The following is a 71,456-nucleotide window of genomic DNA, read 5'->3' on the forward strand; positions in this document are numbered from 1 at the left end:
TTTTTTTATTTTCTTTTTTGGGCTTTATTTTCTTTTTTTTTATTTGTTAACTTTTATATTTGATTTTTTCGTTCTAATTTGTTCTTTGTAATTTTTTTTTTTCTTTTTGATTTTTCTTATTTTTGTTTTTTATTGTGTTTTTATTCTTTTTTATTTTTTAATTTTTTGTTTTTTCATTTATTTTTTATTTTTTTTTATTTTTTGAATTTTTTTTTGTTTTTATTTTTTTTTTTTTGTTTTTTTATTTTGTTTTTTATTGTGTTTTATTTTTTTATCTTTTTTTTTTTTTTATTTACTTTTTTGATTTTTTGTTTTATTTTCTTTTTTATTTTTTAGTTGTTAATTTTTGATTTTATTGTGTTTTTTTCGATTTTATTGTTTTTATTTCATTTTTTATTTTTTAAAAGTTTTTTTTTTATTTTTAATTTTTTTTTATTTTAAATTTTTTTTTATTAAATTTTTTTTCTTTTTGTCTTGTTTCTTTCTTTTTTATATTAAGTTTTTTTTTCTTTTTTTGTTTATTTTCTTTTAATTTTTTAAGTTTTTTTTCTTTTTTTTATTTTCTGTTTTTTGGGCTTATTTTCTTTTTTTTATTTGTTAACTTTTTTATATTTGATTTTTTCGTGTTTCTTTGTAATTTCCTTTTTTTTTTCTTTTTTTATTTGGGTGAGATGGGGGGAGAATGCGGAAATGCGGCAGGCGAAGCAGATGCGGCAGGCGGAAATGCGGCAGGCAGAGATGCGGCAGGCGGAAATGCGGCAGGCAGAGATGCGGCAGGCAGAAATGCGGCAGGCAGAGATGCGGCAGGCAGAGATGCGGCAGGCAGAGATGCGGCAGGCAAGAAAGCGACAGGCAAGAAAGCGACAAGAAAGCAAGAAAGCGACACATAAAAAAGCAAACAGGCAAGAAAGCGACACACAAAAAAGCGACAGGCAAGAAAGCGACACACAAAAAAGCGACAGGCAAGAAAGCGACACACAAAAAAGATTGATTAATTACCTTATTAAGCTGACCGTTTTTTTCTTCAGCTTCGTTTTTCCTCCTTCGGTTATCTATTAAAAAAATTATTTTGAATAATAAAAAAGTTAGGATAAGAGGCATACCGAAAATAAATTCTATCTTTACGAAAAACTCTTTTCTTAAGGTCGTCTTCCCTCCTTCGGTTATCTATTGAAAAAATTATTTTTGAATAATAAAAAGTTTAGGAAAAGAGGAATACCGAAAATAAATTCAATCTTTACGAAAACTTAACTAAATAGTTAATATTTTTACGCAAATTCTTCTGATTGCGCTGTCAATGGGTGGTAAATTGTGTTAATGATTGTCCTAATGTGGTTTCAACTATCAAAGTGTTTTCAAAATCTGTTAATTGCACACTCTATTCAAGGTCGTGCGTCAATTTGTGGTAAATTGTGTTAATGATTGTGCTAATGTGGTTTCAACTATCAAAGTGGTTTTTCAAAATCTGTTAATTGCACACTCTATGATAATAGCTTTAATTTTGATTCATGGTCGTTAATGATATATGCATTTAATTTTAAAGAGAAAAACATAGGATGAATTGAATTTCTTTATCGCGAATAATTGGGAGTTCATCATTGTTAATATTCTCGCTGTCGTTTTCATCAAGGATATTCTTAATACGTGAGATTTTGCCTGGAAAGTTTTTAATGGACCTCATCATGAATGTCGAGGACATTCGCGTTGTTCATTTTAATCAAAATGCAGAAAATAATTTTTTGATTTTTTGGCGGGAGGTTTTAAGGACCTCATCATGTAAGTCGAGGACATCGTAGTTGTTCATTTTAACCAAAATGCAGAAAAATTTTTTTTTAATTTTTTTGGGGGGGAAGGTTTTAAGGACCTCATCATGTAAGTCGAGGACATCGTAGTTGTTCATTTTAACAAAATGCAGAAAATTTTTTTTTAATTTTTTGGGGGGGAAGGTTTTAAGGACCTCATCATGTAAGTCGAGGACATCGTAGTTGTTCATTTTAACCAAAATGCAGAAAATTTTTTTTAATTTTTTTGGGGGGAAGGTTTAAGGACCTCATCATGTAAGTCGAGGGACATCGTAGTTGTTCATTTTAACCAAAATGCAGAAAATTTTTTTTAATTTTTTTGGGGGGAAGGTTTTAAGGACCTCATCATGTAAGTCGAGGACATCGTAGTTGTTCATTTTGACCAAAACGCAGAAAAATTTTTTTAATTTTTTTTGGGGGGAAGGTTTTAAGGACCTCATCATGTAAGTCGAGGACATCGTATTGCCAATTTGAAGTTGGTGTGCACACAGACAGACAGACAGACAGACACACAGACAAACACACAGACAGACAGACAGACACACACCATACCATTTTATTATTAAGATAAACGTAATCCTTTATTAATCCCATTTAGTTCGTTATTAATCCCACTAGTTTTCTGCTAATTTATATTGTTTGATGTTAATCCCACTTAGTTTTCTGCGAATTCCACTTAGTTTGGTGTTAATCCCATTTACTATGAGGGAAATGGTATAGATAAGACACGTCTGAAGAATATTCAGTGATAGAGTTTATATAAAATTTTTATTGTAGAAAAATGAGAATACATTCAAGCAGTAAATCGGTTTTTAAATATGCCAATTAATTTCCAAAATCAATCACTTTGTAGAATATTTGTAAGATTTGATTCCATAAAAGAATTCAATTAGTCAGTAATTTTTTTATTTTATTAAACCTTAACAATTGGCCACGAAATTTCCAAAGTGATTCAAACGTTCGTCTGAAGAGCTATTGAAATTTATCCCTAAAGTTCGAGCCCCCTTGGCTGAAGACTAAACTATGGATAGTGGATTTGGACGGTCGTGAGTTCGATTCCGAAAAAGGCCAGTTTTCATCCTGGGGCTAAATTCTCGTTATCGTTCCCCTGCCCGTGAGGCAACGAGTACTTCTGGCACGACACAGTTGGAAATGGGGATCTCTTACCTTCCGGGCTTAGCGTGGCGTTACGGGGTCCACCATGTCAGTTGGAAATATCCTTCGGATATGGCAACGCTCGGGAGGCACTTAACGCCTACCGAAAAAGGACTCTTAGCTTCTCAGACCCTGGGACATCGTCGTCTCAGGCCGATCTTGCGGGAAGGATTGAACCTTTCAGAAGGATCTCCCTCGTTTGGATCGGCGATCACGGGAATAACTATAATTAACTGGCTTTGCCCGTGTTTGGTCTTTAAATAATAATAATATTAAAACTTTCTGCACAAACGAACTTTTTTTCGGATACTTGGCTTTTTTAAAAAACGTTGAAATATAACTTTGAAAATCAATTCGTGCTATTAAAGTGATTTTTATTGTTCTAGAACTATTTAAGCAAATCAAAAAAATTCAAGCTCGAAGTTGTATTTTTTGAAAACAGAACAGTGAAACTAAACAGTACCATAGTAGTACTGTAAATGGCGAGCCAAGATTCGAATTACATCATCATATAGTTTAATATCTAATATAAATGAAAAAAATAACCAAATTTTTCCACGTCTTCTCTAGGGAAGACAACATAATTATCACAGATGACATTTTTTTCACTGCTGACGATACCCCAAAGTTCGATTATGTTATCGAGTGGCTCTGTTAACTTAAAATAAGCTTTTTTTTAATATACAGGTTGTTGTAGAAGTATTGTAACCTCGTGGTCGTCTGATGTTTTTATAACAAATGATCTTTGATTTTCTGCCGTTTTTATGACAGTCCCCAATAAACATATTTGTTTTCCTACATATTTATCAATCATTGATCCATTTATTCTATATCGAGGCTCGCATATATCATCCATAACGAAAGCCAACACAAAGACAAATCACAATTTATTTAAACAAAATATAAAATAATGAATTTTATAAGTTAATATTACAAAAACCTTTTCAACTTTTAGTTTAAAAAGTTTAATACATTTTTCTTTAATAAATGCTATTAATTAATTCAATAATATTTTTGCATCCGAGTTCCAAACGGCATCTGTTAGTTTGATTTTGCACTAATTAATTCCATATTTTGAATAAATGAATTCCTGTTTTATATTTTTGATAGCAGGTAATCATTTTTTGTCTGCTAAATAGAAAAATAATATTTGGCTGGAAATAGCGTATAGTTCCAAATTAAAGTAGTTTTAGATATAAAATCAGTTTGAATTAACTTCGGAAAATGTTAAAATAATTTATTTCGTGGTTGATTTCCATGCGGTTTAAAAATTAATTTTCCATATTAATTGATATGACCCACTATGTCCAATTTCAATGCCTTTTATTTATCAATTCATTCAATGTCAAACTAAAAGGATAAAGTTTATTAATTTAAAACTACAAATTTAAGTTAAGACGAATTAAGCAGCTTTGTGAAATTAAGGATTTAATTGTTTTCAAGGTGATAGTGCACCTTTGTTTTTAAAAAAAATTAATTTTTTGAGGTTTATCAATACTTTTGTATAGCTTGATCATAAAAAAATTTGATCGCACTAGTGACTATGTAATCTAGAATCGTCACAAGTGTCTTTAAGTGCGCTAAATGAGTGCGTCAGTATAAATTAATATAACAAACATCGTTAAAATTTTTAATTAATCAATTAATTATATAGGTGCACTCGACAATCAATTAGAAAATCAGTTTTTCAAAAATGGTTAGTTTTCATTTTTTATAAATAGAAACAATGTCAACCATATACATTTAAAATCAAAAAACCACTTTGTATGTACTTTAAGTATTACATACGTTATTTGAATTTAATATTATAATTATTGATAATTGTTAAGGCAACGGTGAAAATAAGAAATTAAGTGACCCTAGTCTGAATTCTGAACATGAAAAAATTCTCAAAAGAAACAAATATAAAACAGACCAATTAAGTATTTATAATCGCTTTAGTGATTACATTAAGATTTTTTTAAACAAGAATCTCGAGATCATCGACCATTTTCTTCATTAATCGACAATAAAAAAGTAGTTAATAGTTTTAATATGTTTTTTGTCCGTAATTTACATTTAAAGAATAAATTATTTACGTCAGAGCCAGATGGTCTAAACATTAAACAAAATTTAGCATCGTTTGAGAAAAATGAAGGTAAATTTGGCTGCATTGTTTAGAAGGAGAACAACCAATTATAAATTCTGCGAAAAACTTGGTTTTCATTCAAATTTGATCTTCTAATGTAGATAAATAGCACATGTGATAAAAATATCTGCAAAGAAAATCTAGAGTATTTTTATATCTAATTTGTATTAGAACCACAAGCACAACTAATGTCATAGAAGAGAATGGAGTTAATTTCTAATATAAATTAATTCATTTTCAAAGATAAGAGTTATCAGACCCATAAATATTTCAAAAAATGATAAACCGTTCCATCCAATAAAAAATCTTAATACAGAGAAAATGTATTTGAAAGGAATGTATTGTGGTCAGATATTTGAACCACAGGTTGAATTGCAGAATAAATAATTTGTTAGCTTATAAAAAAACTAATAAGAAAGAACATAAATGATTGTGAACGTCATGTAAAATTTTCAAACAATGTTACAATAATCTATGGCAAAATTACAAGAACACGTAAAATTATAGATAAAAGCTAGGAAAAACATTTTTAAAAACTATTTTATTTATAATTTTTAAAAATAAAAATAGTTTTGAATCATTTTATAGAAAGATTTGTTTCAAAAAATCTTTTTTCAATACTTATTCAATTGAATATTTTGGTTTTAACTGTGACTATTTAATCAAGACTTTTATGATCCGAAAAAATATTAATAATTTAATTAATTTTCATGACGTCTGAAAATTTCAAAAATTGTTCTTCTAAACATTTTTACACGGAACTTGTGGAGTACTGTGAGTTCAAAGACTGGATTTTAGTTATTTATTTATTAACTCTCAAGCTTGCATAGCAAACCCAACACAAACAGTCACAGCTAACTAATCGAATGAAGAAGCCAAGGAAAGAGGAACTGTCTATGTCGATCAGCATTAGCCTCCAAATCTTCAATACAGCCATCCGGATCCAAAGAGAGGTGGGGAATATCTGGTGTGCCCAGTTCCCATTTGTTAGCCTCCTACCGTCGCTCACCGCACATCATTTGTTTTCGGAAGGGTTTTACATAATGGAGATTTTTCATTGGTAATGTGATCAAGGGAAGGTAGGAGATCCTCTTTCGACATCTGCATCGTGGAAGATGGACTCGTCGCCTCACGGGTGAAAACGATGACAAGACTTGATCCCAGCTGCAAACTTGCTTCCCTCGGAATTGAACCCACGACATTTATATTCCAATATCCATAGCATAATTTTCAGCCAATGCATTTTAGTTAGTCAAGGAAAGCATGATTCTGAATATTATGCATCAAATCCCAGACTTTACTATTCACAAGATAAAGGAATTAAGTTTAGAAGCAGCGGACTAGAATAAGAGACAAGTCTTGATATTGAAAAAGCGTGTCATGCAAAGATTTAGAAGACTTTGTGCCCTTAATCTGAGAAGAAGTGTTTGGATTAAAGTGTATAGTGCTATACTTTTTTTCAGTCATTACCCAAGATACGGACTTCTGGTACTTCTGTTATGAAATGGAAAAGTGTGTGAGTACATTCGCCAATGGATTAAAATTTAGTGATTAAAATCAATACCCAGGAACTATTAATACAACCTTTCTATGATCATTAAAAAAATAGTTTCTGGGTGGCGGTTAAAATGCACATTTTTTGATTAAATAAGACTAAAAACACTCCAGTGCTAAAGTCTAATTAAACTCTACTCTCTTTCTTGCCTGTGTTTATTTTCCGACATCATGCAAATTAATTAATTGAGTTGTATAAAGTATTCAGTGTAAAATAGAGGAAACGTTGGAAACTGGCATTTTATACATTTACAAATGTACATAAGGAAAAATTATCCTGACGTGCAAAATTTACTGAAATGTTAATAAAACCTGGGCCCGTCAGCGATTGTTCCGCCAAAAACGGCCTGCCGCCCAGTGCGATCTTGTGTGGGCTCTTGGAAAGATCACCGAGCGAGGATGAGGTCCCTGTTTGAGTGCATCAGGATCACGTGACGTTTGTTCGGTTTTTAGCGTGGTCTTGGTGATTTAATAAATAAAATAAAAAGATGTGTTCTATTTTATTTTTTAGAAACCAAGACCACAGTAGAAACAGGACAAATAGTCACGTGATCCCTATGCACCCACCAGGGATTTCATTCTCGCTCGATGAACTTCTCACAAGCCCACACAAGATCACACCGAGCGGCTGATCGGTTTTGTCGCGACATTTGCCGGTAATCTGGAATTCTGCTCAAAACACTTATATCTGTGTTCTCTAGCCTTTAATATGGTATTCAATGTTCTGACACGGATCATTAGATCCGAAGTCATTTGGTTTGATTTCTTAAGGCGATTTCTTTCCTTTGCCAAGGCAGACCTCCTACGACAAATAGCAGTATAAGTTTGGTGCTTTGATATAGCCATTGCTCTTGCTTCGAAATTTTCTTCGAGAAGTAGCAGATAGCCTTGTTCAGGGGGCTGAAGTTGTTAAAATGACAATTCTTTGGTTTGGATTTCAAGATTTTATAGAACCACGACCAGTTCTCTGCAAAGTAATTTTATGCAACAGGAATTTTTCTGGTGACGACTTCTCTTTTAATCCCCACTACGATCGGATTGTGGTCGCTTCTCGTTTTGTAGAGGATTGAGCAGTCCGTAGATGATTAAAGAGATGAAGAGCATAGTTACGTCAGGTGACGTAGGCTTGTCAGTCACTCACTCTAAGTAGAGTCCTTGTGTTCAATGGATCGTTCAGAATTTTTTTTATTTATCGTACAACTGGATTATAAATAATAAGGAGAGCTGAATAAATGTCAAATTTGTGATAATTTAACTAATGGTCTCACGAGGCGCTCTGCCCGCTTCGCGAATTGCAAAACCATTCCCGCGGATCACGGTGATCGACAGACGTTCCAAAAGCCAGGATGACTCTCTGGAATTGTGTCTTACTCTTGATATCCGTCGACCGAGGGAGCGAAGGAAGCGGAGCGTCCTGGGGTCAAAGATTCCCGAAGATTCCAAAGCAATTGGGGTGAAAAGGAAAGAATTCGAGAGGTGGCCGTACTTGAAAATCTTGCGATCCTCGGCCAGCCTCGAAACGTGCACAGGATTGACAGCGGATAGGGCGAGATTTCCGCGCGAGAACGTGTCCAAGCAGGTGGAGTCCCAAATAAGGGATTTCCCCTGCTCGTAAGGAAAGGTGGTCATGCCGTCTGGGCGTTTGCCGTCTCCTCGGTCCAGCTATGGAGGGTGCTTCGCATTCAAGCCCTCGCATAGGGTAACTCCATTGATGCATGCCAGTTTAGATAAATTTAGGATGTTATAGCTCCTCGGACAGGAGCCAATCATATAATGCCACGCAATGATTTTCTAAAATTGTATTAAACTCTAATCATTATAAGCCCATCGGTTTATCTTGTTTATTCAATCAAAATGAACTAATTAACTATTTAATTGTTTTAACTATGAACTTAAGCCAGTTATTTTGATTATCTTATCCTTCCTTCTCCTGTCCTCCGGTATATTATCTTATCCTCCGGTCTTAGCGTGCCGTTATGGGGTTCACCATGTCAGTTGGAATTTCCAGTCAGATATAGAAACGCTCAGGAGGCACTTAATGCCTACCAAAAAAAGGACTTCTATAACTCTGATCCTGAGACATCGTCGTCTCAGTCCAATCATTGTGGGCAGGATCGAACCTTTCAGAAAGATCTCCCTCGCTTGAATCGGGGATCACGGGGATTATAATTAACTGGCTTACCCTGGTCTTTTGGTCATTAAATAAATAAAAATAAATATCGTAGTCTACTCCATCGCTAAAATAGATGCAGATTTCCAACAGCGAAATTTTAAATTTTATAACATATTTTTTGTTAAAAATCAGAATTGTCACTTTCCAATACAGTAGTTTCATGAAATTCTTCATTGTTTGAAAAAATGCGATCAATATATTTATCATTATTTTCGGCAATATCCTCATCAATTTCGGCAATTGTTACTTTTTTTTCAATTTTTTCATCATGTTGTTCAGGAATACTCGTGTTCACTGGATCATTTAAATTTTCAGCTTTTTTAACCGTTTCAAAAAGTGTACTACGCCTTATGAAAGTTACAGGGACATCACCAAGTATAACTTGGTCCTTCAGTTCGTTGTTTTCAATTTTAGTCTCAACATCTGTTTTTAAAGATTGTTTATCGACGTTGATTCTTTTTAAAAGAATTTCATAATTTGATGATATTTCATTTATAAAAATTTTAAAATTTTTTAACAATAATTTATACAGAGGATGATTATTATTTACTGAACAGGAACATTCAGTCTAATATATTTGAAAATTTTTTTGCTCTTACCATGAAAATATTTTTGTATTCATTAATATTTATCAAAGTTTCCACTTCTTCAGAACAAAGACAATGATCCAGCTCACATTTATTAAGTACTCTGAATATTAGTTAGGTTAAAGAATATATTATAAATTTAAAATACATTAAAATTGGCTTATCAACGACATGAGAGTGATTTAAAATGTTTTTTAACTGTAGAATTGAATTTTCAAATACTTTTCTATCTTCTGAATCAATTACATAAATAATTCCAAATGACTCGGGATAATAATTTTCCCATATTTTCATGATTGAGGAATTCCCACCAATGTCGTTTATATTAATAAGAACTTTGTCACTAACAAAATTTAATCGTTGGATTCCAATTGTTGGAACAGTTTTACTAAATTTGTCTATAATTTAAATAAAATTGTATTAAAAACCTCCCTTAATTCTTTTTGACAGTATTGTTTTTCCTGCATTTGCATTTCCTATCAGAGTAATAGTGATTTCTCTACAATAAATTAACATGAGATAAAACTTTTCGTATTTCTTACTCATGCTTAGACCCATTATCTCTTCTAGGAAATATAAATTAATATTACCTTGAAAACAAATGATTTAATAAACAAATATAAATTAAGATGAATTTAGTTAAAAAATAAAGAAATTTTTATCGAATCAACAAAAAGCACCCACTTTCCTGCAAGAGGAGCGCAGGCAGGGAACACAAGGCCCTCAATGAAATCGTGAAGGCCGGTCTCGAATCGGCGGGACATTTGTGCCTCCCCGAACTGGTCGGACTCGATCGGGGAGACGGCAAAAGGCCTGACGGGATGACAATATTCCCGTATTCGTCCGGAAAGCCCTCGTATGGGATGTTACCGTTGTGGATACCTTCTCAAACTCGAGGATCCATTCTTCCCTTGTTCGGCTGCAAACCACGCCGAAAAGATAAAACTACAAAAATATTCTTCTTTCAACACTATAACTTTTTGTTAAACATACGAATTACAGAATTTTTTTAATTTTTGGTAGAATTTTTTGATTGGATCTTAGAAAACTCTTTATATTATAGAAACATCTTTCAACCAAGAACGAATTTGGCTGAAATGTTCAAATAGCTTTGGAAACCTGGAATGGTCGAATAGCTTCGGATAAGGTTTATAGCCCCGCATGTGCAACACTCAATGTAACGATATTTAAGGTTAGTTTTTTCCATTTTCCTCTGTCGTATGCGAGTGATCTCAATTCGTCCAGGTCGTCCCCCGTCTTTAGGTTTTTCCTCACTGGATTTAGGTCTTTGTTTAAGGCAGTTGGAAGTGTCGATCTAGGTCGTCCGCGGAAGGGTATGTCGCATCTGTCGAAGTAGTCTTCCATCGCTTTGTTAGCGGGTGCGTCCGGGTTCATTCTTAGTACATGCCCGAATAGCCTCCACCGGGCATCTACCACATCCCCGCTGATGCAGGAGCACATACACTTGTTGTAGATACCATTGGTTGATATTCGACGTGGCCACTCCATTCCGAGTAAGCTTCTTAGTTGCCTTCTATGGAATGAGTCCAGTTTCAGTAGATCGTTGAAGGAACATCCCCATGTCCCAGCGTTGTACAGCAGGATCGGTTTCACAAACGCGTTGTAGAGCCTGCATCTGATGCCAACTCCAAGTCCTTTGGCTCTTAGCCATCCTTTCTTCAGTTTCGCCATTGCCGAATTCGGCAGTGTTTTTTTCCTTAGTACATCTTCATTAAATCAATTTCAGGATAAGAGTCTAATTTTTTACAATAATTGCTTAATAGATAAACGGCACATGTGATATAAAATAACTTGGTGTAAAGATTTTTAAATATTTTGCCAGCTAAAACATAAAATTTTACCTGACTTTTTTAACTTAGTTGGCCCTACTCATCACTTACATCACTTAGACTTCACACCCGTGATAGCTCAGTGGTAGAGCGGAGGACTGTAGATCCTTAGGTCCCCGGTTCGAATCCGGGTCGCGGGAAAATTTTAAACCGAAGTATGTTCCAATAATTTGGTTCTTATTCCAAATCGATCAAGGGCTAGAAAAACACTCGAAATATAGCGAAAATTTAATTTATTATTGATACATCCGAGACAATAAGTAAATCATAATCCTCTCATCGATTTTGCCACTTCTATTTCGCTTTATTTTGAATCTTTGGATGACACGCCTCTCCATCTTTAAAACGATTCTCAATCCTTTGAGGTTCTCCGTCAAAAACTTATGGCACTATTGTCCATTGTCAGTTTCTGAAACGTGGTAGTACAAAGCAAAGATTACAAATCTAATTTTTAATTAATTTTTTATCATGTAATTATTATTTAATCATTAGACAATTTAAATATTATTTTTGCGGCAAATTTGTTGTGAAACTTGTGACTCATTTCATGGAACCAGTTGATAATAATAAAGAGAATTATGAATCACCCTGTGTTGTTAAAGTATTTAAATTAAGCTTTTAATATATTTATAGGATATTGTCGACATACCTACTCTAGGTATTTACTAGACAAATTTTTTTAGAGCACGAACTATTATTAAATCCAAAGTCTGAAAGAGAAGTTGATTTCCATATCAATGAGGAAAATTTTGAGATCGAAACAATGGATAACAAATATTTTCACACTCCTGAATACTTAAACTGGGATAGCATTGATGACTTTTCAGATATTGGTGAACTTAGTGATATTATTATGCTGAATTTGAGGAAAGATTCCAAAGATAAAAAACATAATTTTGAGAAAATATATTTGGAGGAATCGACCTATTATAGTGGACCCGATGATATCTTTCCCGATGATGTAGATTCACCCGATATATCTTTTGCATCATTGTAAAAGTAGTTCTCGTTATTTTCGCTTTCTTATTTTTTTCAAAAAGATGGTTTTGTTTTTGAACAAAACAATTATTTATTTAAAATAGATCTTTCCCAGGGATAGAAGGCTAGACTGTTTTCTAAGCTATTTCTTATATAGGCTCAAATATCGATTCACAACTTTCCTAACGCTCAACTTTTAATCTACCAATAGGTTAGGGATCGGTTATAGTAAATGAACCTGATCCAGCTATTAAGCATCCCGCATTTTCTTACGATTTTATAAATAAATTTAAATAGCCCTAAATTCATTCATTGAAAACAAGTTTTAATTCCAAAATTATTCAACATATAATTTTAAAGTTTCAATCGTTACAAATATTTGTATAGCATTAGAACATGCCCTTGAAACGTGCCAATGAGCTTTATATAAATTGCAGAATCAGTTTTCAATTTAAATTCATTGACATTTTTCAATAATTTATCATCATCCAAGTAGTATTATCAGAATTTTATAAAGCAATTTGTCGTAGTTTTTTAGACTATGCTACTTGTTATGTGGCTAAAAAACAATTGACTTTCGAACTTGATTAACTTCATTTGGAACAAAAATATTTTATTTAAATATTTTAAACTTATTTCTTAGACCAAGGTCTTTTCTTAGCACAAAACTTGAATATTTTAATGTGTCTTCGTCTGATTCTAATATTTTAGATAATTTCTTCGTTTTAATAACGATTAGGTATTTTTTTACTTCTGCACTGTTTAAAAGTTTTTAAAACACAATTTGACAACTAACTATGCTGTCGATTAATATTTTGATTATTTTTGAAAATATAGTAATTGCTACATTAAAATTTCTTGAAAAAAATTTTAATAAATGAAAAATAAAAAAGTTTGAATGCTTATTTGTTAGAAATAAAAACATCGTCACATAGTCATATTAATATTTCTTATCTAAAATAGCATTGAATAATTTGAAGAATAATCAGTTTCATTAAGATTAATTAATATAGTCTAGAATAGCGATTTAATTATTTGAGTCATTAAATTGTTTGATATAATCGGAATAAAATTTAATCGATTTGATACTTGCAGTAGGAGGCGGCAGTGACCTAACTGTAGTTTCTAAAAAATATTTTCACAAATCGAATACTTGAAGATTCTGTCGATTTCATGTTGTGTGGAGGGAATTTTTTATCTAACTTGCGCTGAAATATCATTGTGCTAGTAGACATTTGTCTTTTCTGTTTAAAATCATAAATATTTATATAAAATTTAGTACAATTTCTTTAGACTGGTCAAATGACGATATGCTTATAGATTTTCCAATTGATTCTAGATGTCGTTTTGCTAAAAAATATTAATAAAATATAATTACATCGACAAGGATCATATCTCTGAAGAAATTCCTCAAGAGTTAACCACCCACCACCAACACGAATCATTGCTGAACTGGGCGTGATTCTAACAAGTCGCCTAATATTTGAATTGCCAAACTACAAATTATTTAAATTTCAAAATATCATGCTTTATAAATTCCGTCAGAAACTTTATGAATGTTGTATTTTTTCGAACATGTACAACAATTAGAAAGCGAAGAAATCTCATCATCAAGACTTTTTTTACTTAGTTTAGTTTTCTAAAAAAATTTCAATTAAATAATGCCGTTTCTGATAAAATTTTGAAACCCTCAACAAATGTATTCAATTTTACTCCACTTTTTGGTTGATATTTCATTAACGACCAAATTCTTTCAAGATCACTCACGCTAGTCAAAGACGGATCTAAAACAAATTATGGAACAAAATAATTACTTACAAAGATGAAGAATCTCCGACACAAAATCATTTAAATCAATAACACCATCACAATTTTTATCAATCATTTTAAACAAATCAGTAAAAGTGACTTTTTGTTTGCTCATACAATTTTTTAAATTACCTACCCATTCTTCTATGGAAAAATTATCCAATTTCTGAATCTGAGATATAAAATATTTATATAAAATAACTTGTTCATGCTTTAATAATAGTTTTTTGACTTGTTTTTTAAGTTCGGAGCTTGTTGACCAAATATCTTTCCACATTATCAATTCTGCTCACTGAATAAGAACGGAATCGACTAAGATTTTGCCGAATTCCCATTATATTATAATGACGCATATCTTTTCTTATAATTGACTCTACATCGTTTCTTTTAACATTCAAACGAGTTTCAAAATCCTATAAGATTGTTAAATAAATGGACATAAGCAATAAAAAATTTGAGAACAGCTAACTTGGCTTAATTAAATTTATTAAGTATAAAAACAATGTTGATATGAATTTAAAACTACTTATATACCTTTAATTTTTTATTAAAAGAAATCAATTTTTCCGGGCTGCTGTTGTAATTAAAGTTCCTTTCTAATTCAAGTATTTCTCCGCGAAAATTTGTAATTTCGTCACACAAATTATTAATTTGTTTATTCTTTTCGGAACGCTCATTGAGAAGTTTACTGATCTGCTCTTTTTTTATGGAAACCAAAGATTCAGACTTTCATTAATTAAAAGTTCATTAACCTCATTCCACTTATTGATAAATGATTGGTGAATGTTCCTAACGTCTTCTATAGAATCTGGATTACATTTATTAATAATATCAGCTCCCAGGGTAACAATGGAGTTAAAAGTATCATGATATCGACCAAATTCGGATTCAACTTTCTAGAATAATAAAATATAAATAAGAGAACTTTAAGTGATTTAAAATGCTTTTCAAGAGCGTCATTTGAGATTTCTGTGTTTATCTTTGTGTCGATAGTTTCTTGTTTTTTATTAATGAATGAGTTCATTTCTTCGATTTTTGATTCGTATTTTAAGACCTATTTATATATCAAATATATTTTTACTTCTTTATAAGACTCGTTAAAATTGATAAAATTTTTGCTGACTAAATTTTGAATTTGAGACCATAATAGCAGCATATCTTCGTATTTTTCAAAATCCGATTTATCAAAAACTAAGTTGGCCCCACCACCCTCTTCAATTTTATCCATTAGCATTTGAACAATGTTGCGTCTTTGCTCAATATCAGATTTTAATATCTACAATAGAACTAATATAATTTATTAACCTGGCAGTTATTCAGAAGAGATTTAATATATTCCGAACGACCAAAATGGTTTTCATATTCAAAGTTTAATTTTTTTAATGTGGATACCATCCATGTAAAGTTGTTAGATAGAGCATCAGAAATACTTCCTCCAATCATAATTGTCTCATCAATTAATCTTTGCCTAAAAAGTAATACAAATGAATTAAAAATCATAAATTTAATTCAAATTACCGTGAAAATGAAAGTCCAAGTAATGAAAGCCAGCATGTAGTGACTGTTTCTAGATAGTTAACAAACCAGTCTTTGTCGTATTTTGGAGCTGCGTCAATTATTTTACGAATCGAGGCACGTAAATTATCATAGTCAGTTTGTTTTTCGATTATACTATTTTGAAATTGCTATGTGAGGTAAAGCTAAATTCAATAAACCAAATGTTCTTTATGTTGGTCCATTACAATTTCAAGATTTAGACTTTCAGATTCTGCAATTTCTAATTCAATGTTTTTTTCAGTAATCCAGTCTAAAAATTCGTCATACTGAGTTTTTAATCGGAGGGATATTGGAGATATTTTTTTAACGTTCCTTATACGGCTGTCAATTATATCAGACAAGCGGGAGTATCTTCGATTATAGTCATCAAACAGATTGTTAATAATAAGAACATCTCCCTTTCTTCCGTAGTATCTCATTTTAATCACAATTTCTTCCAAATTATTTTTATCGGCTAAGTTTTCGTAAATCTTAGCTTTGAGATTCTATGAAGAAATAAGTAGTCTTTTATACCTCAAGATCTTGAAGCTGTTGCTGATTTCGATTATACAGATAACTTGGAGTCATAAAAGTGTTCATTCTAGAATCCATAGAATCTAGAAATTGATGAAATTTGGTTGATAAATCAGAATATTGTTTAATTCTATCAACATTCTCTTCAATTAGTTTCTAATAAAATATAAATTTATTTCAATACTTTTTTATTTTCTACAGCTTCAGATATTAATTCAACCCGATTCCAAATTTTTTTAAGCTTAAAATATTAAATTTTAAATTATACATCATTAGATACTACAGGCGGCGCTAGATCAAGTAAAATAATCTTTTTTTCAATTAATTCATCCCCAAGTTTCTAAAAAATAAGCATTAATCATAAATTAAACATTTATATCAAAAAGTTGTTGTTCAGCGGTACTTTCAAAACATGAATAATCATGAAGGCTATATAATTTATTTTCAATATCGTTGAGCAAGACGCCAAATAATTCAATTTTTTCTTCAAATTCAATTCCCTTGTGAAAATAAAATATTTCCCAATATACCCTTTTTGTCTCTATCCTTAAATGTTCGATTTTTGATTCACATAAATTTTTAAGATCCTCCCAATTCTTAATTAAGAGTTGAGATTGACGGATTATATATTCTTTATCCTCAACTTCATCACTATCAGTAAATTTTGAAACAGTTTCCATGATTCGGAATATATTTTCCTCATGCAAGACAATATCAGCAAGAATATTCTTGAAAATGTGTATTTTAAAAATCAACTTTAATTCGATATAGATCTAGTTCCATTTTCTGATGAGTTTTACTTTCACTGTCAATAGTTTCAATAACGTCAAGTGTTGTAAATATCCATTTATTGGCTTCTTCAAGAGCCTTAGTGAAATATCCAAGTTCAATGACTTGAGACTGCAGTTGATACTAAAATATATTGCATTTTTATAAATTAAGGAGTCACCTCGCGGTCGGAAATTAGTTTTAAAGCATCAGAAAATTGCATATCAATATCTTCAACAGGGCGAGTGAAGCTATCCGCGTCACTTACGGATGTCATTCTAAGAATATTTCCAGTTTCAAATGTTAGACTATCAACTTTTCCATGGTGGGGCAAAATCTTTTTCCTTATATTCTTGAGAAATAGACAAATTTTAAATACATTGGTATTTTCTAATAAATAATATAAATTTTTTTCATCAGTCTCTGTTTCCACTAGCATTTCAATTTCAGGTTCGATGCTTTTTATCCAATCAAATAAAGTCTAAACGAGGTTAGTACATAAAATTAAACATTTATTTCACTGCGAACAGAATGCATTTGATTGAATACTGATTTACAGTTTTCTAGTTTTTCAATGTAATTTCTTTTAAGTTTATTTAAAGTTCGTCCAAGTGAAAGACATTTTTCTTTGATTTCAAATATATTTATATTAGGCCATTGATTTGGTATACAGTCTACAAATTCAGTAAATAATTCATATTCGATTTCTATTTTTTCAAAATCCGCATCCATAGCCTTATAATATTTTAATCATAAATAATTTATACTTCTAGTGATGAAATTTGCTCAATAGTGTCGTCTATACTAAGAGAAAGATGACTCAACATGGAAAGTTCTTCCTGAGCGTTCTCGATCAAAGTTTCAACATTTTGAGATTTGATTGAAAATCTGTAATTACTTCTAACGTTTTCTTTAACATCAGTTCCCGATCATTAATTTTGACTATTATTGCATCTTTAAGATAATTTTTTTCTTCGATTTCTATAGTATATTAGAATATGTAACAGATTTGTTAATCAATAAAATAATATCTACTGCAATATAAGGCTGAATCAACTTGGATTTTCTCACGTATACGACATAATTTTGTTTGTGCTAAATTAGTTATCATTTTTAATTCCTAATATTGTTAATAATTATTTCATATGACCTCGATTTCTTTAAGATGAATAGTCACATCTGATTCATTGGAAAATTTGTTTTTATTCAAATCAAAATTTTTTATTTTGTCGAAAGTTTGAAGCAAAGAATTTGAAATATCATTAAAGTCATCTTCCAGCTATTTAAATAATAATTTCATCATAACCGAAATTTGTTGTGAAAGAGATTCATTAACAATTTTTGAATGGTTATCAATTTGTTGTGATAATTGGTAACATTGAAAACTGCAATCATCTAATTCGATCTTGTATGGATCAATGGCGTCAGCAGGGATGTAAATTGATATAATTGAAAATGTTAATTTCATATTTTCAATTACTGATTCCAGTTCTTTGTAGCTTTGAAGAATGTCCTAAAAAGTTTTAAAAATGAAAACTCCTACGTCAAAATTATTTTGTTTTTTCGCTAAGGATTCAACGTATCTTGCATGAGTAGAAAAAATTTCAAGTTTTGATTGAATATTCCTGTAAATATCGTTAAATTGTTCAAAGAAGTAATTCCACTGCTTTAATGATGTTATTAATTCTTTAGTATTTTGGCAGTTGTTCAATATTTGATTTATAACTTTTTGAATCAAACTTTCAAGCCGTTTCCCGATGTTCTGGATAGAAAAATCGATTTTTCCTTCTCTAAAAAGTTGTTTTTTGCTTTGATTTATTAATTCTTGCATTTCCATCTTTCGGGAGTTTATTGAATCCAAAATTTGCTAAAACATAAGTTATCAAACAAAATACTTTGTTCTTAATTTGATAATTTTCAAGATTATAAAAATCATAAGAAATATCATCTTTAGCCAATAAATCAGTTTGAACTTGAACTAAATAATTGATGGACTCGTTAATCATTTTGACGAGCTGTATTGGCATATTAGAATATTATCCCTAATACCTTTGAACTTTCAACGTTATCCAATGATAAATCCGAACCCATCTTCTCAAGACATGAAATTTCTTCGACAACAGGTTCGTCTTGAAAGCGTATTTTTCTTGTGAGTTTTTTGATTATCGACCTGTCCGCCGCAATTAAACATTGGGACTAAAAGTTATATTTTACTTAAACTATACTTGATTTTTTAAATTGAATTTTTCCAATGCTTTATCGATTGATGATGATATATCAAAATTTATCTGATTATCCGCCATTTGTATGATTACGTCTGAGCTTATTTGATCATCTAAGGAAATAGAATCGATGTAATCTAAAAGTTCATCTAAAATAGGTTTCTCATGTTTTAAACATCCATTCTAATCAAATTAAGTTTCAAAATTACGTCAGATGCTGAAAATTTATCACCGAATTTTTCGTATGCATTACTGATAATAGAGGATAAATTAGCTAATTTATCTTTAATTTCCGAATATTGAATTGCGCCAAAATTATTTTCACACTCAGAAAATTTGATATTTATTTTTTTAAGATTTTTTTCTAAAAAATCAAATTTTTGCAGCAATATCTAAGATAGACAATTAATTAAAAATATACCTCATAGTTCGAGTTTGAATCTAACATACATAACAACTCAATTAAATGATCAACTTTTTTTAATAATCTTAAAGTCAAATGTAAAATTAAATTTGACTCATTGTATTCAATATCTATTATATTATTTTCATAGGAATTAATATCGTTCCATAATTTAGAAAGAAAATTTTCAAATTCAAAAAGAGAAAATTTCGAGTTGTTTTTTAATGAACAATAATTTTCGTATAATTCTTTTAAATTTATTGAGATCGTTTTTATAAATCCAATTTTTTCATTTCTCAATTTCTAAAAAAATTAATTTAATTACAAAGTTTACAGTTAAACAATCCTTTTTGATATTACTTTCACCTTCTTGATTTGATATTTTTCTTAAACTAGTATTGAAATTATTTATCATTGTCTTTAAATTTTCAAACAATTCAAAAAAATTTTCCATTATAGTAAGATCACTTTTATGTCTATTTAACTGAAATAGAATTTTATTTTCTGCAAAGTGTATAAATAACAATACCCAAGTTTTCCAAACGTTTTTGGTATGAAATAATACCTTCAGATGTAAAATTATCAGCGATAGAATAAAAAAGTAAATTGGTCGTTTTTAATTCAGTATGACTGGTTTCAAGAGTATCAATATACCCCTAAAAGATATTTTTAAATTTCAAATCTTTAAAATATCACAGTTGCTTTTATCCATCAAAATAACAGGATTGGAAGTTTTTTCTATGACTTCCGAAATTTGTGTATTTATCTGTTCAAAAGATTCAATAATTATGCTCGTATTTTTTAAAACATCTTTATATATATCAATTTGTTCTAGTATCCAATCATATACTAATTTTAAGTTTTTTTCACAATCTTCAAATTCTGTTAATATTATTAATGATAATAACCATTTTTGAATTTTAATTTGTCTTCAATATCAATTTTTTCCAACTCTTCGTGGATTTGATTGGATTCGTTTAATTTATCCTAAGAATAAATTATTTCGAATACATTCAAATCAATAATTATTTTAGAGATCTTAGAATGGCTATCAGGCAGCTCAAAGTTGTCGATAACAGATTTTTTGAATTGACTTATTTTAATAGCCATCTCATGAAAATTTTTTTCTATCAAATCTATAAAAAAATATCTAAAAATTACGACTTAATTTTAAATCTTGCTTTGATTGTACCATTCGTAAATCTTTAGAATCAGAGTTTGAAAATTTTCTGCATTTCTATAAAAGTCTTAATTTAAAATGATACTAAATCTGTTATTTCTTTAAGATAATAAATATCTTTGTTTTTATCCTTTTACATTAATTTAAATTTATTATACTTTAACTTTCTTCGAATCAATATTTGCAAGTGTTATTAAAACTTGCATATTTATTGAAAAATCTTCTGCTAGATAGTGAGTTGATCTTACAAAAAGATAAAGCTCAATATATTCCTCAATTAACTTTACTCTTTAAAAAAGATAAAAAATTAAAAAAAACCTTTCTTCCAATTTTATTTTTGTATTTTGATATTTAAGATTTATATTATCAATCATTTCTTTTATCCAATGAGAGGTATGTTTTTCTAAGATAAATTTATAATGAGTTTGTATTTCATCCAAGTTATTATTTAAAACATAGTCATTCTTAAAACGTTGCAACATTTCCTGTTTTAAAAATTAATATAGTTTTAATTTAACATTATGTTCTTGATGAATGGTATTCATATTTTGCCAAGAAATATTATATTTATAATTTTCGACAAAACTCAAATATTCATTAAGTATACAATCACACTCGATGCATTTTTTAGAAATCTTCCCCAATAATTCCATTCTAAAAAATAATAGAAATTTGTATCATCACTTTAATTTATAATCCCGACATCTTTCAACATCTTCCCTGACAGAAGACTGTAGTAAACTGAAAGCATTCCAATCATCTTTATTTCTCCAGTTAAAATTAAACTTATCCTCCGATAAGGTATCTTCACGATCCACCAATACATTGAATAAATCCTAATAAAATATAAATCATGAAGAATTACTTTAGATTCCTCATACATTTCATTTTCTTTACCAGACAAATAATCCTTAAAATTTTGTTCAATAGAATTGACTGATAAATCAAAAAAGTCTTTTCCCTCTTCGAGATACTCCTTTTTCAAAAAATTTGAATTATTTGAATTTAAAGCATCTTCGTTAATATCGTCAATAAGACTATTGCAGTTGTTTAGCAATTTATGCCAAAACATGTCGATATCATCAACACGCTTAAGTATATCAGGGTCCGGTCCACATAAGCTTGTATAACAAGGATGTATAAACATTTCGCTTCCATCCTCTAGCAGAATCTATTACTGGATGGTTAAAATCCAATAAACCTTCCATTTATCATCGCTAACTATCGAAATTATGTTAAACTTATGTCCCTTTATTTTCTAGATTAAGAAAATACCTGAATATCTTGTTTTTTAATAAGATTTGCGTTATCTGGATCGACAATTATGTATCTTTCGTTATTTTTTAAATCAGATATCCTTTTATGGACAGCGAGTGAATTAGAACCCATCCATTTTAATCGATAAATATGTATACCAAAATCGCTAACGTCCCGAAAAAAATTCTAATAATTTTATAACTTATTTAAACCCTGATTTCCTTCTCAGTTTCCCAGATTTCTTTTGAATTCTATCTTTAGAAGATAATTTTTCTAATATTTCACGTTTATCTTGTAACCATTTTTCACATCCTTTTAATAAATCTCGAAACTACGTATAATAGTTAGAGTAATATCTACGCTATTTAAATAAACTATGTTATTTCGGTGAATAGTAAAGCATTCCATAGCTCTATTATAAGATCTGTTGGCCAAATATAAATTTGTTAAGCATTTCTAAATGATATAAAATTATTAACAATTATTACAAGTATATGATCCTTAAAATGGGGTTTATTTTTCAACATTTCAATTCCCTCTTTAAAGAGTTCAGGTATACAATTCGAATACTAAAATAAGTAATCATTTTTAATAACTGAATATTTCGATTGACAGGCATTCAAATCTAAATTTATTTTATGCCATTTTTCATTTTCAAGAGCTTTTCGAATATAAATAATATTTGAAACTTCAGCGCAAACACGAGCAAAAAAATTATTATTATTTATCTCTTCATGTAAACAAGTTGTATTTGTCTAAAAATGTTAATATAAATGACGAATACTAGTAAAGTAGAAAAATACGAACTTATATCATCGTCATTTTGCACGAGAGCTAGATTCTATACATCATGAACAAAAATTATTACAGAGATTGAGTTTTTACAAATATGAATTAAATTACAAATTTTTTCATTTGTTTTTTTAAATTCAGAGTCGAATTCGACTGTCTCGATGTCATTAAAAATTTCATTTTTTGTTTTCTAAATATTTTTTCTTAAGTAAATACAAATGAATATAAAGCATTTGATAAAATATCATCTTGCCCCGAAATCATACCAATTTCTGAGATATTGATGTTTTTGTCAAGTCTTTAAAAATTAAAATATTGTTTTTAATACATTTTTAAAAACTGAGAAAAATTATTTTCTTCAAATTTTTTAATAATAACATTAAGAATGGTTATCAGTTTGTTTGTTTTTGCATAATATTTTTTTCTAATAATTCTGAACCAAATATTTATTACATTTGATCAAAATATTCGTTACTTTCTACTAGTGAGCATAAGTATTGCTCGACTGGAAAAACCTGATCTTGAATTAAATTATTTATGAGTTTTTTGCAGTTATCGTTGTTCAATAATAATATTTCTTGTTCGATCTTTAAATAAATATATTTATAAGAAAATTCACTTTTGTTATTGTTAGTTCTATATTTTCAAGTTTGGGTTTCATAAAATCACTCATTTGGAAAACGGATTTGTATTTTTACTTCTTTGTTTTATTTCGGCAATTTTTTCTTCAATATTTGATTTGAAATCTTTTACTTGATCAATTAATAACGCGATACTTAAAGGTTATTTTAAAAAGTATACTTGCATTCAGAAATTGTTGGCATACTTCTCTCCTTATCTTTGCAGCTTATCTCAATTTCATCTAAAACATACAATAAATTTTGGTAGTTCTTTGTAGATCCTTCACACTAATTTATATAATCGAAATAATAACAAACCTTAGACAACTGTTGATTAACACTTGATAGCTTGTCTTGCAATAAGGTATAGTGTTTAAGTGAGCTTGAATTTAGCTTTTTCATCCTATAAAAATAGAGTAATAAATTAATTTATACATTTCAAATTTTCTTCTAGCATCATTGAATAAAGCATCTAATTTATGTGCACTGATTCTCAAATGATAAATTGCATTTTTGTCTGCACCTGCATCCGAATTTGAGATTGAATCCTTCTAAAGATAAAACAGAAATTGATTGTTTTATTTACACGCAAAGTTGCATTAATAAATTAAATTAAGCTTTTAACTAACTTTATTGTAAAGTTGTTCAATCTCATCTATTTTGTCTTTATATTGGTTTATAAAACGGTCAAAAAACGTAGAAATCTATAAAATAGTATTTTTGAATTAACTTCGTCAATTTGAAGTACAGCATCATCGTTTATTATTTCGTGAAATTTTTGTTCATGTAAAATGACCCACTTATTAATTATATTAAATTCATTCGACATTGTTTCAGTATTTATCTAAGTTGGTTTAATCAATTTTTACTTGTTTTTTCTTATAAGATTCCAATGAAGCACATAATGAAGACAAGTATGTCATAATCGATTGTTCATCAGCTTTTGAAGAAGCCAAATCTAAAATATTCCGTTAAAATCGTTTTTAAAACCCTCAGCTTCTAAAAGGTAATCGACTTGATAATTTTTAGAAGCAAAATCAAAAACAAATTGTATTCTTTCTTGTGGAGTTTTTGATAAAAGGTTAGAAATATTTATTTCCGACTTGTTTTGATGATAAATCAAATATGCTAAAAGTGTTCCATCGTACCACGAAGAAGTCAGGTTTTTAACAGGATCAGGAATATATTCTAAAACGTATGAATTAACAAGTTCCAAGATAGCTTTCTTAACATTTTTGTCTGCAGTTGAATTCATAATAGTTTCCATCTAAAAATAGGTCATGATAAAACAATTAAAATACTTGAAAACGTAATATAATTGACCAAATAAGTCCTAAGGTAAGTTTTTTGTTGCCTTTCATTATTTGAATGGGTTCAATATTATACAGTTTTACCTAAATACCAATTAGTAATCCAAAAAAACCGCAAATTATAATGATATACATTTTTAGAAGCAAGGAAAACCAATGCGGTAGTGATATTATTAATAATATGGATTTCGCTGTTCCCTTTTTCCCTCACCTATATAAGAATCATATCTACAGTAGAATACCAGCTTTTCTCCACTTAACTGTTCTAATAGCAAAATAAGGTTTTTTCCATCTCTAAAGTCTGAGAAGAGGTCGGTAATTATTGTTTTAGTCTAAATTTACATATAACAAAATAACCAACATTGCGAAGGCGTGAGTTTATCCATTTTAAAAAGGTTTTTTCTTGAATATTATCTCGTTCATCTTAAAAATTTCATTATTAACTTTTAGAAACCTGCATACTCCTGTACCAACTTGTCAGCTTTTGATTTTTGACTATCAGGTGACGGAATTTCTAAAACAATTATTGATCAGTGTTTAAAACGATTATCGATAAAACTCTTATTCCGAAGAGTATATAATTAAATATAATTAAAAAACCCATATGAGCTTTAAATGAAAAATATGCTCAAAGAAACGCGTAAATTTCTTTTATAGCCTTAAGTCGCGAACATTTTATCGGCAAATATTTGCGATTAGCTGTCTTGGCATTTCTATTATTTATTAGCCATTAATTAAAAATCAATATCTAAAAATTTGGTAAATGAAACAAATTTACGAATTTACATTAATTTTTGAAAAAAGTTACTCATTTAATGATGAATTAAAATTACGCTTATTATCATTGTGGGTTTATAATTTTGATAAAATCTTGATGGTCTTATTTTGCGTAATATATAGCCTTTCTCGATCTATTTCAGATTTGTAGCGATCAAAATTAGGATATCTCATTGTTCTATTTTAGCAATATGATCTTTGACTCATAGGAAATTGTTCAAAAATAGAACTAATCGCAATGGGATAATCTAAATATGAGGTTTTGAATCAAAAATCGATTTCAGATTCCCTAAAAAATTGAATATAGTGACACTCGAAAAGTCTGAGGTTTCAAAAAGTACTTTGTAGATTTAACCAGCAACAGACAAAATATTGATTTCTTTGTTAGATATTATTGTTGCAAATTAAGTCTATTTTGCAAGATTTTTTTGTGGTAACGGAAAACGTCCCGACGGATCTACATTATTTCCGTTCAAGATGGGCCTTGCCCTCGTATGAGACCTGTGTCGACTCGTTTTTCTCATTATCGCTCATAGACTTCACTTCATGTCCTGGATCTGTCTCCGCTCTGTCTAAAACTAAGAAAATCTCAAAGTATGCTTCCTTGGTCGACACTTGTTGCTTTGTCCTTTATATTTATAAATAATTTCTTGGTAAAAAACTTTATAACTTCCAAAGACCTATTTGACGCACTAGTGGAGGTAATTTATTTTTTGACGGATTGATTGAATCTAAAGATAAATTTACAGATAACTTGCCTCTCTACTTGCCCTGAATCCATGGTGCTTTAGAGCGTTCACTTATGTGTGTGATTTTTAAATCATTGCACATTGTTTCCATACATTTGTTGTTAAATTCTTTCCCATTATCCGTCTGTAGAATGAATGGGGAACCAATCATCAAAAAAATATTCCTTAATTGTATAGTAATTTCCTCCGCGGATTTCTGATTGGCGAGTTTAACGGCTGGGAATTTGGAAGATCGAATTTTTAAATCCATATAGACAAATATCAATTTTAAAGTTTTTATCAAACATTTAATCTTAATTTAAATACGGATTTTATTTAAAACAGAAGAAGAACTAAGGTAGAATCGCTTGAATGTTTCCCTGAATGACCGTCATTTAGAGACGATGAAACAAATATTGAGCATAACGAGGGTCTTTCATGCACACCGAGATTAACAAACCAATCTGCCTGACGAAAGAGAGTGTAGATTGCTCAAAAATTTCGGAGGTTACCAAGACTATCGGCTGGACGATAAATTCTTTGCTAAGTTTTTGTTTAGTCAGTAATGTGGAGTCGAGATGGCTTAGTGATATGTTTCGAGAAGTTCGTTGTCTCATTCCAAAGTAGGTGTTTGCAGTAAACCAAATAATGTTTTTAGTCTGATCCCACAAGTCCATTAGTCGGTAGTGTGTTCAGACGGTTCTTATCCTTTTGCTATTTTATCCCAATAGGGGCTGAGACCAGAGCTTTTCAGTCATTTACGTATGGGATGGTGAGGCCCCTGCGATTTGCTTAGACTCCGGTTCTTTTTGCCAATGAAGTATTTATTTAGGTCGAACTTGAAAATAACCATTTTATGGTCACTATTTATCATCGATCTTCAGTAAGAGCGGGCATCGTTCAATAGGAATTTGTCCTTAGCCAAGCAAATAATATAATCGATCTGATTATAAATCTTGATTTTTTCGTGTTCCAAATTCGTTCTATGGCCAGTCCATTTCTCGTGTGGAGAGACTCCGGTTCTTTTTGGCAAGAAACGGCGTTACCAATGAAAAAATCATTTATTTAACAAAGTTGGCCAGTAGTATTCCCGGGGCGTTTCTCCAGCCCCGTCTATGTCTGCCGATAAATTATTCCTTTCCGGCCCGTCGTATTTCAATTTTTGCTTTAAAGTCCCTGGCAATAAATATCAAAGATAAAGAATCAATTAATTCAGAATAATGAGCGAAATTCTTCCGAATTAAATTAATTTTTTAACATACTTAAGAATAAGGCATAATTATTAATTAACACGTCTTTTTAAGCTGCTCTTCAGCTTGCAGGTCCCTTGTCACAAGGTCTAGCTACGACTACTAAAAGTTGAGAGTCTTCCTGGCTACTTTATCAATTCAAACGTCACATAATGCGGGGTTTTTGATTTTCAAATTATTGACTTCAATTCACCCCACTTAAAAAATTTATAAAAATCAAAAGAAAATAACCTGATAATAGAATTAAATTTTTCATAAATTTTTTAATATTTTTTCAGTTACAAATGGACTAGTTCGCCAGGCGATTTTTTGATTAAATGAATTTTCAATCAATAACGTATTTTATTAAATTCTACACTTTTTTTAGGTTTTCCTTTTAAAAACAAAAATTTTTATTTGTTCTTTTAAATTAAAAAATCGCGAATTTTTATTGTTGAAATTTTTAATAAAAGTCAGGTTTTTTAGACGAGTTTCGTGTATATATTTGAATAAATTATCATTCTTTTCATTACTTCTGTGTATAGTTTTGGAAAAATTTTTAATTTTTTTAAATAACGTAGAAGGGGCATTATCCAAACCTAGCAATTATCCAACTTGTGACAAATAAATATTCAAAATTCAATTTTATATCAAAAGTAGAATTGACATTTTAGCACTTAAATTCCCCTAATGATCGTTTATTTCAATATTACAGTTTGGGAATTTTCTAAAATCTTGATAATGACTAAAATTTGAATTTCTTTAGAGTTTTACTTAAAATCTCTAAAAGGTTCAAAAAGCAGTTATTCCGAGCCTTACCTGTCATTTTTCATCTAATACAGTTGAAATATCCTTTCTGCACTAGTTATAAATTACGGCTTTAATATCTTCCCCATTTAAACATTCTATAATCAGAAAATTTCAAGATGGCTTTTATAAATAAAGTTTTAATAAATACAGAAATGACCAAAGAATAAAATTACCATTAACCAAAAACCGTTTATTTAAAAAAGCAACACTTAATTAGTCCCTCCATTCGATTCAAAATTTCCAACATCCTTTCTTTCATAAATCTAAATAACTAAACCCAATGAGTTTAGAAACCTGTATAAGCGACTCTGTCAGTGTGATCATTTGAGACAAAACTTCTTGAACATGCAAGTCCTGCATTTCAAACCACCTCCCAGTGCCCTTAAAAATGGACTTTATCCAAATACTTTATGAAGAATTTGGGTTCTATAAGTCCCTCCTTCACAACTTCCATCATGTACTATATTTGCTACAAGGTTATAAATAGTGCATGGGTAATTCTGTCGTTCAGAAGGTATCAAACACTCCCCAAAATCGACATTTCTAAAATTAAGTAAAAAGATACTAACTCTGTAGGGAAATTAACAATCGTGGGATTCTTTTCTGTTCTAAAAAAATTTGTGGTAATTCTCTAAGATTTAAAGAATTCATTTTATACCAACCTTCACATGTATAATAATATATGGAGGTAGTGTTAATAACTGGTATCGTTTAACAAAATTATCTTTATATGTCTTGCACTGGTGTTCTCGAATGCCATTAAATTTTTCCAACAAAGTTTGTAACGGGACCTAATAAATGGATTTTACAAATTTAAAAAGCGCGTAATTAGAAAGATTAAACCTGTGGAATAATCGTTTCCTTGTGGGCATCAGGGTACAACGGGGCTGGTGGGAGGTCGCACGGTAAAAAATAATATTTAACATCTTCACTGGTCTCTTGATATACCTCAGAACTCATTAAAATCCTTCTATCCTTTTCATTCTTAGAGATAAATTTTATTTTCAAAAACCATTGAAATCGGAAGCATTTTTCTGGTGTAAACTCTCATTTTACCACAAAATGTCTTGCTTACAACGCTACTGTTAGATTTATCCTTTCCCTTTAAAGCCAAGTGCAACCCATTTAACAGCCATGATAGAAATTCAACACAATCTCCTAAAAAATTAACGTTAATACAATAAAAACCTTGTTTTATTATTTGAAATCGTTTGTTGCTTAGGAGAACTACAGCTTGGAGAATCTCATGTGGACTTACATGAGTACGAAAATTTCCAGGGTTCCACAACTTTCTCAAAAATTCGCCAAATCTGGTTATTAATAACCCACGATGATATTTTGAAGTCGAAACAATTTGATTGTAGTTTTCCTTTCTTAAAAAATAGTTTCTAATTGGAACTACATGTGATAAAACCTAAAAATAATATTTTAATAATAATTTTTATACAAGTAGTACGACATTTGAATAGTCGTTTTCCTTAATATTATTTACTCCAACAATTCCTGGAAAATGTTAAAAATATTAGAACCTGGATAATAAAGAGAGCCATCATAAGCTCTAATGCGGTCTTGTATTCGGTCAAGATTTTTAACCTGTTCTGCTGTGTAGGTTGGATCTAACAAATACTGGACGGTAATTTAATCGACAGTACAATTATGTCGTCCAAAGAAGAATCGACAATTTCGTAGTCTTCAGGTAAGCAATAAAACTTTTTCTTTTCTAAGTTGAGAAAGACATGATGATCTGTTTGTAGGCAGTGAATGTTTGCATAAGATTTTAAGCCACGGCCTTGAAAATATTTGCCACATACAAGGCACGCGTAGACATTCATATGACTGAGAGATACAGAGCATAATTTTTCAAAGTCAAAGTCCAGTACATTTCTTGATTTTTAATAATTTTTGAATTACCTAGATATTGTATCTAAGTATGGACATTTTATTTTTTCAATTTTTTGTCGTTTTGGATTACTGGAAACTACATTCAAAGGTAATTTTAATTGAATTTACCTACATGAATCAACGTCAACTTGCATTGATTTATTAATTTTAAAATATAATTTAATTTTTTTTCTATTTCCGATTTATCAAAAAATGTATTATGTTAGTAAAATTTTATTATAAAAAACAAAATATTTTTTGTATTCTCAAAAATTATGTTTTGAACTTTTCAGATCCCCTTTGAAAATTTTAATTTCAATACGACAGGTATAGCATTTAATTAACAAAACTGTATAATATAGAACAAAACGAAAAAATATGCAATTGATAGATTCTTGGAATTAAAAATTGTCTTTGGTTTTTTCTTAGCAAACAAACAGTGTTCAGTTTTCTCCCTATATAGTTTACAGTTTGTTTATTTGATGGATGGAAATTTACTCAATCTTATAGTTCAATTGGTTTATCGACCAAATCAAAAGGCTTAACACTAAAAGATCAACAATAATTTTATGACAAGAGGAAAAGGGAAATTCATTTAATCAAAGTGGGAGTTACCTCGCAAGTCCGTTTAAAGCAAGTTGAAGTGGAGAAATTTCACAAATACGACCTCCTTGCAAACGAACTGTCGGTTCTCTATGAAGCAAAAGCGAAGATTATTCCAATTGTCTTGACATGAGTTGGAGTTGTCTCAAAGTTCTTTAAAAGTCATATGGACAAGTTAACCATTAAAGAAGGAACGAGGACATACATCCAGTCTGTTGTGCTGAAGAGGACGCTAAAGAGTATGCTTATCGAGCACAGACATGGGATTAAGGTAGACAACGAGGAGTAGGCCTCTGCCGCCAATCAACTTGCGGAGCTGGAATGTCATGAGGACACTCAATTGAATAAATTCATTGACGCAGAAATAGAGAATGAAAGAAAGTTTATGGAAAACTCTTCTTCCAAGCGAAGAAGAGAAATCACTGAAGATCTAGAATCTAGATTCTAGATTCTTGATTAGCTAGTTTCACGTGATTGTTTTTTTTGTTACATGTTCCGTTTTTAAAAAAAAACAAAAGCGCGTATATTCAATAATAGCACTAAAATGATTTACTTTATCCAACATATTTTTACGTAGTTTTTAAGCACCAAAAAGATATACTTTATCAAACATGTCTAAGAAAACACACATGGCCACTATCAAGGAATTCCTATGCAGAAAGTACCAATTTTCAACACCGGAGAGCCTCAAACTGAACGTTCTAAAAGATCTGCAAGGAAAGCACTTAATTGAACAGATCGAAAAAAAACCGCTTCACTCGATTTTATTTAATTGCTATGATGATTTGGACGTGGATCTGAAGGAATCGTTCTGGTGGTTATCTCATGGGAACAACTCTCCAATGTCGGAGGGAATGCTGTGCATGGTTTAGGACCGCAACTTATTCTTTGAGAACAGTGGTACTATTTGCAACTATTGCAAAACCGCTAAAAAGACTGTGGATCATCTTGCTACAAGATGTAGCAGAATGTTGAACAGCGATTACCTGCGTCACCACAATGAGGTGGTAAGGTGCATTTACTTGCAAAAAATATGGGATAAAAAAGTCTAGGAAGTTGAAGACCCACTCCGTTCAGTCGACTGTCTCTATTGAGATGGTCGAAATACGAGTGGACACAACGATCAAGACAAATATTAAAGTTAATAATAATAAACCGGACATTTTTGTCTACGACAAAGTTCGGAACATTATTACAAAGTTGGGATTACTTCTCAACAATTTTTAAAGCATGTGGAAGTCAAGAAATTACATAAATACGATCTCTTGGAAAGCGAATTGAAGTTAATCCACAATACAAATGTGAACGTCGTACCACTGGTTCTCACATGAGATGGAATAACATCCAAATTTTACAAGAACTACCAAAACTCCCTACAAATTCAAGATTCAACACATGCTTATGTTCAGACGATCGTGATTAAAAAAACACGTAAGAGCATGCGTCCGGATTACAAACTCTTACCTAGGGCGGCGAATCATGCAATCAATGAACGACTAAGTGAAGGAAGCAGCCACCAAAATGAACGATGAACGACTAAGTGAAGGAAGAAGATTCCAGATTATTTATCTCTGCAGATATTTCTCTCTTTTTTGTCTGTCTTCTCATCCGTCTCCTCATACATCTCTTCTTTAGGATCCTATAAACGTCCACGCTTCCTTAATCCACTGAAACCATCTTTTTTTCCCATCTCTGCTTTATCTGTTACTTGAAGAGACAGTTGCACGAGACGTCCATGACTTGGAGTCTGTTGACCATTTGTCCCTATCTCCATTTTACTTTCTAGCTTATTAATGCAGGATTGTGCTGTTTGTGAGGCTTGACGATCTTTAATATGCGTGTATTTTGAATTCAAAGTTGGAAATTCCACAGTGAGTTTTACAATGTTTTTTTGATCGAAAATTTGTTATTTATTTTAGTTATTGATTATAACAAGCATCCCATCTATTGGAATTAATTGTATAGCAAAAATTTGCGTGTTATAAACGAGAAAATACGCTATGTGTCGTAAATACGCATTTTCGCAAAGTTTTCTCATCTGATCATTTTGAGGATTGAGCAAGTAACTGTAAAAAGTTTTCTATAAACTATTAGGCTTGCATCTAAATTGGAAGTTAATTCAAACTGAGTCTATGAGTTACCAGTAAAAGATTGGTCTAAATCAAGTAAAAAATATCTGAGAACAATTAGCATAAGTTTAACATCTTTTTCATTTGACGTGCCGATCGTAATAGATACAAAACGGGCCGTTCAGTTGCCAATCCGACTTTGGGTAGCACGGGCTTTTAGCAACTTAATCGCATAAGCCTATCATCAGTAAATATGAGCCGTAAATTTTTACTTTCAAAAATTCCCCGTCCTCTCGTCTTGTGGATACAATACTTCTTCACGAACAAATCGTCCCGTAACAAGAAAAATTTTACGAGTGTCAAAAAAAGATTAATTCAAAGAATTTAAAATACAGTTAAGAACCAAATGTTGATATTGGGAGTACAACTTATGGCTAACTAATGGAAAAAATGGTCCAAGGACCGAGGCACTATAATGCTTGGTTCAGGATTGCAATTTGTTTTTTACGAGTACATGATGTAACAGAATGCTTAATGGGTCATACAAGACATAATGAAATTGTTGGGTGTATAAATTCCCACGGCTCTACGGAATGACTGCATATACATTAAGATATATGTCCACAATATGGAATAAAGAAAACCAAGGCACATACAGTTCAGTCGATCGTGACAAATAGTCGTGGTTAAATAATAGTAAACACGACGTTACAAACTGACAGTCAAATTGACCTTCCAAAGAAGTCGGCTTTCTTACAAGAAAAAGAGGAGTCGAGACGTGGTCAGTCAACGGAGTAGCTATCCTATTAATCACTTCGGGCAATATCATAAAATACTGAAAAAAATTGTTTATGACTATAACATGGCCGTACATGAAACAACTCGACATAAACCTTTTGAGGTGTTCATGCGTGTTGGACATAAGGATTCAAAAAGTGCGGATCTAATTGAAGCGCTTTATCAATTCGAGGGAGATGACGAAAACGAGGAAATAGATTATAAAGTCATTGAAAATCTCAAAAAAGCGGGAGAAAAAATGAGTAAAAAAAGAAGATGGAAATTTGACGAAGAAGATATTGAAGTGGAAGACTCAGTAATTTTGAGAAACGACATCGATGCAAACAACAGAAAGTTCCCGTTATATGACGGAATATCTGCCAAAAAATATACCGTCACGGAAAAAAATGGTTATTTTTGTTCTATCAAAGATGAAGAAACCAACGAAGAACTTAAAAATATACACATGTCAAGATTATCGAAATTAAAAACTTACTGATTTGTTGATTTAAAAAAAAATAAAACTGAGCATTTTTTGGTTACTTTACGGGGGAATCCCGCATAGGGATATTTTTAAAGCCAATCAGTTGAGTTTTTTAAAAAAATTTAGTATCCATAAAAAAGTTTAGTATTTAGTTTAGTATATGTTATATTTATTACATAGTATTAAGATTAATAAATGTTAGTCTTGTTTTTAATTATATTATTTATGAGTTTAAATTTGTAAATAATAATGGTATCAGCCTAAAAACTGAATACAAATATGTTTAAACCATTGTAAATATGTTTAAACCATTACGTTGCGTCGTAAAATATGGGATGTTTGTTTTTCACTGGGGAAAAAGTGAAATAAAGTTGAGCAAAAAATGTATATTTGAGTGTTTTAATAAATATTTTAGTGTACAATTTTAATTTTAAAAAAAATTTAAAAAATTTTTTATGGTTCCGCCTCCGGCGTGGTTCCGTCTCTTACCTGTGACATATACTGTTTATTTTTAGGATAGCACTACGTCCCATAGTACTTTGCTTATTGATTTTCAAGACTGTCAGCATTCCAATTAATTAGGCATCGCAGGAAGACAACGTCCTAGTGAAACGAAAAATATTCAATTTACCTGAAATTTAAACATTTTCCGTTATTTTTATTGATTACAAAACCCTAAATATGTAACGAACTAAAATTTCATCAGCCATTTGCTAGACACGTGAACAAGCGCAATATAACAACTATAAAAGCCAAGTCCTTAATATTAATCGACATGTTATTCGGTCGTATACAGTAAACCAAAATAAAAAACGAACACTACATTTTTCCTAAAATTTCCAAGAAACGAATCAAAAAAAATATCTAAAGAGAATTTTAACAATATATAAACAATAACTAATATTTGTATTTTTGCAAAAAAAAATATTTACCGCCTTTTTACGGCAAAAGTATAATCTGAACCAAAATAAAAAACAAACAAAATTTTTTATTTGTAAATGTTATTAAATATATGATTTTTTTAAAAAATTATTAATATTTTGCACGCTATATTAACTTATTATGGCCAGACAATTGAGTTTTGAAGAAAAGGGAACAATTATCGGTATTTACAAATGCGGAAAGACGTATCGCGAAATACAACGTATAACTAAAAGATCACTTGATACCATATCAAAAACAATTCGAAAATATAAACAAAATATTCCATGCACAAGAAAATATGGTTCTGGTCGTCCCCGGCTCCTAAATGAAGAAGATTTTAAAAAAATCAATAAGGCAAGGATTGAAGATCCAAATTTTAATTGCGTAAAATATGCGAAGGCACTGAAAGAAGAAACTGGGAAAAATGTAACACCTGAAAAAATCAGAAATACACTAAAACAAAGAGGTTTCAAAGCATTTCCGCCTACTAAAAGACCACATCTTACTAAAAAACACAAAGAACGAAGAATGGAAATCTGTCAAAGATGGAATATGCTACCATCTACTTATTGGAATCACGTTATATTCAACGACGAATGCAAATTCAACTTAGTAAACAACGACGGACGGAGATTTGTATGGAGACAACAATCCGAAAAGTTTGTTCTATTTAGATATTTTTTTTGATTCGTTTCTTGGAAATTTTAGGAAAAATGTAGTGTTCGTTTTTTATTTTGGTTTACTGTATAGAAAACCTCACGGTTTTAGATCGAGATGTAATCGTGGCTGTAAAATGCCTTTTCTTAATGAACAAGTTCATAAATAATCGATTGGATTCCTATTTTTGTAATAACAATTTTGTTCATCCAAATATCTCAAAAAAGGTAGAACAAATTATTTTTACTTCCAGACTGAGAAATGTCCGCAGTCTAATAACAACTTCAGCATAGAGAGCATATTGGGAACTAATTCTAACATTCCCTCCGTGTACTCTTCCAATAGTGACCCACTCAATCTCCTCTTTTTGGCTTCTATTGAACCCAAAATAGTCAACCAAGGAAACCAAAGTATAGACAAAACTCAGGAAGAAAATATAAGAGTTATATTTCCGAGTCAACACTGTGCAGAAAATAAAACCAAAACTCTGGCCTCCCGTGTTAGATGATAATGTTTATCAAGAAAGTCATTACCAAATGGAAAATCAGTATAAATTTGCAAAACAGAACACTGAGAAAAGTTAAAATCAATAGAGGTATATTGCAAGGAGATTCTCTCTCACCTATGATCGTTGTGCTGTTGATGGAAAATTCCCGAAAGTAATGATGGGAAATTCAGACATGGACAATATAAAGCTGTTTTCGCGTCACAATGACGTAATGGAAATGATGGTAAAAGTTGATTCGTTTTTTGACCTAGCTGGATTGGAAAGAAACGTTGAAAAATCTGCGACGAATGTCAAGTCTTTTCCATGAAAACTTGGTTACTCAAGAATTCTCAATTATAAAAAAAACTCCGGATGGTATTCTAATTTCAGAATATAGGCTAAAAATGTTGGAACAAATTGCAGGAGACGCAAAAAAGGTTTTCACACCACAAATATTAATTCGATTTTTTAACCGGGTTGAAAAGTATTATCCCCGAGTTACTCGTGGTGAGGACCTTTATGATTTTTGATTTACCAAATAATATTTGTTCTGTTTCCCATAACATGATTACAATTAGTATATACAATATTTTGATGAGATGCAAACTTTAATTTCAAAATTGTAAACTTGAAATTTTCAATTGCAATTAGAAGTTCTAGCCAATTGTTGCATATGTACATTTGGTGTCAATATGTACAGTTATTGTGGCAGTCATCAACTGTTTGAGCATCAAGGCCTCTACTGTGCTTCAAAATATTAGAAGTTTGTAATTGGCAAATTGAATTATGAGATGACATTTGAGTTTGTAATTGACAAATTGATTTTTGAAAATGACATTTGAAGTTTGTAATTGTACATTTCAAGTTCAAATAGTTCAGATTCTTGTGGTGCATGTCGTTGGAACGAAATTCTCTATCAATTTGTGGAAATACGGACTGCTCTACCGAAATATCAGATCATAACCCTTTATAAACGGTTGAGGACTCGGTCGACACAGTTGGTGGAGCGATGCGTCATGAAAGCCAGAGGATCCATTCTCTCCGAGGTCTTCTCTCTTCTATCTGGAAGAGTGATCAATCACAATGGGGGCATGCAGTTCTGGAGTCTGTGAAGAGTCGGTTCAAACGTGTTCCAAGAGGCGGATGGTCTATTATTCTTGATGAGTTTGCTTCCAAGTTCCGTGAAAGAGCCTCCATTACTGCTTTTAAAAAATTGGCATCTCTTGTTTCGAGTTATACATTATCTGAAATAAAACTTTGTATCTCAAAAATCGGCAAATAACAGAATTTACCCAATAATAGAATAAGTAATTTGTAGTAAGAATTTGAACGTAAATATTTATTGGATATCTTCGATTGTCCCCATTCAATTCATATGAAATAAGGTACATACGTAATTATTTAATGATTTCAAAAATATAACAGAATAAATAAGAAGCTCAAAATACGCTACGTTAAGTCGTTTGTAGTAAGGGAATCCGAAATATGAAAATGTTTGATTTATGTTGAGATAGCGATAATGTGAATGATTTAAATGAAATAAAAATATATATCCAAAAAGTATTAAATAGTTAAGATGAAAGAAAGATTAAATTATTGTCGAAATATCACCAAATTAATTACAAAATGTCGAATATTATACGAAATTATGTAATTCAACAATATATTTAACCAATTTTAATACAAATATTAACTATTAATGTAAGAAAATATAATTTGACTAAAAAGTTTAAACAACAACAAAATAAATTATTTGCAGTAACGTGCTTATCTTATTACATCAGAATTTCAAAATAAAATTAACTATACTAAAACAAATTTTTATTAAAATATAATTAAATTTTTTTTGAAAGTATAAATAATAATCTGTCTTCTCTCCGGCAACCAGACCGCAGGCCGCTCGCCTCGCCCCGGAGCAATCAACGATGTAATCTCAAGAGCACTCAATGCTGCTGGCTTCCCCAATTTGCTAGAACCCGTCAGATTGAACAGAGGGGACGGCAAACGCCTCAATTGAATGACTACCTCCCATTTCGCATTGATTTATTAATTTTAACCGATTTATCCAAAAATATATCAAAGATATTTTTTTAATTTTTTTTCCGGAAGAATAATGTCCAATTACCTCTTTGGAAAAATCTGATAAATAAATTTTAGAATTACGGTTCATTTATAGAACAAATCAGCAACACAAAAATCCAATTAATTATGTTCTCCAAAACGCGATGGCCCCCACCCTCCGGGGTCTGCTCCATTTAGGGGTCTGACTGTATTTCAAAGGGTAAAAAAAGAAAAGGGAAATATGTGAAGTGCCATTATTTATCACTTTAAATACTTGAGAATTAATTTGCTAATAAAAAAACTGAACGATAACAAAAAACATTAAAAAATTAGTTGAGAATGTTAGTTAGATTATTCAGCTCCTCCAGTGTTTTGTGCTTTTCCGATTCAAGATATTTTTCGTAGTTAAGTGCTTCATGAAGTAGATTTTTCAACGAATATGCACAGTCAGATTCTAATTGCACTCGATCACTAAATATTATTTTCACATAATTTTATACTTAATCAGCTGAAACCAGTGTTTGCTGAAATTGTTAATTTCTTGTTCAATCTCATCTAATTTTAATACATATATGAATTTTAACCTGTATTTATACATCTTGATTTTGATTCTTTACTATTAAATATTTTAAAAACCTATAAATAATACCAATCACTGATCATTGTCATTTCATCATCAGCAACATAGCCATCGTCCATTTTTAAATTATTTGGCAGATAAAAATAATTTTATTAAGTTAAAAAACACATATTTTTAAAAAGATTTTAATTAAATTAATCTTAGATTCATGAATACGTCACATCCAAGGATATATGACTTTGGAAGCCAAAAAACTTATTAATTGTTCTCCTCTAATTTACGAGTCAATTAGCTTTATACACAGAGATCTGCATTCAATTTTGTCAATTCTTGTATCAGCATCACGACTTTCTTCACAATAAACTTTTGACTGGGAATTCCAAGTCTTCCGAAAAGCCTATTGACAAAGAATAAAATTCAGAATTAAGCCATGTGGGCAAAAAAGTCTTTTCCTATTGGTTTTGAGACATGCTGTGTTTAAGAACTTTCTGCGTAAATTTTAATTGAGCAGGTTGTGGAAATAATTTAGAGGGTTACAGAATATTCACGTGAAAATTGGCTAAAACGCAAAGGACTCAGTGCACAAACAAAGAAAGTTTCGATAGTTATAGTAAGATGTGAATTTTTTTGCTTGTTTGAGGCAAAAACATCCTCATTTATTTACTTTTTAAACTTTTTCAAAATGAAAAGACAAAAACGTGAAATTAATCACACAGAAACAATTCATGCCTATTTAAAAAAATACATAAAAATGACCCTCGCAAATTAGGCAGTTTTGTTTCATAGAATTTCGTGACAAATTTGTAGAATGGCCAATATGAATAAATAAAATCTATAATTTTGAAAATATAGATCTATTCATCCAAGCTCTCTGTGAGCAAAGGACCATAGTCATACTTTCCAAAACGTCGAGGCATTTTGAGTCTTAAAATCATTACTGCTTTCAACTTATAATTTCCACTCATGCTTGAGCATAGAATAAGTGTGAAATGGTCTTTAAAATTTTTGTAACCTTGAAAACGGTTTTTACATATGCTTTTTAATGAAATGAGCTTATAGTATGTCACCGGTTTTATAGCCCACCGGGTTGGATAACCCACCACCGAAAAAACTATCAAAAAAATATAAATATAATCTAAAAATCATCAGAAAATATAATTAACTTTGATTTTCTTCTTTTTTATTAGTTTTTATATTTCTGCCTGTTGCATAAATCACACATCATTCATTTGTGCTTTACATTTTTAAAATAAATAAAATTTTATTTATTTAATGGGATAAAAAATAAGAATTAATTCATTTAAAAAAATCAAAATTTTAATCAAATTTTTTTAATCTACTAAAATGGACGTTTGATAGTGATTCTCCATTATCTTTATTAATAGTACACGTAGTTTCAAATTTTTCTGAAACTGTGTACTTATTTATATCCAGTTCGTCATATAATGGGTATCTCCGGTTACCAGGGTTATCATCCCTGTCGTGTTTCAGCAGCACTGTATCTCCAATTTCAATGTCTTCTGCGTCATATTTCCACTTACGACGTTTTTTCATTTTCTCTCCAGCTTTAACAAGGTTTTCATGCACTTCTTTCTCAGTTCTTTTATCGTCATTTTCAAAATAATTCGAATTTGACTCATCACTTTGTTCTGCATTTGTTCCGTCGAACATTAACAATGCATTTATTTGATCTTCTGTTCTCTCCGAATTTTTTATCCCCCATAAAAATTTTGAAGGGCGCCCATTTGGTAGTTTCATGTTGTGTGGAGTATATTTGTATACAATTTCCTGATAAAAATCCTTGAATTTCCCTAGCATTCCGTTGTATGCACTTGTAGAGCTAATCCATCTTTTAATTGATTGATTAAACCTACAAATAAATTGACTATAAGAAACCTCTCCACTTGCCCCTGAACCCAGGGTGCTCTAGGTCGTCCACATATATGAGTGATGTTTAATTCGGAGCACATTATTTCCATGCATTTATTCTTGAACTCTTTCCCGTTGTCTGTCTGCAAGATAAACGGGGGTCGGATTGAGAAGAAAATCTTTTTTAACTTTCTTGTTATTTCTTCGGCTGATTTCGTTTTTGCGAGTTTTACCACTGCAAATTTGGAAAAAGAGTCGATTACAACAACCAACTATGACTAATTCAAAAAAAAGACCCATCCATAATTGCTGTTAAGGTTTGAATATCTCCTCAGATCCACTAAATCTGCAATATACCGATCTCTAGGTCCTCTTGCAATTATGGGGGTGATAGTTGGTTTTGTTGCCATGAAATTTTTCGACTAACACTGATTAAAAACATTACTTGGCAATAGACACATTTTCCTATCACACTACAAATTTCTTCCCTTGTTACTGAGAGCATTCTGTCTCTACCAAAATGAGTATTCATATGCTCGATCTTCAATTGTTTTGAAATGGATACCTCAATAATTTTTAACTTTAGCTCACTTTCTTCTAGAGTAAAAAAACGCAGTTTTTTATTTCCGACTTTTATATACGTTTTTTCAGGAACTTTGAAGCAAAAACGATTTTTAAGCGTCCTGAGCCTTCTCCTTTTCTCTTTATCGTATATAGTAGTGGTGTCATCAAAATTTTTTTTTCATTAAGTTGGTTTGTCGTTAATTTCAAAAGAACCATATTCTAATTGAACTTTATTGAACAACCCTACTTATTTTCACAGTTTTTAAACTTTATTAATAAAAAGTTATAGTTTTCACGCTAAAATATTTAAATAAAAAATAACAATAAATTATTAAAATAATTAAGAAAATCATTTTTTCCAATGAAATTAAATATAGGAAAAATATTATTATTATAAAATATGGCAGTAGGTGGGTTATCCAACCCAGTGGGCTATAAAACCGGTGACATAGTATAACGTAGTTCATCCAGATGATAGGTTTGGTCACGTTTGTACGCATTTGAAATTTCGTTAAATTCTGCAAGAAAGAATTCAGCGTTGACTGATTTATCTGTTTTCATTTCCACGTGTAATTTACGCATTCTGAATCCATATCTCTGAATTTATGCAAGAATCCATTAGAATTTTTAAAATAGCGTCCCTTTTCAATAAAAGATAATTTCTTGTTTTTCTTGATATTCTCTTCTAGAAAATGCTTGAGATGTTTTGCTAGACGTCCTGGCTTAAACCTTTTTACTGCTGAGCCTCGAATGCCATTTGAAGGCTAGAGTATGGTGAATTTGGTCTCTATGGAACGAGTTTAGATTAAGATTGTCCGTATCAGAAAGTACACATGTTCCGGCATTATAGAGGAAGATAGGTTTCACCTGTGAATTGTATAAACGTATCCATGTTTGTGCACTGAGTCCTTTGCGTTTTAGCCAATTTTCCTTTAGGCTACATGTTTTTCGCATAATTACGTCTTGTTCATCTCCCAATAAAAATCCAAGTTTTTTAGCTTTTGTCCAGTGATCGTCAAGCTTAGAAATTTATCTGTCAAGTTCAGTAAATTTTGTTTTCTCCATATTTACAATCAGGAATCCCTGCGCGAGTTTATTTGGCATCAACTCCAATAGGTTTTCTAAAGTATTCATGTCGAAGGAAATAAAATCCATGCCACCACATTGATCTTTTCTTCATAGTATGGTTTTAGGTCTCTCAATGGAGTTTTAAAATATACAACAAGCAGCATTGAGAGAACAGATCCCCTTGAGGTGTTCCCGATGTTGTTTCAATTGACTTAGAGCACTTGTTACGTACCCTGCCCGATAGTTAGGTTTCTGATAAAACTTATCTATATCAAACTGTCTTAATTACCAATTGTGTTATTTAGCACCAGTCGATCCCATGTCATCACACGGGAATAATACAAATATTCTAAATTTTTACGTAATAGATTAATGTATTTAAATAATTATTTAATTATCAAATTTAAAAAATAAATTTAGAGGTTGTGTTTGATACTCTTTCTTGTTACCAGTGAGTGCTGCTTCTATTAAAAAATTACGAATATTACTTAAATTTGTTGTATTATTGTTTTTCTAGTGTCTGACCTTCAAATTATTTTTCTCGTAAATCTCGCTGAAAACAACGAAAACAGAAAATTATGCGACAGAGCAAAAGTATTAAATTGTTTAATTATTAGTAGCAAATAGCCGATAAAGTTGTTCATATTGACGACTTTTCTAAATATAACCCTGTAGAAGGCGAAAAGCACTGTCTTGTAACATGGGACTTTGAGTCAGACGCTTTTATGACAATCCGAAACACTGCAAGGTCCATTATTAGCCCATCATATTTCTTAAAAATAACAGAGAATAAGAAAGTTTGTGTTAAAAATTAAATCTGTAGTTTTTCCCCTATCTTTTACGCCCTATATATAATGAAAAATTCAAAAATGTCGTAATCACTCTCAGTCCTGGATTTGCTTACTGCGAAATAGTTTTGCAATTTTTTATTCAATTTAAATCAGGCGAAATACGTCGTTTTTCTTCACAGCATGTCAGCTGTGGTAAAACGAACTACTACCGATGAAACTAAGATTGTAATTTCTAACAGAGCCGATTGGATTGAGGCAAATAGAGCAACAGCAATGGGAATCAAAGTCCTCACAAAGAATTGGATAGTAGATTGCTGGAACAAGCGAGATGACGACTCGTTCGATCCTTTTCTGGATTCAATTCTTCACAAGTACAGGATGAAGTGTTTTTACGGACTGCACATTTCATTTTACGGTTTTTCTGACGAGGATTATCACCTCCACGAAAAAACAGTCGTAAACGGAGGTAAGTTTATATAAATCATTTTCCCTAATTAAACAGATGGATTTTCTGTTGATGTTGCCGATTTAGACTGCACTCATGTTGTCGTTCCTTACAATTTTGACGGAGACATTCGAATTCCAATACGAGAGGAGCTCGTTATTGTAAGCTCTGAGGTTGTTTTAATTTGACAATCACTATTTATAGTGGTTTTGGAAATGTATTCAGGCAAATACTTATTTGAATGTTAAAGCTTATTTGATTACATTAAATGTATTATTTCTCAATATTTTCTCTAGTCTGGACAATCATATGATCAAAACAATCAGCGTGTAACTTTGGCAGAACTTGTTGACGAAAAGCTAAAATCTCCGCTTTTTGTTAACGACTTGTCTTATAAATCTGAGATTTCTTACGAGGATCACGGCAGTCAACGAACTGCTACTTTAGAATCACCACTTTCGAGTCTGAAAATCCGAAATATTTATAAATTAGGTACTCTGAACCCTCCTTCTACAATTTCACGTGAAAATAAAGAAAAAGTTGTCAAGACAAAGAGGCAATTCGCATTTGAAGAACTTTATAACACAGAAAGGAAATATTTTGCCATTCTCGAATTTATTGGAAAAGTATTTTGTATGGAATTAAATGGCAGACAATTCCTGACGAGCTGAATAGTTTAGCTGATAATGTAGAAGGAGAATTGATTTCCAAATTTGAAATTCGTTACATTTTTGGATCATTAAGTGAGTTGCACAGTGTTCATGCAAAAATTTTGTCTGAATTGACTAAAATCTCGTCGAATTGGAAAGGCAAGTTGTCGGTAGGAAAAATATATCTTGACTCGATTAATCAAATATTTTCTGCTTATAACAAGTTTACATCGAACTATAGTTCTTGTATTCAGCGAATAAAAATGCATATGAGTGATAGGCCTCGGTTTTTGGCTTTTTTGAAAGTTATTATTTTGTAATAATTTCAGTTGAAAGAATCGCTTGAAATGAGTGGAAGGCAATTGTTACATGAGTTGTTTATTAAGCCGATTCAGCGACTACCACAGACCATTTTACTTCTACAGGGTATGGATTAGTAAAATATTATTTTGTGATTATTAGCTAAGATATCATTTTTTTATAATGTAATAGCACATTTCTTAATTAATTATCCCATGTTTAGAATTATTAAAATTCACGCCAGAAAAAATGGCTGATCACTCTCTTCTTATAGAAGCTATTTCTAAACTTAAGGATTCCTTATCGTACTCATAGTGCTAAGTGGTTCCAGGAAGATCAATTCTCACTGTAAAGAGACTGAAAACACAGTGGCTATGCTTGCTCTCTTTAATGACATTTATGATTGTCCGGTAATATCTAGTATTGTATTTTAAGTCGGCTTTGATATCGTCAATCAGGAAGCTCATGATGAAAATTCGAGTCATTGAATTATCTAATCTGGTTTGCAGAGATGGTGATGAAATGCTATTGTGTGTATTTAACGACTGTATTGAGGTTTATATAAAATCACATTTATACTTAGCTGTGCAAATACAGGAAGAAGTTTAATCTTTCTGTGAACAAATCGACCCAGTCACTAAAACATGTTGCCTTGTTTCCTTTATCGTGTGTAAGGAGAGTCGTTTCGGTTGTTGACAATGGTTCTTGTTGTATTTTTATTACTAGATAATGTGTTTGCATTGGTTTGGCAATCAATCATTAAAATGACCGATTTGATATGCGCATTTTCATTAATTCGCGATGAAATAACTTTGTGTGATAATAAAAACAAAGTTCTCGCTGAGCTATGTCGTCATGCAGACAACGTCACTTGTAGTGGAAATGTATTTTTCATGTTATAATATTTAGCTTTTATATCACTGTGAACTGAGAAATCTTCCTGATGATCTGATAAAATCTAAACTTTCACGGTAAACTAATTCTTGTTATTATTCAAAGAATTACGACTGGACTTAGTCGAATGTTTTCTTTTAGAAGTTCAGAAAGAAAACATTCAAAGGACAACAATCTTTCACGTAGTCCGTTTACTCGGCAGGAACTTACTAATGTTGTGGCTGATGATGTGGAGACATCTTCACTTTATTCATACAATTCCTCTCTTTTTAAACGACTCTCTCGTAAAGTGAGTATAACTAATTCAATTGTATGTTGTGTATTTATCATGTATAGTGTTCTGCTGCAGCAAACATTGCGAAGGATGATAAAAAACCTAAAAGAGCTTCCATTTTTGGTCGAAGACGTTCTACTAAGAGGACTATTTAACTTTCTACTTATTTGTATATATTTGTTCTTTGACCCGCTTTTACCCTTTGGTATATAGATTAATTTAATAATTTATTCCGCACATTAATATTGTAATCTTTATTTAAAATTTATATACAGTAAAACCTCTCGAATCCCTCGCTTCTCGAATCCGCTTGTTTTAGTCAAAAATTTTGAACCGCAAGGATTAATATAATTTCGGATTAACTGACCAAGAAATTATACTAAATATGGATGTAACAGGTTTTTTTATTAAGTATTTCCTGCAAGAACGATTTTATTAAGCCAAAAAAGGGCGTAAAACAATCTAAAGTTTGAATAACTGTTGCTTTATGTTCTAATGCAAATGAATCAATTAAAATGACACCTTTTTTATTAGACACAGCAAGAAACCAAGGTGTTTCAAAGGATTCAATGTTGGAAAATACTGTCATTATTATGAAAATTAATATAAAAAAATTTATTTACTTCTTGATAACGTGCCAAGTCACATTTTGAAGAACAATTTTCCAAACATTAAAGTTATAAAGCTTCCAAAGAACTCAACTGCTCAATTTCAACCAATGGATACATGAATAATAAAAAATCTAAAGAAAAAAGTTAGTGGTTGATTAAATGAACTCGCTTGATCAATCATTAGACTTTTTTGTTAATCTTAGACACGCAATATCGTTACTTCACGAAGATTTGGCAAGTTTGAAACAAGAAACTATCAGTAATTGTTTCAAAAAAGTTGGAATTATTCAAGATCCTGATGAGTCTAATGCTGAATAAAAGTTGTCGCCAGATCCAATTATTGAGGCACACAATAATGAGCTAGACCAAATTATGATTGAAGAAGATATGCTTCAAACAGAAAAAGTCATTGCACTGTTTCAAGAAGAATACACTGTTGAAGATATCATACTTAATGCTGAAGATGGCCAGGTCGATGAGAGTTACAATATTAGCCCAACCACTTTATTTGATGCAATTCAAATTGTCATTAAATCAAGTTCTTGTTCGAATTGCTTTTCTCAAAATATAACACTTTTAACACTTTAACACTTTTAACACTTTTTATTGACCAAAGGACAAGGGTAAGCCAGTTAATTATAATCCCCCGTGATCCCCCGATTCATGCGAGGGAGATTCTTCTAAAAGGTTCGATCCTGCCCACAATGATCGGACTGAGACGACGATGTCCCAGGGTCAGAGTTCTAGAAGTCCATTTTCGGTAGGCATTAAGTGCCACCTGAGCGTTTCCATATCCGATTGGAAGTTCCAACTGACATGGTGGACCCCATAACGCCACGCTAAGACCGGAAAGAAGGTAAGAGATCCTCATTTTCCAACTGTGTCGTGCCAGAAGTACTCGTTGCCTCACGGGCAGGGGAACGATAACGAGAATTGACAAACGATACTGTAAAAAATTTGAATATTACATTTAATAGTACATCATTAACTGAATATGTACAATGATTTTTAACAGAAAATCGAGATTTAGTTAAAAAACCATTAATTAATGTCGGCTTATTTGATAAGAGAAAGCCAAATTCTTTCATGACAGCTAAGCCAATAATGTACAAATTGAGCCTTTTAAGGAAGAGAATTTCTTCTCCCCACTTTGAAAGACTCTAAAAATAAGATCGCATATTTTCACTATGTTTATTATACTCTAATTACATAAAATTGGAAAATATACTCGTAAAAATTATTCCCGTGGGGATTATATATTTTCTTGAAACATTTGTGTTTATCATATTGAAAATGCATTGATGCTATTTGCACAAAATACTAATAACCCAGGCATAATATAATGTATGCTTTGACTGTCACGAGAATTTATTCTCGAAAGGTATATACAGCGATACAAATAAAAAACGGAACACTCATTTTCTCGATTTTTTCCTATTGAATGATTGATTTATTTTAACAAAAATAGAATTTTTAGAAGACAAACATAACTTTAGCCCAAAAAAAAACTTTAGCCTTTAAAAAAAATTTAAAACAACTTATATTTCGGACCGTAATTAAATCCAGTTTTGTCCAAACAAAATAAAAAAGAGAACAAAATAAAATTCTCTATTTTTACAGAGTTTTTTAAACCATTTTTTATTTTATTACACGTGTTGATTCTTGTTACATGGTTTTACAACTTACATTACAAGAAAAAGCAGAAATTATTACGTATTATAAAGTCGGAAAGTCATATCGGGAAATAAGAAATTTGACCGGAAGATATCTGAGTGCCATCTCGAGAGTCATTCGACACTTCACCATGAATGATTCCTTCCAGAGAAAAAAAGGCTCAGGACGAAGATTTAAACTTAACTCTGATGATCTCGGAATAATTCAACGTGAACAAAAAACTGACGTTGATTTCAATTCCGTAAAATGTTCGGAAATTTTACGTTCTGAAACGGGAACTGCTGTCACATCACAGACAGTGAGGAACTATTTGAAAAGACTGAACAGCCTACGAAAAGGCCATATCTGTTGAAAAAACACAAAAGGACTAGACTTTCTCAGTGCATTAAGTGGAACATGTTGCCGAATGTGTTCTGGAATCGAGTTATCTTTAGTGATGAATCGAAATTCAATCTATTTAATCCCGATGGAAGAAAATTTGTCTGGAGAAAAAGGGGACAAAGGCTTTTAAGCGAAAATGTTACTACAACAGTCAAGTTTGGAAAAGGGAACTTAATGGTTTGGGACGCATTTACATCGGAATGTTTTTCGGAACTTGTTTGGATAAAGGGAATTATGAATGGGAACTTATATGTAAGTATCTTGGCGGACTATTTGTTGCCTTTTTTGGAGAAAACCGGAATCCGGTCTCCAATTTATCAACAAGATAATGATCCAAAGCACACATGCAAGGTGGCTAAAGATTTTTTTAATGAACACCGAATTGAGTTATTACAATGGCCTCCTCAAAGTCCCGATTTGTATCCAATCGAGCACGTGTGGGCCTTCATGAAACATAAAATAAAAGGGACTGAATTTAAAAAAAAGAGTGACCTATTTGAGGAATTAAAAAATATTTGGAATGATCTTTCAATATAATATGCGACATCCCTTGTTGGAACAATGCGGAACAGAATTTTAGACGTAATTAATGTTCAGGGGGGTCATACTAAATTTTGAACTACCATTGTTCTCTTTTTTATTTTGTTTGAAAAAAATTTGGTTTAAATACATATTAAAATCTTTGACGTTTGGATTTTTATAAAAGGCAAAAGTTAAGATTATAGCTTGAAATTCGATTTTTTATTAAAAGAAATTGAGCATTATATAGAAAGAAATTGAGAAATTGGCTGTTCCGTTTTTTATTTGTATCGCTGTAGCGTTCGAAAAAATACAATCGTATATTTTTCCTATCTTAATTATACTTGAATTACATAAAATTATAAAAAATACTCGTACAAATTATACCCGTAAGGTATCATATAATTTCTATTTATATTAAAAGCTATTACATAATCGTAGTTATCTAATAGTTATTAAATCTTTTATTATTCCTTTTTTATTTTGTACTTTGTGAAACAGCAGTTTCAACTTACATAATCATTTTTAAAAAATTCTTCAACAGCAGGGTTCAATGGTTTGCTACCACTAAAAAATATTCAAGGAAATTAATTATTTACTCTTAAATTTCTATCTCAAATTTTTGACCTGTTGTATATTTTGATTGAAATATTAATTCCAGGATTCAAGAAAATGGTCATGAAAATTGATAAAGATTTGGACGCCCCAAGAATTTACGATGGATTTTCTTTAAGGATTCCGAATCTCGTGTATAGCCAAGCTGTTTCCTGCGTTATTGATTTAGTATTAAAATATCTCCCACTATTTTGACTTTTTTTATTTAAAAGCTATATTTTTTTGTTGTTACGCAAATATGGGGAAATAATAACGGTAGTACAGTACAACCTTGGTTTGGGGCAGACCTCAGGGGTGGTCCACTCTCGGTTTTTGGGGCACCCCTGCCTATTGGGACAGTTTTAAAAAACAATAAATTTTTCATTAAGTAATAAAAATATTATAATAATCAAAATAACAACCACAGGAAGTGAGCTGCCAAGCTCGATCTGCGAGCGCGACGGGGCAGGAGTTAGAGCCCAGCCGAACGGATTGCTTGCGCGTTTCCGCGCACGATTGCGAGCAAGATCCTCTACCTTTGCCAAGAGGACTCGCGAGCATCCATTTTCTTCCGAGCAATGAGGATAGCCAGGTCTTTCATGAAGCATGAGGTGAGCGAACCGGAAGCGCCTGATGTCTCAAAAGCCAGAGGCACGAAGGAATGCAAGTGGCAAGATTTTTGTACTTTTCGACTTTGCGGGCTTTCGCCAAAGCAGCGGTTGAGCCGGAAGAAGATGCAGATAAAAATAAAGCGGATTTTTCATTATATTATTTATTTTTGATGACCCCGGTTTGGGGGACATACAATTTAATTACAAAATGTTATTTAATTTAGTAATTATTAAATGGTATTACAATTTAAAGTGTTTATTTTTATTCTTGCATGGTTCGTAAATGTGGCCATTGGTTTAAATCAAATAAGTAAGCCCCTCAAAAAGACAAAAAACTGCACAATTTTTATGAACATTGTTATCCGCAATTTTCTAATAACTGCCAAATTTTTGTCCCATTTTTGGCAGATATGTAAGACTTTACGTTATTTATTTTTACTAATAAAGAACAAACAATAAAATTAATTTTTATTTTGAAACGTTGTTAAAAAAAAGTCAAATGAATTCCCAAAAAACGAATTCGTAGGTAAATACTTAGAAAGACTATTTCTGATATGTCTTATAAGCGTAGAACACGAAGAAAGCATTTAATACTCCAGCGATTGCGCAAAAAATCTTTAAATCATTAATAATAGATTACTGAAGTAGCAATAATTGATGCTTGAGAGAAGCCATCATATGGAATATTTAAATTAGCAATTGCGATACTGAAAGAGATAAGATATAAAACTTGAGAAGCAAATCTTTGAATCATGATATAAATTTTAATTTTTTTTTCATCAATTTTTGAATTTAATTTAAAGAAAAAAAGTGCAAAATAAAGGGAATTGGTTGCAAATAACAAAACACCTGTGAATTGAATAAACCCTCCGCCGTTTAATGAAAATTTCCAATTTAGTGAAGAACAGATTATTATTAAAATATCATTAATCTAAGTTAAAAAAATGAGATTAATAAGATACAATTAATATAATTTGTGTAGCCCCTTTGGATGATCGCAAATAATCTACATCACATATCATAGGAGTCCTTGCTTAAATTGTTCACGTAAAAATGAATTAATGTTGAATTAAATTTGGTATATTTATTTTTTAAAAAAACCATTTATATTTATTTAAATTAATTATTCAAATTACGGGAAAATAAAAAAATACATCGCGACAACAGAGATTAAAAGAAACTTCATTAAGTCGTACTATTTGTTATCTTTCACAATTTCTTAATAATTTTGTTGCAAGTTTCTCAAAATCTTTTAAACAGATTTTTCAAATAAATCAATTTATAAAAATACAATTTAAAATCAAAAAAGACAGCGAATTTAAATATTCTAATCTTGAGAATGTGAATTTTATGTTCATGAATATTTAAGTTTTAGTTAAGAAATTATTTCCAAGCTAAAACTAAGAAAAAATACACAAAAATTGCAATAAAGAATTAGTAACACAAAATAAATTCAAAATTAAAAAAAGAAATTGAAAACAAAATAGTTATTCATCCATGTCGCTAGAATCTTTTTGCAATATTTTGCAAATAAGATTTTTATAGTACATGCTATTCACTTGAGTCAAATTCGGCTGTTCGCAGTGAAATGTAGAAAGATAACCATTCTGCACATTATAATCAAAATCTCTATGATAGTTAGATACCATCGACGAAAAAATGTTACTAAAATATATAATACTTTGAATATACATATATCTATCTCTAACAAGACAATTATTTTTACAACTAGAAATAAAATATTTTTTCTTAGCTCGTAGATATAAGATAATTTCGTCAGCACGAGCAGATGGTTTCCAAATATAATAAAATCGTACTAAGTCATTTACAGTTCGATTAACGAACTAAAAATTAATTAAAAACTCGCCTTATTTTCCTTGATTCGAAAGAAATTTTTACCAAAAAGTAACAGACCTTCCTCAAAAAGACGACACTCATCTTCAGACCAGGAATTCAGAAACTCTATCAAAATAAAAGTCATTTTTACTTATCTCAGACGAACTTACTGATAGTGATTTAGCTTCATCAAATGCAGCAGTCATATTATAGCCATGCTTTTTGATACACGCAAGAAGCTTTGATAAAATAAAAGAGATACCTGCTCATTATCGCTTATACCTCCATCCAATTGAACGATAGTGCCCGTGGAATACAAAAAGTCTGAAACTTCAGAAAGAGAGCACTTTGGACTCCACAATTCTTCTTCATCATAAACCCGAAGGTCAGAACTTTCGAAGTTTGGATTTCTGCTTGGAATTTATCTCCAATATCAATATCTCTCTTCCACTTCGTACTAGATTCAGATATCTGAAAACTTGAATCGTCGGAACTATCAGAAATCTCTGAATTTATTTTAGTAAGTGCAACTACCCAATAGTAATTCACTATAAAATGTTTTTTCATCATGAGCTGAAGTAGGGCGATTGTAATTGTTATTTATAAGAACTTGTTCTAGAGGTGTGGTGGCATCCTTAAGAAATAAGTTGAAATATGAACTTCAAATAATTTTGTGAGATCTTCAGCCTGACACTCGTCGCCAGAAATTGAAGAATTTGATATTGATACAACTATTTTTGTTTGATTAAATAAACTCAAACCTGGTGAATTGTTTAAAGATAAAGAACTCATTATAACTTTTCAGGTTTTATAAATCAGTTATAACCTCACACAAATACAAAATTGTTTTCGTTACGTTATATTAAATTAATTTTTTTTAATTTTGAAAAATCTTATTAAATAATTTTTGGAAATCAATTCTTAACAAAATAATTCATCATTTTGAATTTCCGGCACATAAGATGACCTGGCTGTTTTCACGGGCGATTGCCAACGAGAGTCATTACATTAATAGATAATAATAGGCATTAAATAGATAAAAATAGGGAGAGAGAGAAGCGCAGCAGAGAAGCACCAGGCAAAAAAGGAACACGCAAAAAAGAACGGGCAAATCTGTGAAGTTGAGCATAAACAGTTTTAATTAATTACCTTAGCTGAGCTTTCTTGTCTTCAGCTTCTTTTTACCTCCTTGGTTATCTATTGATAAAATATTTGAATAAAAAAGATTGGAAAAGAGCATACTAAAATACAAAATTTCATCTTAACGAAAAACTAATAAATAGTTAAGTCAATTTGTTATGATTTTGCTAATGTGAAAGTTTTTTAAATCTTTGGACTCCACATTCTTCTCATCAATAAACCCGAAGGTCAGAACTTTCGAAGTTTGGAATTTCTGCTTGGAATTTATCTCCAATATCAATATCTCTCTTCCACTTCGTACTAGATTCAGATATCTTATTGGGTCTAAATGCTATGGAAAACCTTAGAGTTTATTTAAATCAGTTTTATGAGAGGGACCTTAGGAACTTAGTTGGAAGGAATTACCACAAGAGAAGTATTGGCATATTGTTTGATAAAAATAGATATATGATTGGAGACTGATTTCTTGATGTATAGGGTATTTTATTAAAATTATAGACAGGTTAATTAAACTATGGGGCTAAAATTGTAGAGTACTTAGGAAATGATTCGTAGGAAAAAAATTAGCTGTCTAATAAAAAAATTATTTTTGAAAATTGTTCACTTTCAATAGAATCTATGCTTGGTCCAAATTTTAAAGACAAATCTGTTAATCTGTTAATTGCAGCCTATTCAAGGTCGTGTAATCTGTTAATTACACACTCTGTCAAGGTCAATTTGATAACACCTTTAATTCATTAATTTTGAGAATTTTAATGTTAAAAAAATTTTGATTCATAGTTGATAATTGATGGCATTTAATTTTAAAGAGAAAATCTGGAAGGTTTTAATCGACCTCATCATGCGTTTCGAGGATATTCACGTTGTTCATTTTAACCAAAATGGAGAAAATTGTTTTTTTCGCGGGAAGTTTTTAAGGACTTTATCATGTGAGTCGACGAGATCTGGTTGTTCATTTTAACCAACATTCGGAAAATATTTTTTTACGTTTTTGGCTGGAAGGTTTAAAGTACCGCATCATGTAAGTCAAGAACATCACCCTACTGTCGAATGGCGTGGTGTGTTGTGCTATAATCGTGATATTGCTTAAAACCTGTTTGGTTGCTCGTAGCGCATGGTTGCTCACAGTGCCCGTTACACTATGCAGCATGAAATCGATCAAGAAGGCACGAGTTTCTTTCCGACAGTCAGGAGAGTTTCTACTGAATTTCAAAGTCGAAAAAGATATAGAAAACTTTCGAAATGAATTACAGGAAAGCAACAATTTTGGGGAGGAAGGCCATTCTTTCAAAAATAAGAAATTCGGGTCAATGACAGTAATTCTAAAGAATGTCTCAACTTGATCGAAATTGAGGGACTCAAGACTGATCACGGAGCCTATCATTAAAATGGTAACTTCTGATCACGGAGAAGCGCAACCGTTCGAATGTGAAGGCAGATGGTACAGAAAACCGGAAGTTCAGTGCTATCAATGCAAAGGTTTTGGCTACATTGCACGCTTCTGTAAAAATCATTTTTTTCGGGCACACATGCTGGAACATTTTGCCAGGATTCTAACATGAAAAATTGTCAACTACACTTCTCCAAGCCACTTGGGAAATTATCGGGGCTGTGAGAAAGCTAAAGAACCTTCAAAGCTGAAATTGGAGAATATTGGTGCAGAAACTGTTAAAAGAAACTTCGGAGAATGCCAAAATCAATCTAAAAAAATGCAGCATTGAAGCCATGGGCAGGATAGAACGTTCCAAGAGTTAGGAAAACAGCTCAAGTTTGAATGCCGACAGAGGAAACGACTATATCTCACTCGGCTGTGCAGACTTTGTCGATTTAAGGAGCCGCGTCAATGACGGATCAACTTCGAGCTGATTTAACGAGACGAACATAAAGAAGTCTGGAAGTATCCTTATTCCCGGATACAGCTCAATTGATATTCCTTGGCATCCTGGTGTTAACGCTGGCACAGGAACATCAATATTTTACAAAAAGTCTATTGATATTCGGAATCTAATAATAATTGAACAAAATTCATGTGAAACAACATCCATTAATTTAAAACTTCTATTGGATGGATAACTGTTGAATGTATATACTCCAAAAGGTTGAAAGACTATTTCTGATTGTCAAAAATTTTGTGGAAGGAAATGAAAATCCAATTCTGTTGGAGTCTTAAATGGAAATTGTTTATTTGAGATTAAATTTTTTTTTATTTTAACATCTGAAGAGCTTAACCATTTTCAGCAGCAAAGTGTTGATCGATTAGGATTGTTTATTGTTGAAAATATCGTAAGTAATTTTTGTGACCGGTCTTATATTGTAAATGAAGTGGGGAGTGACTATTTTCTATAAAAGATGAAATTACAAACGGGAACAGTTCTCATTGGGAATGTATTTCTTGGTTATAATCTTAGCAACATTAATCCCAGGCATTTCTATTTTTATGTCTATAAAATGGACAAATACTTTTAAAATGGCAGAGAGATCAAACTTAAGTCCAGTGAAGGGAATTGATTTCAAGAGAAGAAGTAACTAAGAAGTTAAAAGAGCAGCTTGCTAGAATTCAAGAAGTGGATTTTTTTTGGTGATTTCACTGACTATACAAAATGATATGTGTATTTGTAAATCACTATTGTTTACGGAGGGATCGTTATGTGGAGTTATTTCTATGGATTGCAAATCAATATCATGGAAAACAAATCATTGTCATATCGAAAAATTGCTTAATGGTATCCTTATCTTTTTAAAAAAAGTATTGTTTGCTGGATTGGCAGAATAGAAGGAAACCTGATCCTTGTGTTAACACTGGAGTTATTAAACCTCCTTTATTTTAGTAACGAGTTTGTTTTATCTTCTCGACTTTTTATCATTTTAGATACACAAATTTGAAATCTGATCTGTAAAGCGCATTTTAGATCAAACATATAACCTAAGAACTTTTTTTTGAATATGTAAAGAATATAATTGGATCTTTTTGAAAATATAATGGACTGGGTATCACAAATCTCGGAAATAGGGTTCATAAACCTGCGATTTTTGACATAATAGACTTGTTTTGCATAGTATTTTAATACTTAAAGGCTTTATAGAGTTTATATATTCAAACGAATACTAACTCGTATGAAACTAAAGAATATTTAAATATATAGTGATACATCTTAATCGCCTTTATAAATTAGCCTCTTTTAGAAATCTTATTTTATGGAAATTAGCACAAATAAGTCGTGTTCTTAACGTGATAGTGGAGGGGTATGCAAAATATTGACTTACATGGATGCTGAAAAAATTTTCTAGTTACATCATTGGGGTCTAAATTGCTTATGGAAACACCTTAGAGTTTATTTAAAATCAGTTTGATGAGAGGGACCTTTAGGAACTTAGTTTGGAAGGAAGTTACCACGAGAGAAGTATCCAATATTATTTGATAAAATTAGACAATGGGATTGGAGACTGATTTTCTTGATTATAGGGTATTCTATTTAATTTATAGTCAGGTTAATTAAAACTATGTGGCTAAATTTGAATGATAGAAACATTCAGATATAGAGTACTATTAGGAAATGATTCTAGGAAAAAAATTTAGCTGTCTACTAAAAAAATTATTTTTGAAAATTGTTCACTTTCAATAAAATATATGCTTGGAATTCAAATAAAGATCAAATATTTTTTGCTTGATAAAGAAAATTATAACAAAGTAGTGACTTTAAGGTAAGATGTCGTTACTGGTTTTTCTATATTTGTAGTGTCGTTTGGTAAAGAATTTTTTTCCATTAACATTTCAAGCTGAGCATCCAACTATATAGTTAATAAAAATACAGGCAACTTCTGCTTTAGAAAATGGATATGAATATTCAGGGTCTAAATCTTGATCAGAAAAAGATGACTCTGAAAATGTTTTTTTCTTGCAACAAAGACAGTTACCCTGAGAATTAAAAATTAACAATCATCACCATAAAACTATCTAGCTACGCTGTGACAGAAATTGTAAAATATTTTAATTCGTTATAATTTCGGAAATTATCCTAATTAGGAAACAATGAACAATCTCTCACAGTTTTTAATCTTTTTTATCATTAAATTAAACTGATTGTTTTTTGGTTATAGTTTTTAAACTATTTTACAGCTTCTTATCTTAATAATAAAATGGTATGGTGTGTGTCTGTCTGTCTGTCTGTCTGTGTGTCTGTCTGTGTGTCTGTCTGTCTGTCTGTGTGTGCACACCAACTTCAAATTGGCAATACGATGTCCTCGACTTACATGATGAGGTCCTTAAAACCTTCCCCCCAAAAAAAATTAAAAAAAATTTTTCTGCGTTTTGGTCAAAATGAACAACTACGATGTCCTCGACTTACATGATGAGGTCCTTAAAACCTTCCCCCCCCAAAAAAAATTAAAAAAAAAATTTTCTGCATTTTGGTTAAAATGAACAACTACGATGTCCTCGACTTACATGATGAGGTCCTTAAAACCTTCCCCCCCAAAAAATTAAAAAAAAATTTTCTGCATTTTGGTTAAAATGAATAACTACGATGTCCTCGACTTACATGATGAGGTCCTTAAAACCTTCCCCCCAAAAAAAATTAAAAAAAAATTTTCTGCATTTTGGTTAAAATGAACAACTACGATGTCCTCGACTTACATGATGAGGTCCTTAAAACCTTCCCCCCAAAAAAATTAAAAAAAATTTTCTGCATTTTGGTTAAAATGAACAACTACGATGTCCTCGACTTACATGATGAGGTCCTTAAAACCTTCCCCCCAAAAAAATTAAAAAAAAATTTTTCTGCATTTTGGTTAAAATGAACAACTACGATGTCCTCGACTTACATGATGAGGTCCTTAAAACTTCCCCCCCAAAAAAATTAAAAAAAAATTTTCTGCATTTTGGTTAAAATGAACAACTACGATGTCCTCGACTTACATGATGAGGTCCTTAAAACCTTCCCCCCCAAAAAATTAAAAAAAAAATTTTCTGCATTTTGGTTAAAATGAACAACTACGATGTCCTCGACTTACATGATGAGGTCCTTAAAACCTTCCCCCCAAAAAAATTAAAAAAAAAATTTTCTGCATTTTGGTTAAAATGAATAACTACGATGTCCTCGACTTACATGATGAGGTCCTTAAAACCTTCCCCCCAAAAAAAATTAAAAAAAAATTTTCTGCATTTTGGTTAGAATGAACAACTACAATGTCCTCGACTTACATGATGAGGTCCTTAAAACCTTCCCCCCCCAAAAAAAATTAAAAAAAAATTTTCTGCATTTTGGTTAAATGAACAACTACGATGTCCTCGACTTACATGATGAGGCCTTAAAACCTTCCCCCCAAAAAATTAAAAAAAAAAAATTTTCTGCATTTTGTTAGAATGAACAACTACAATGTCCTCGACTTACTGATGAGGTCCTTAAAACCTTCCCCCCCAAAAAAATTTAAAAAAAAAATTTCTGCATTTTGGTTAAAATGAACAACTACGATGTCCTCGACTTACATGATGAGGTCCTTAAAACCTTCCCCCCCAAAAAAAATTAAAAAAAAATTTCTGCATTTTGGTTAAAATGAACAACTACAATGTCCTCGACTTACATGATGAAGTCCTTAAAACCTTCCCCCCAAAAAAAAATTAAAAAAAAATTTTCTGCATTTTGGTTAAAATGAACAACTACGATGTCCTCGACTTACATGATGAAGTCCTTAAAACCTTCCCCCCAAAAAAAAATAAAAAAAATTTTCTGCATTTTGGTTAAATGAACAACTACGATGTCCTCGACTTACATGATGAGGTCCTTAAAACCTTCCCCCCAAAAAAATTAAAAAAAAATTTTCTGCATTTTGGTTAAAATGAACAACTACAATGTCATCGACTTACATGATGAAGTCCTTAAAACCTTCCCCCCAAAAAAAATTTAAAAAAAATTTCTGCATTTTGGTTAAAATGAACAACTACGATGTCCTCGACTTACATGATGAAGTCCTTAAAACCTTCCCCCCAAAAAAAATTTAAAAAAAAATTTCTGCATTTTGGTTAAAATGAACAACTACGATGTCCTCGACTTACATGATGAGGTCCATTAAAACCTTCGAGGCAAAAATCTCACGTATTAAGAATATCCTTGATGAAAACGACAGCGAGAATATTAACAATGATGAACTCCCAATTATTCGTAATAAAGAAATTCAATTCATCCTATGATTTTCTCTTTAAATTAAATGCATATATCATTATCGACCATGAATCAAATTTAAAGCTATTATCATATTTGACTTTGACAGAATGTGCAATCACAGATTGCACGACTTTGAATAGAGTGTGCAATTAACAGATTTTGAAAAACCACTTTGATAGTTGAAACCACATTAGCACAATCATTAACACAATTTACCACAAATTGACGCACGACCTTGAATAGAGTGTGCAATTAACAGATTTTGAAAAACACTTTGATAGTTGAAACCACATTAGCACAATCATTAACACAATTTACCACCAATTGACAGCGCAATCAGAAGAATTTGCGTAAAATATTAACTATTTAGTTAAGTTTTTCGTAAAGATAGAATTTATTTTCGGTATGCCTCTTTTCCTAAACTTTTTTATTATTCAAAAATAATTTTTTCAATAGATAACCGAAGGAGGGAAGACGACCTTAAGAAAAGAAGTTTTTCGTAAAGATAGAATTTATTTTCTGTATGCCTCTTTTTTCCTAATATTTTTTATTATTCAAAAATAATTTTTTAAATAGATAACCGAAGGAGGAAAAACGAAGCTAAAGAAAAAACGGTCAGCTTAAGGTAATTAATTAAATCTTTTCTGTGTGTCGCTTTTTTGGCTGCTGCTACTCCGCCTGCCCCATTTCCGCCAGTGGTTTGTCTAATCAAGGTCACTAAGCTAAATCTCCGACTATAAAGGCTCTTAAGCTTATCTTACTTGGCTGTTAAAAAAATTAGACAGTTGTTGCCGTGGCGGCAGAGATTTTTTTTGTTTATACTTTTTACAAATTTTTAAAGTTTTTTTATTTTTTTGTTTTTAATTATTTATTTTTATTGTCATATATGCCAAGGAAGGACGGACGACAAACATCGTTTATCAACACAGGCGATAGTATAGGGTTACATTAAACCAGGTAGTTTTATACATCTACATAAACTTATAGTTGTTTGATGAAACAGGCCCTCCGCAGGAGCTAGGTCGCGTGAGCGAAAAAACGACTGCCGAGCTAGTAAATGAATAAAACTGTTTTACAGCTTCTCAAGAGATTTACTTAAATGAATAAAACTGTTTTTTCTTTTGAAATAAACAAGATTCTGTTTTATAAGTAGATACAAAAATAAATTTTGATATCCTTATATTTACTTACATTAAATACAGTAATTATTGATGCGAAATATTTTATTATTAAACGTAGTATCCAAGTAACATTTAATGAAGAACACAGAAGATAATTCAAATTCTCAGATAATTCATGAACTACAAAAAGGTATAAAAAGTCCAAATTAATAAAAGACGCTCCTTTAACATTTCAAAATCCAAGTCATTCCGATTTACGATGCTTCGTAGAGTTCTTTAAATTATTTGTTTTAAGGAACAAAACATCCTATCAATTATTAAGCCTACCGAAGAATTTTATAATTCTTTAAAAGAGACTGGATCTTTATCAAGAAAGGCACTGGATAGCTTGTTGACCAATGATTCGACTTCTTTTTTGGCTGCCTATACCAATTATGCCGGACTTTTGATTTTGACTAACTCAATTCCTCCAAAAGAAGTCGAAACGTTTCGTTATTTCATTAAAGTTCTGATTCCTCTCAAATGTTATAGCGTAATTCGACAACCGAAGCGACTAAATTTCATCATTTTTTTCAATATGGCTCGATTAGCGGCGATAGATTCAAGGCTCTTCATAATGTAATGAGTCGTATTTTTGCTCCAAAAATATTCAAAAGTCCCGAATGGCCAGAAAGTTTTTTCGAATTTTGAATTGGTAGGTATTCGAGATGAATTCCTGGCCAGTCTGAGCAAATTTATGGCCACACTCACTGAATCGAGGTACAAGAGAGAAAATAAGACAATTCTATATGTTCCCACGGAAGAGTTAAACCAAGAAGTAAACGTGGCGGCTAAAAACAAACCACTTGTCCAAAGATTTGAGAGTAAAACATGAAAGCTAAATAATCAGTTGTCATGGTGCATTGGATTAAGCAAATAAAAGATGTTCTTAGTAAACAAGATTCTGCACAAGTGAACGACTTTCTCGGACCCCTAGAAGAAATTAATTTTTGGAAGAATAGGTTAGTAGCCCAAGATTGGGATATAATCAAGATGCAATGACTTGAGTGGGATTTCACAGCAATTGGAAAACAGCGGAGTAAAAAAAATAACAGAGATTCTCGCAAGTGCAAAGTCGTCGTATGTAGGTACATTCAAAAAGCTTGCGACATATATAAAAGTAAAAAATACTTGTTTATTGCAGGACGGGACCAACGAGGCAGGAGACAATCTTAAATTTATGAATATTCTAAAAGAGCCATGCATTCTCCTGTCAGAGGCTAGTCCAGGAGAAATAAAAAATTGTTTGTCAAAAATAATCAATTTGATACGCATAATTTGGATTAATTCTTCGTTTTACAATACCAAGGAAAAGATCACTGGTCTTTTCAAAAGAGTAGCGACTAAAGTCTGATGTCAATTTAGTTGAGTAATGAAATAATCAAGAGATGTGTCCAGTCTGTCAACGTCAACCAAATTTTATCAGGATTCTCAGATACGGGAATAATCTCAATCGATGAGTGCATTAAATGTCTTGAAGAATGGAAAAAAATGTACGAAAAAGTAATTAATGAAATGTGACTAAATTAGGCTGTCGGTATCCATACTCTCTACTCCCGAACAGAGTGGGTACTTGATCAAACAACTATTTTTGCCCAAGCCGACGCCTTTATTCAAAGATGCAATGATCTCAGAGAAGTCTGAACATAAATTTACAAAATTAGATCTGCGTTGCTCAAAAACACTTTGGCCGTTGGATAGATGGACACAAAGAAGAGAGGCCTGTGTTCGGGGGACATTTAGGATTGGAAGTGAATAACAGTTTGGACGAAATAGAACATATTTTTGATCAAAAAATAAAAGAAATCCGTCAAGTCAATAAAATGATTTTGGACGTGAAAGCCACCAACTGGCACGAACATTGCAATAAGTACTATTTTACATGAGAAATTCAGATTCAAAATGGCTGTAAAAGATATGGAAGTGATGATGCAAAATGTCATCAAAAAGGCATTCCTGACAGTCACCACTGTCGAAGAAGGAATCGAAGTAATTGACATCTTTATGTACCTGTATAACCGAGAGGTTTTAAAAACATCAAGTGATTGTAAACAGATTATTAGGAGAATCATCGACAAAAAGACAGTTGATATTTTTGCATTTTTTTCTGATGAAATTGAGTTGGTTAAAAGTGAGTTATCCAAAAAACTCGTTTTTGGATCTTACGAAGCTCCAGAATTCAGTGGCGCTGCACTCTGGATTAGACAACTCAAATTACGTCTTGACATGATATATAATGTTCTAAAATTTTTAAATATTTCAGAAATTGTCAAATGCGACCTTTTTACGTAAGATCGACAGTGCAGAAGAGTTTTATCAAAACTACGAAAATTTGATATTCGCGCTAAATGAGAATTTAAATAAACTTTACAGCAACTGGTCAGAAACGATCGACTATGTAAAATTCCAAATAAATATTAACTAGAAACCCCACCGCTTCCTCAACCAAACAATCATGTGCCACTGCAGTGAAAGATCCGATCTCCTCTCAGCCAATTTTAGCTCTTCGATGAGAAAAATATTTCAGGAATGTTGGTATTGGGAGCGCATGGGAATGGAAATTCCCAATTTCTTGGCGGATCTGTATATTAAGAAAGATGAACTTTTAATGATACGAGAGAAAGTTTCATTGTCAGTACAGGAATACAATAGGTAAATTTAAATCAACTTAGACACAAGAATTGTTTTTGGTCTATCTAAGACAGAAAAAGGACTATTTTACGAAAAAGTGAGACAACTTCAAAAGAAGATCCGTCCAGGAATGCAAAAAATAGATTGGACTAAAATTTCGACAATCGAATACTTTTTGGATGATATTCGAATCCATGTTAAAAAAGTTTATTTACATGAAAATTAAAAACATTATAGGTGCACAAGATGATTGACAATTTCAAATCTATGAACTTGGAGATTCTAAATTCAGCAAGTTTAATAAGTCAGTCACTTCTGTTCTCCGTCGAAGATACAAAAATCTATGAAATTGATGAATTTATCAAACATCAAGTATTAATCAAATAAGAATGTGGCTAGAAACACCATATTGCAAATACTGAGCTTACGATGCTGTCAAATTTTAAAAGGATTTTGTCAAGTCTGCAGAATGCGAAAACCACGTTAGTTGACGAAACAGTTAAAGTGCTTTGATTATATTTTATTTTATAAAGGACTCTTGGGTTACATATATTGAAAAAATCGACGCGGTAGTAGAAGAAGCATTCAGACTTAACATTAGAGGATCACTCCAAGAACTTAATAAACTTATAAACGGAAATGAAAAAACTGCAGCAAATCCACTATTCATCGTTAAAGTCGCTCTAGAAAAAGAAAAAGTAAAATTAAATATTCATCATTAGATAATATTCGACCCTTCGTTGGAAAGACTTTCTGAGGTCGTGACCTCCATTAAGCCAAAAATCATCGACATTCTCAAACGATATAAAAGACTCAGTGTTCTTCTCAACTCGCATGATACCACAAAAATTGTTATTTCGCTAAAAAAGTCAAATTTAGTCGATAACTGAGCTTATCAGCGACGATAGTGAAATAAACGAAATACAAAAAATTATCATCGACGGTTCCAACAAAGGATTCAAAGAAATGCAGAGCTATTTATCAACGTGGGACAATTTTAGAGAAATTTGGGAAATAAATAAACCAAAATTTATTACTCGATACAGAAAAGTAAAACCCGGAGTTGCAACTTTCGATTCTGATTTGGCAAGGTAATTTGTTGTCGACTAATGATCGAAACTAGATATAGCGAAGTTGCAAATAACGTCCAAGGAATAGAGACGATAGTTAACGTCCAGTTTGTTTATTTGGACTGCGGTCCACTCAAATTTTCAATTCTTGGACATTGCAACGAATGGCAGAATATGTTTACAGACCTCTTATTTGAACTTGCCGAAGGAAGTTTAGTGAGCCTACACAGTTATTTATCTGAAAATATTAAAATGTATTTTTCAAGTTGAGTATACTAGAATTCAACAAATTCCAACAAGTCTGGACGCTTTGCAAGCCAATCTGGATCTATGGCATGACCTGAATGAAAAAGTAGAGGAAACTGAAAATAAAATTCCACTCCTGGACGATCAATTCAATACTCTCGACAAGTACGAAATTCCGATTCCAGAAGATGTAACAACTTTATAAAATTTTACAAATAGTTGAGATACAAGCATAAATCTCTAAAAACTGTGTTCAATGAGTTCAAACAGTGTTTATCGTCTTCAAAGGATATGTTGAAAAAGGAAAAGGTCATCGATTTAATCTAAATATGAAATAGGAAATATTTAAAAAGAACTTGCTATCCAAAGCAGAAGAAATTCGAAAAGAGGTGATGGCTCTCTCAAAAAATATAAAACAAAATGGCCCCTACACATGTGACATGACTGCTGAACAAGCATTGTCGAAAATAGCAGAATTCCGAGAATCTCTGAATTTACTTTCTAATCAGGAAGAAGAAACAAGACAAGGACTTGCAATTTTTAAATTAAGTCAGCAGTCAAATAAAGAAATTATTAATATAAAAAATGTATAATATTTTTATTTTAAATAAAGGAATTAAATCTAATCGAAAATATTTGGAACGTGTCTCAAAAATGGAATCATTTTTGGCAAAACATGCGATTTACAACCTTTCGCGATTTCGACGATCATTCTATCGAGGACCAGACAAATACTATTTTTAGTGAAATAAATCGATTAGAAATTGAAATTAAGGTTAATTTAAACGAATAATAGTTTCTTAAGGACAGAGAACATTCTGTGCTCAAGCACTTGACTGATATCACTAGACAATTTCAGAAAACGGTTCCTTTAATCACATCTCTCCAGAACGAATCAATTAAGGGAAGGCACTGGCAACAAATTGATGTAACCTTAAAAATTAATATTTCTTAGAATGAACTAGGAAGACAAATTGATCCCAAAAGCGATGACCTGACGCTAGAAAAAGTTGTTGAATACGAGTTTGACGAACACGCTGATTTTATAATGGAAGTTTTTGATTCTTCACTTAAAGAACTGCAGCTTGAACACGTTAAATATAATAATATATTTTAAATAGGAAATTGCCAATATTTCTTCGGTATGGGAGAGCGTTTCTTTGAATTGGCCTCATATAAAGACAAAGGACATTTCAAACTAATGTAATCACAGTAAGTATATTGAATTAAGAAATACGGATAACATATTCCAGTCACTGGACGAAGACCAAATGCGTTTATCCATGATAAAATCTTCTAAACATATGAAATGCTTTGAAACTGAAATAGAAATTTGGGAAAAGTCTCTCTCCCTGATATTAGAAGCGATGGAGAATATGCTAACGGTTCAGCAAAAGTGGTTGTATCTCGAGGTTAAATATTTTTATGAATCGTTAGAATATCTTTTTAGGTGAGGATATTAGAAAACAACTCCCTAATGAAACAAACACTTTTGAAGATGTCAATAGTCGATGGAAGAAAATAATGACTTGTGTAAACAAAGATAAAAATTGTTTGAGGGCTTCACACAAGCCAGGTTGTTGTTATTTCATTAGAAGTAGGAATGTTACAATCCTTGAATGACATGATCAAAATGCTCGAAACAGTTCAAAAATCTCTCGAGATGTATTTGGAAACGAAAAAACAAATCTTTCCTCGCTTTTATTTTATCTCAAATGAAAATCTTCTGGAAATACTTGGACAGAGTGTGAACCCTTGTAGTATTCAAAATCACTTGAATAAAATATTTTATAACATAAATTCGTTAAAAATACAAAAAGTTATTTATATTATTTTAACCATAGGTCGCTGTAAAACAAAAAACAGAGGCCACCGCAATGACGTCGTGCGACGGAGAAACGGTCGACTTCAGTCACTCTGTTATGCTTGAAGGATTTGTCGAGGTAAGTTATTTTATTAAAATTACTCAAAGCTTTGGCTGAACGACCTGGAACGTGAGATGAGATTCACTTTAAAAGAGTTACTCAAAAATTGTCGAAGTGCTCTCAAGAAATATCAAGGAAAACGAGAAAAATGGATAAAGGAATGGCCGGGACAAGTGCAAATAGCTTGTCTATATTCATAGATTTGCATAACTGCAAGTCAAATTCAATGGACCTCCGATGTCACCAGAGCACTTATCAAATCAAGGGACACTGGCGAACGAAAGCCTTTAAAATCATTGAAGAAAAAGCAGGTATGCTGATCTTTTTTACGTAAATTAGCAACTAATTTTGAATCAATATTCCGATTTACTTCGATCAAATGTGAGTAAACTCCTGAGGCTTAAACTCACGGCAATCATTACAATTGAAATGCATTCAAGAGACATTATCGAACAATTAATCCGAAAAAATATAATGGACTCGACCTGCTTTGAATGGATGAGTCAACTGAGATTTTACTGGGATAGGGTATTTGGGAAACTTTTCACTATTTTCAGGAAATTGACGATTGTGCGATTAGACAGACAAATGCTCAATTTATGTATGGATATGAATATTTAGGAAATAACAAAAAACTTGTCATTACTCCAGTAACCGATAGGCATTTAATTAATTATCATGAACTAGATGTTATTTAACCTTCACTACTGCTCTGCATTTCCGTTTGGGGGGACTCCCGAAGGGGCCCGCAGGGACAGGAAAAACGGAAACAATTAAAGACTTTGGCGGAGCAATGGGCTATTATGTTATTGTAGTAAATTGTTCTGAAGGACTGGATTACAAGTCGATGGGAAAAATGTTTTCCGGTCTTGCCCAAGTATATTAAAAGGATTTTAATGCTTAGACCGGAGCCTGGGGATGTTTTGATGAATTTAACAGAATTAATATTGAAGTACTTTCTGTGGTAGCTCAACAAATACTTTCTATTTTTTCTGCCCTAAGGATCCAAGTCAAGCGCTTTGTTTTTGAAGGTCGAGAAATACCTCTCCAAGGTTCTTGTGCTGTGTTCGTAACAATGAATCCAGGTAGTATGTACTGAAATTGTAATAAACGTTAGAGTACTCGAACAGAGTGACACTTCCAGATAACCTCAAGTCCATGTTTAGGCCGATTGCAATGATTGTTCCTGACTTTTTGCTTATTTCAGAAACCATATTATTTTTAGAAGGCTTCAACAATAATAAGGTTTGCCTGGAATTGATAACGCAAAGATATTGGCCAAGAAGGTCTATTCACTATATCAGAATGCAGTTCAGCAACTGTCTAACAAAGAGCATTACGATTTTGGTCTACGATCAATTGTTACTGTCCTCAAATATGCAGGACAACAGCGGATACAATACCCAAATTTAAGTGAAGAAGAAGTAGGCAACTTTGAAAAATCATTAGGTAATACTACTGTCGTTGAAAAATATGAATTCTGCAAAACTTGTGTCCGATGACCTGCCAATTTTCAACATGATTCTCCGCGATCTATTTCCTTCAATCGAGATTCCACATGTCAGTTATGAAACGGTTTTTATTTTTACAATTTTACTACCAGTTTGAAAATTTAGTTAGAAAAGAGCTCGTCAAGCATAATCTGCAAGTGACAAAGTACAACGTTAGCAAAGTCGTCCAACTTCATGAAACCAAAAAATCACGACATGCCACTATGCTCATTGGGGCTTCTCTCTCAGGCAAGTCGACGACATTAAAAATACTACGAGAAACCATAAATACGTTAAATAAAGAAACAAATGAATCATATTCAAAAATTTTGGTACTATTATTTTTTAATGTCAGAAACACGTCATTAACCCAAAATCACTTACTCTTGATGAAATGTTTGGATATTTTGATCAAAACTCGAATCAATGGACAGATGGTATTCTATCATCTGTGATACGTAACGTTTGTTCTGGTTGTAGTAAAATTTTAAAATTTACATACTAAAAGATGAAAAAAATTACGAAAAGTGGATCATATTTGATGGGCCGGTCGATAGTTCATGGATAGAAAGCTTAAATTCTTTAATGGATGACAACAAAATCTTAACACTCATAAACGGAGAACGAATTTTGATGCCAGAAAATGTAAAACATTTAAAAACTGAGCTCATAGGTTTCTTTGATATTTGAAGTCGACTCATTAAAAGTAGCAACGCCATCGACTGTCTCGAGATGTGGAATGGTCTACCATGATACTGAAATGCTTGGATGGCGCCCATATCTTGACTCGTGGCTTGAAAAGAAAAATCACGCGGTTGTTTTTAAAGAAATAAAATTTGATAAAATTAGGAATTTAAAGCAGAATTTATTTCTCTTCATAATAGATTTATTCCAAAGCTTTTGAAACTCAAAAAACAATCATGCACCGGGGGATTCCATATAAGTGACTTCCACTCGATAATATCATTTTGCACGCTGTTTGATTCTTTTCTCACATCACTCTACGGAGTAAGATATTTGTTAATCTGTAATTTCAGAATGACATTGAAACCATTGCATCTGACAAAAAACAAATTGAAATGACATTCATATTTTGTCTAATTTGGAGTATATGTGCTTCTGTTGGCGAAGACGGCCGAAAGAAAATTGACAACTTTATCAGAGAAATTGACACCTCCATTCCCACAAAAGATACAATATATGAATATTACTTCAATCATAAAATAAATTCATGGGTTCACTGGAATGAAAAGCTGAGGTCTTCGTGGAAATATAATCATTCGTACCAATTTCTTAAACTTCATCTTAGAATACCATTTCATAAAATAGTAGTACCAACCATTGATTCAGTCCGCTATTCCTATGTAATTTCTGAATTGATAAATAATTCAAAACCGGTTATACTTACTGGGTCCTCTGGATGTGGGAAAACTACGATAATGAAAACTGTATGTGAAGGATTAGAATCATTAGATTTCACATTTTTCAGCATCAATTTAGGAGCTCAGGCATTTTTATTTTTATGCCATTGTAGACCACGGCTTATGAACTGCAAAAAATAATTGAAAGTCAGGTTGAGAAACGTACTAAAGGAGTATACACACCATTTGGAATGAAAAAGATGTTGCTGTTCATTGACGATTTCAACATGCCTGAAAAAGATGGATCTGATTCACAACCTCCTTTGGAACTAATTCGACATTGGATTAATTACGGATTTTGGTATGATCAAAAAACTCAGGCAGAGTGCTACATCAAAGTTAATTATTTCCAAAATAAATATAAATTTAGAATCTTATTCCATTAAGTGCTATGAGCCTTCCAAATGGAGAAACTACGACAATTTCGCCTCGGCTTCTCAGTCGTTATAATATTCTTAACTTAATTGAGCCAAATGTATGATTTAATAAATTTTATACAATAATAGGAAGCGCAGATAGAAAAAATATTCGAACCAATCATCAGTCATAAGCTATCATCTTTCAGTGAAGACGTCAAGACAATTGGAGAAACAGTCATAAAGGCAACGATCGAGATGTATTCTGCAATTTCTGTAAAATTGTTGCCAACTCCGTCCAAAATGCATTACATGTTTAACTTGAGAGACATATCACTTGTAAAATTTATCATTAAATAGCAAAAAGGTTTTGCAAGGCGTATTTCGGATAAACAAGGATTCCCACAATAGTAAACTCGCAATCACTCGATTGTGGATACACGAATGCTTCAGGTGTCTTGGATTAAAATGTAATTTAATAGAGTTTTTAGCGATCGCCTTGTCGACTCGGATGACTACGACGAGTTTATTTCAATATTGTCTGACAAATTGGGAAGCTTGTTTGACATGACTTTTCACAATGTTTGTAACAATCGAAAATCCCCTATTTTTGGTAAAGAACCTAATTATAAATGTCAAAGTTGATTTTATGAACAAGGACAAAGTATATGAAGATGTTAGAGACATGGAATGTCTCAAGGAGAACTTGTACGAACACTTGTCCGTATATAACTCAAAACCCAATGTGTTGAAACAAGATTTAGTTTTATTCGAAGATGCATTAGAACATGGTGATTTTTTATGATAACAATATAGTTTCCGCAATATCTAGAATTATAAGAGAAATCAATGGACACTGCCTTTTGATAGGTGCAGGGGGATCAGGTCGGAAGAGCCTTTCTAGACTTTCGTCTCATATTCTCAATTTTGAAATATTTGAAATTAACTCAAAAGTCACGATAAATCGAAAAGATTTTCATGAAGGTATTTTTTCGATTTCAGATTTTAAGAATTGAAAAAACTGATAAATTTAGTTGGAATTGAAGATAAGGCGACAGTCTTTATAATCTCTGACACAGACATAGCTGAAGAACTGTTTTTAGAGGATATTAACAATCTACTAAAAAGTGGAAATATTCCAACTCTTTATAAATCAGAGGAGCTTGAAGAAGTTTTTAATAAATAGGCGATTTTGTAGATTAGAAATATTATGGAAGAACCGCTAATTTCGTTAGGAAGAGAAAATAGCATTCAAAATGCATACAAGCTGTTGGTTGAAAGAGCACGAAATAACTTGCATCTCATCATCTGTCTTAACCCTTTAGATAACACGTTCAGGTATGTTCTTTCGTTCTACTTTTAAATAGACAAAGACTTCGAATGTATCCAAGTATTGTGAGTTGCTGCACCATCAAGTGGTTTAATGATTGGCCTACCGAAGCACTGAAAGAAATTGCAAATAGATACATCGAAAGCTCAGAAATGGAAAACTATTTAGATGTAGACATATAAAAAATACTTAAGACGAAACTTTCAAGCAATATTGTGAACGTGTTTCCGTCTATTCACTGCACAGTCAAACACTACGCTAAAGAGATGATAGGCGACAAAAAAGGAATAGCATACTCTCCCTCTATTTATCTGGAATTGATAAAAGGATTTAATTCGTTCGAATATATTATACTTATACATCGAAGGCTATTTCATGACAAGTTGACGGATTTGAGTCGAGAAGCCAACAAGTTGAAGAATGGATTATATAAAATCGACGACACACGATCTAAAGTGTCCGTAATGTCAAAAGAACTTGAAGAAGCCAAGGAAAATGTTGCTTTATTCCAGAAGCAATGCGACGACTATTTGCTTGTTATTGTACACCAAAGGAGAGAAGCCGACGAACAACAAAAGGTTCTCTATTCCAAAATTTAGATTGAACGTAGTTGGTGTCCACAAAAAGTGAAAAAATTCAGGAAGATGAGAAAAAATGTCAGCACATGGCGAATTTGGCACAAAAAGATTTGAATGAAGTGTTGCCTCTTTTCGAAGAGGC

General features: G+C 31.5%; 5 protein-coding genes, 4 long non-coding RNA genes and 1 other non-coding gene across 10 annotated transcripts in view; 3 read left to right on the top strand and 7 right to left on the bottom strand.

Moving 5' to 3' along the window:
- Positions 1-7,254: 7,254 nt before the first annotated feature.
- LOC115229449 lies at positions 7,255-14,758 on the bottom strand. The gene is made up of 11 exons (XM_036499209.1): positions 14,571-14,758; positions 14,239-14,449; positions 14,046-14,208; positions 13,893-14,011; positions 13,606-13,723; positions 9,828-9,989; positions 9,548-9,797; positions 9,412-9,502; positions 9,004-9,380; positions 8,822-8,876; positions 7,255-7,539 (listed from the first exon to the last, which is right to left on the bottom strand). Exons 2-11 carry the CDS (start codon positions 14,311-14,313, stop codon positions 7,255-7,257), a joined length of 1,695 nt encoding a protein of 564 aa, XP_036355102.1. The 5' UTR covers positions 14,314-14,449; positions 14,571-14,758.
- On the top strand, positions 11,318-11,389 carry Trnay-gua. The gene has a single exon. It is a non-coding gene; the product is annotated as a tRNA-Tyr (tRNA).
- LOC115229450 (dystonin-like) lies at positions 14,741-16,872 on the bottom strand. The gene is made up of 7 exons (XM_029799800.1): positions 16,637-16,872; positions 16,478-16,606; positions 16,375-16,446; positions 15,752-16,078; positions 15,555-15,721; positions 15,342-15,504; positions 14,741-14,932 (listed from the first exon to the last, which is right to left on the bottom strand). Exons 1-7 carry the CDS (start codon positions 16,784-16,786, stop codon positions 14,741-14,743), a joined length of 1,200 nt encoding a protein of 399 aa, XP_029655660.1. The 5' UTR covers positions 16,787-16,872.
- Positions 16,873-17,416: 544 nt separating this feature from the next.
- Positions 17,417-18,151, bottom strand: LOC115229446. Its single transcript, XR_003883329.1, has 4 exons — positions 18,025-18,151; positions 17,910-17,994; positions 17,642-17,855; positions 17,417-17,609 (listed from the first exon to the last, which is right to left on the bottom strand). It is a non-coding gene; the product is annotated as an uncharacterized LOC115229446 (long non-coding RNA).
- A 2-nt stretch (positions 18,152-18,153) lies between these two features.
- On the bottom strand, positions 18,154-21,485 carry LOC115229451. The gene is made up of 8 exons (XM_029799801.2): positions 21,364-21,485; positions 21,198-21,333; positions 20,998-21,164; positions 20,838-20,967; positions 20,024-20,155; positions 19,100-19,279; positions 18,418-18,741; positions 18,154-18,387 (listed from the first exon to the last, which is right to left on the bottom strand). Exons 2-8 carry the CDS (start codon positions 21,330-21,332, stop codon positions 18,154-18,156), a joined length of 1,302 nt encoding a protein of 433 aa, XP_029655661.2. The 5' UTR covers position 21,333; positions 21,364-21,485.
- A 2,044-nt stretch (positions 21,486-23,529) lies between these two features.
- On the bottom strand, positions 23,530-23,870 carry LOC115229448. Its single transcript, XR_003883331.1, has 3 exons — positions 23,784-23,870; positions 23,667-23,751; positions 23,530-23,636 (listed from the first exon to the last, which is right to left on the bottom strand). It is a non-coding gene; the product is annotated as an uncharacterized LOC115229448 (long non-coding RNA).
- Positions 23,871-24,202: 332 nt separating this feature from the next.
- Positions 24,203-24,970, bottom strand: LOC118761367 (alpha-actinin-like). The gene is made up of 5 exons (XM_036499210.1): positions 24,901-24,970; positions 24,792-24,869; positions 24,650-24,742; positions 24,339-24,615; positions 24,203-24,306 (listed from the first exon to the last, which is right to left on the bottom strand). The coding sequence occupies exons 3-5, from the start codon at positions 24,707-24,709 to the stop codon at positions 24,203-24,205; spliced, it is 441 nt and encodes a 146-aa protein (XP_036355103.1). The 5' UTR covers positions 24,710-24,742; positions 24,792-24,869; positions 24,901-24,970.
- A 3,801-nt stretch (positions 24,971-28,771) lies between these two features.
- LOC115229458 lies at positions 28,772-29,162 on the bottom strand. Its single transcript, XR_003883333.2, has 3 exons — positions 29,046-29,162; positions 28,865-28,993; positions 28,772-28,833 (listed from the first exon to the last, which is right to left on the bottom strand). It is a non-coding gene; the product is annotated as an uncharacterized LOC115229458 (long non-coding RNA).
- Positions 29,163-69,068: 39,906 nt separating this feature from the next.
- On the top strand, positions 69,069-69,846 carry LOC115229453 (dynein heavy chain 2, axonemal-like). Its single transcript, XM_029799802.1, has 4 exons — positions 69,069-69,077; positions 69,164-69,388; positions 69,421-69,525; positions 69,557-69,846. Exons 1-4 carry the CDS (start codon positions 69,069-69,071, stop codon positions 69,764-69,766), a joined length of 549 nt encoding a protein of 182 aa, XP_029655662.1. The 3' UTR covers positions 69,767-69,846.
- Positions 69,847-70,797: 951 nt separating this feature from the next.
- The window catches only part of LOC115229457, a 667-nt gene continuing 8 nt past the window's right edge, over positions 70,798-71,456 (top strand). Inside the window, exons 1-3 of the long non-coding RNA XR_003883332.2 lie at positions 70,798-71,073; positions 71,104-71,314; positions 71,347-71,456. The exon at positions 71,347-71,456 is cut by the window's right edge and continues 8 nt beyond it. This is a non-coding gene — a long non-coding RNA (uncharacterized LOC115229457). The remainder of the gene's footprint in view (positions 71,074-71,103; positions 71,315-71,346) is intronic.

The sequence above is a fragment of the Octopus sinensis genome, unplaced genomic scaffold (assembly GCF_006345805.1).
Source record: "Octopus sinensis unplaced genomic scaffold, ASM634580v1 Contig12680, whole genome shotgun sequence".
NCBI lineage: Eukaryota > Metazoa > Mollusca > Cephalopoda > Octopoda > Octopodidae > Octopus > Octopus sinensis.

What these genes read in the sequence shown, in the direction of transcription:
- LOC115229451 (XM_029799801.2), bottom strand. Translation starts at nt 21,332, where the DNA reads ATGGAATTATTGGGGAAGATTTCTAAAAAATGCATCGAGTGTGATTGT. An exon ending in AAAATAAAATTGGAAGAAAG is followed by an intron (nt 20,968 to 20,997) that starts GTTTTTTTTAAT and finishes TCTTTTTTAAAG; the next exon opens with AGTAAAGTTAATTGAGGAAT. An exon ending in AATTCAATTTAAAAAATCAA is followed by an intron (nt 18,742 to 19,099) that starts GTATAGTTTAAG and finishes CTTATGTTTTAG; the next exon opens with CAAATTTTGGATTCAATAAA.
- LOC115229453 (XM_029799802.1), top strand. An exon ending in AGGCAGAGTGCTACATCAAA is followed by an intron (nt 69,389 to 69,420) that starts GTTAATTATTTC and finishes ATATAAATTTAG; the next exon opens with AATCTTATTCCATTAAGTGC. An exon ending in TTAACTTAATTGAGCCAAAT is followed by an intron (nt 69,526 to 69,556) that starts GTATGATTTAAT and finishes ATACAATAATAG; the next exon opens with GAAGCGCAGATAGAAAAAAT.
- LOC115229449 (XM_036499209.1), bottom strand. Translation starts at nt 14,313, where the DNA reads ATGTGGAAAGATATTTGGTCAACAAGCTCCGAACTTAAAAAACAAGTC. An exon ending in GTCGGAGATTCTTCATCTTT is followed by an intron (nt 14,012 to 14,045) that starts GTAAGTAATTAT and finishes AATTTGTTTTAG; the next exon opens with ATCCGTCTTTGACTAGCGTG. An exon ending in AATACAAAAATATTTTCATG is followed by an intron (nt 9,381 to 9,411) that starts GTAAGAGCAAAA and finishes CAAATATATTAG; the next exon opens with ACTGAATGTTCCTGTTCAGT.
- LOC115229450 (XM_029799800.1), bottom strand. Translation starts at nt 16,786, where the DNA reads ATGGAAACTGTTTCAAAATTTACTGATAGTGATGAAGTTGAGGATAAA. An exon ending in ACCAACATAAAGAACATTTG is followed by an intron (nt 15,722 to 15,751) that starts GTTTATTGAATT and finishes TACCTCACATAG; the next exon opens with CAATTTCAAAATAGTATAAT. An exon ending in CTCTTCTGAATAACTGCCAG is followed by an intron (nt 14,933 to 15,341) that starts GTTAATAAATTA and finishes TTATTATTCTAG; the next exon opens with AAAGTTGAATCCGAATTTGG.
- LOC118761367 (XM_036499210.1), bottom strand. Translation starts at nt 24,709, where the DNA reads ATGAAAGGCAACAAAAAACTTACCTTAGGACTTATTTGGTCAATTATA. An exon ending in CAATTATATTACGTTTTCAA is followed by an intron (nt 24,616 to 24,649) that starts GTATTTTAATTG and finishes ACCTATTTTTAG; the next exon opens with ATGGAAACTATTATGAATTC. An exon ending in TTACCTTTTAGAAGCTGAGG is followed by an intron (nt 24,307 to 24,338) that starts GTTTTAAAAACG and finishes GGAATATTTTAG; the next exon opens with ATTTGGCTTCTTCAAAAGCT.